Source organism: Melanerpes formicivorus, unplaced genomic scaffold (assembly GCF_026170545.1).
Source record: "Melanerpes formicivorus ecotype bairdi unplaced genomic scaffold, bMelFor1.0.p_v2 SCAF_23, whole genome shotgun sequence".
Classification (NCBI taxonomy): Eukaryota; Metazoa; Chordata; class Aves; order Piciformes; family Picidae; genus Melanerpes; species Melanerpes formicivorus.
The window spans coordinates 55,516-126,703 of NW_027142375.1; the positions used below are offsets into that span (position 1 = coordinate 55,516).

Genomic DNA, 71,188 nt, shown 5'->3' on the forward strand with positions numbered 1-71,188 from the left:
TTGCCTGCGATGTACTATGCGAGAGGCAATAGGTAACTTCAAATCCTGCACCTTATGGCTGCCCACTATGGAGGGGTCATCTGAAAGCTCGGGCATGGTGGACAGCTGTTCTTTGCCTGCAGTCTCCACAGCTGCCACCCCAAACGCCCACTTGTGCCCCCTAGGGTCCTTGAAGCATCCCTCCCGCAGAAAGTCAATGCCAAGAATGCAAGGTGCATCTGGACCAGTCACTATGTCGTGCTTTCCCCATTCATTCCCGGTCAGGCTTATCTCAGCTTGCAGTACAGTCAAGTCTTGTGAGCCTCCTGTGACTCCTTGAATGCTTATGGACTCAGCCCCTTTGTACCCCGATGGTATCAGGGTGCATTGGGCCCCTGTGTCCACCAGAGCTCGGTACTTCAGGGCTTCTGAAGTGCCAGGCCATTTCACGTACACATCCCAGTATACTCTGTTATCCCTGGCCTCCACCTGGCTGGAGGTAGGGCACCTCTAATGCTGGCGGCAATGTCCACACTTGTCACATGGTCCTGTGTTACTAGGGGAAGGGTCTCTTGAGCGAGAGCGACCACTCCAGGAAACTGGGGCAGCTCTTCTCCTAGATGAGTTATCCCCGTGGTGCCCACCTTGCAGTTCCCGCACCCTGTTCCAGAGGGCAGAGGTGGGTTGGCCATGCCAGGTGTCCATGTCCTCTCCATGGTCACAGAGGAACCTCCACAGAGACCCCCTTGACATTCCCCGATTGGCTTGGGGTGATCTCCTAGGGGAAGGTCGCCTGTTCCTGATTGCTGAAACCTGGACCCATTCTGAAGGAGAAGGGGAAAAGGAGGCATCGCTCCCCTTTTTCAGTTCAGACATGGAGGTCTTGATCTCTTTGACAATGTCTTTAGCCATAGTTTCTATGGCTGAGATCAGGAGTTTCTGATTTACGCTGTCCTCATGTTCCCTTAAATCATTGGCAAACTCACAGACAGTTTTAGGACTTCCATCCTGTCCAGTCAAGAGTATCCCTCCTAATGTGTGAGCATATTTCTGAGGAGCACTCTGGGTGAGTTTCTTTACGAAGGGCCGTCTCATGGGCACCTCATCTGGGTCCGAAGGGAGCTGGCCATCTCCATAAATTATTTCCATCACGGCCATCTGCCTCAGATACCGAATGCCCTGTTCCATAGTTGTCCATCTAACTGGGGCCCAGGGCAGGTCATCTCTTGAGCGGTACCGGCTCTTGATGGCGTTCAGAATCCGGGCCCAGAGAGTGTGTATTCCATCAAGTTTGGCTAACTCTTTGTCCAGACCAGCATCACGAGTCAGGGAGCCTAAAAGCTTTGTCTCCCTCTTATCCAGGTCCACTGTGTCCACCCCCTTGTCCCAGCATCTCAGGGCCCAGCTTAGTATTGGCTCACCCTCTTTCCTGGCGTAGTCCAGACGAGTTTGCCTTAGTTCCTTTCTGGGCAGCGATGTAACAGTTATTTCCTGGTCTGAATCATCTTCATCCACCGCTGGATTCTGTGAGGTGCTGGGGCCTGCTGAGATTCCTTCCTCACCATCCGTGCTTGGCGATGATTTTTGATTTCTTTTCCTGTGTGTGGTGACCGGTGCTAGAGAGACTGCATTGGCAGGAGCATCAGGGGTCAACTGTGGGACTGCTGGTGGTGGGGCAAACCCTTGTGCCTGGGGCTCAGGCTGAGAGCTGGCACAGTCATTACAACCCGACCCCTCCCTCTTTGTGTCTACAGAGTGCTTACAATGCCCACAGCAGACACGCCCCCAGTCATTAAAGAGCACAAAGGAGTGTGTTATCACCCTCCAAACAGCTCTTAATGGGTTAGCTAGTCCTCCACCCAACACGGTCCCAGCAAATGCCACTATAAGGATTACATTTAGGCATATGGAGCATATTGCAACGTAGAGCAATTTTCCATCACAGGCACTTTTATCTACACCATTGGTTTCATAACTTGCTTCAGGAAAGTTTCCTATGTTAGAAAAGTTACCACTGACAGTGAAATTCAATGGATTCAAGAGATACATGCCTAACTTAATTGGTAAAGTTTTTATCCACTTGATCAGCATCTCTATCATTAACCACACCACGTGGTAAGTTATTAATTTGTAGATGTGGGTCCAAAAGATCCAGCCAAAAGCCCATGAAAAGGCTTGGACCATCAGGTTCTTTAAAATTGCCATTTCTACTTCAAGCTCCTTTTTCAGAAAAAAAGTATTGCTTTCCCAATACAAGATCAATTTCCAAGCCCCACGTTGGAGGCGCCAAAAATTGTAGTGGTTTGAGCCTTAACTGAGAGTTAAAAGCTCAAATGGGGAAAAGGCTGAGAATCTCTTCCCCACTTCCCCCCCACCTCCTCCCTCCAAACAGGGAGAGGAGGGAAAAAAAAAAGGTAAGGAGCAAACCCACTAAGCAACAATCTGGAGTCAGCTTGGAAGTAGAGAGGCAAGTAATTTTTTTTTCCTTATATATATATATATAGCAATAACAGGGGAAAAAGGGTTCACAAGGGCAAGGAACAAAAATGGATGGGAGGGGGATAGAAAAAGAATAATACAAAACCAGTCTGTCTCTGAGGAGGCGCAGAGGCAGCAGGGAGAAGGATCAGGTCCGGCCACGTGGCTGAGGATCAGGAGAGCAGCTGCAGTAGCTCTCATCCAGCAGAGGCAGGAGCCAAAAAGGAGATCCAACAGCTATGAGGTCCTGCTTTTTTATACCCTTGCTGGGCAGGGAGGGGGAAGTGGAACAGACTCAGCTTTCCTAGGGGGGAGACGCCCTTCAGGGAGTGTAAAGTACCCGCAAGCCCTCCACCCTGCTTTCTTCTTTTGTTTTCAGAAAAAGGTGTTAACCCACCACAACCACAAACAGAGACAGACAAAGCTTCCTTTTCTCCAATAGTTCCAGGAAGATTTCTGGCACTCCTAGGCAAACACCGACAGAGTGACGGCTGTGAGGTGACATCAGCCTGGCACTGGAGCTGGGCATTCTGAGCAGATGAGGAACCCTGGGCAACACCTGCAGAGAAATCTTGGTTCCTCTGCAGAGAAGCACTGGCCTTAGAGACAAAGCTGTCTTTGATCTGGGCACCAGCTGCAGCCCAGAGTTCCAGGTATCTCTGGGTACAGTTGAGGCAGCAGCCGCCACCCCCACAGAGCCCCGCCAGCCGAACCCGGACACCCCCCGCCGGCCGCCACCTCCCCAAAGCCCCGCGCTGCCCCGCTGGCAGCCACCCCCAAAGCCCCGCGCAGCTCCAGCGGCTGCTATAGAGAAACCCCACAAAGCAGCAGAGACTAGCACTGACCTGGGACACAGAGGAGGAGCTCCGACCTCTACCCTGCACTGAGCCGTTTTAAAGCATCCGGCGCCATGTTGTTGAGGGCGGCGCTGCCACGCTGGGGGGGGCGGTGCCTGCGTTGTCACCTCACGCTCAGCTTTCCATGAGTTTTATTCCCCGCCAAGGCAACATGTTGAGTTCTGAGCACCTGAGGAGCCCTGGGGAACACCTCTACAGAAATGTTCCTCCAAGAGCTGTCAGAAAAACGTTCGTTCCCCCAGCAGGCAGCTCTGGCTTCAGAGAAAAAGCCTTCTGTGATCATTCTGTTTAGCTCAGCACCAGCTGCAGCCGTCAGTATTACCAAACTACACAGTAATGGCCTCCTCCCGGTGCCCTCCCGGTCCCAACAGTTTCCTCCCACCAAAGGACTGGGAGAGAACTGGAAGCAACTGGGAAGAAACTGGGAGGGACTGGGAGGGCACGAGGTGGAATCTGGGAGGGAAGGAGGAGGAAACTGTCAGAGACTGAAAGAAAACTAGGAGGAAACTGGTAGAGACTAAGAGGTAGTGGAGGCTCAAGTGGGAGGCACTGGGGAGAACTGTGAGAGAGCTCCGAGGGAACTGGAAGGGACTGGGAACAACTGGGGAAAAAGTCCCAAAGAGGATCCTAAATGGGCCCAAATGGCCCCAAAGTAAACAGAGCCCAAACTGGGGCGATCTGGACCAATGGAGCCAGTGGAAGCACTTCCCACCTAAACTGTACTGACCAAAGGGAGCGCGGCTCTGCTTTCCCACTCCGGGAAATCTGCCACGCTGCAAGATGAGAAGGAGACTGGGAGGGATTGAGAGGAACTGGGAAAGGACTAGGAGAGACTGGGAGGGGACTGGGAGTGACGGGGATGGGACTGGGAGGAGACTGGGAGAGGATTGGGAGGAATGGGAATGGGGATGGGGACAGGACTGAGAAGGGACTGGGAGAGACTTGGAAGGGACTGGAAGGAGATTGGGAAGGACCGGGAGGGACTGTGAGGAATTCCAAAGGGAATGGGAGGGAATGGGAAGGAAACGGGAGGAACTGGGATGGAAATTGGAAGGACTAAGGGTGACTGAGAAGGACTGGGAAAGAACTGGGAGGGACTGAGATACCACTGGGACCCTCAGAAGTCTATGGCACCAGATGGGATCCATCCCAGGGCAGAGAGCTCTGGCAGATGAGCACCTAGCCACTGTCCAACATTTGCCACCAGTCCTGCCCTAAAGGCTCGGGCCTTTGATCTAATCCTCAACAGCCACCAGTGACACCAGAATGGTGAGAAATGCCATTTCCCCAATAGATGGAGTCACCTGCTCAGACAGCAAAAAGCAGTCTCGGGGACAGGAGGCTCTTGGCAACAGCCAGCCTGCTCTTCTGACCCGAGTGCCACAGAAGGGTATAAGAGTAGATCACCTTGAAGGCCACCGCACGGACCGCAGAGGACATTCAGGTGCTCGTGCCTAACAGAAAAGATGTGTGAAAAGCAGGTGTTGCATCACTAACCTAATGTCCCTCTGTGACCAGGGGACCTTCATCCCAATCCCATCATGGGGTGGAAAAGATTTCCTGCTGGTCGCTGTAAGGCAGGACTTTAACGCTTTCCCTAGCAAGTTTCTCTGAAAAGAAAATGGGGAATGAGACTTGAAGGAGTAAGGAGGAGATGAAGAAGATGGACTGTAGCACAGGCCATCTCACCAGCTACAGACATTTTCCCCTGCCCATGTGCTCTGTGGACTAAGAAGAGTTCCCTTCTTTTGGCGTGAAAGCACTGGCTTCAATGAAAGAGCTGGCTCCTCCTGAAGGGCAAGTATGAATGGAGCTCTCAAAGTACCACACTTCAGAGCCTCCTACTTGCTAGCACTAAGACAACTGTTCATGTAGAACGACTGGCCACTCACTTCAACAAACCCCACAGAACTGGCTCCTATCAACTCTCCAGAAGACACTGCTTGGCAACATACTATTGGATGCTCTCTAAAAGGTTACATCATTGTTTTCACAACTCGGTGGAATTCTTCTATCCGGTCTAATTGCTCTCTTCCCCAGATCTCGCCTCCTCCTTATCTTGCTTGCCTCCCATCTCAGAGGCAGCTGGACTTCAGCATACCAAGCAATCAGCACTTTCTCACATCTCTTACTCCGCCACTATATTATCACAGAGAATTCTTCAAGGCCTGAATTGCACAGGCGTTCCTGGGACCCAAGGCCCCTCTTGCTCAAAACAATCCTCAACAACTGAGGGGACTGCAATCTTTGCAGCTTCAACTTTCCTTCTCTGCTACTTCTTTTTTCAGATGGATTTTTTTTCAAAGGGACTGCTGGACAGCAGAACAGGATGGATGGCTGGGCCCCAAGAGCAGTGGGGAACAGAGTTAAACCCAGCTGGTGGCTGGCCCGGCAGAAGTGGTGTTCCCCAGCACACAGAGGTGAGAGAGTGTCCCCAGAGAAGGGCCACAAAGCTGGTGAAGGGTCTGGATAACAAGTCTTATGAGGAGTGGCTGAAGGAACTGGGACTGTTTAATCTGCAGAAGAGGAAGCTGCGGGAATTAAGGTGTGGTCTGGCTTCAGCTCTCAACTAGTTCCACGTTGAACAAGAACAGCTTGTACTCACAGAAGGCACTGACTGCTTGGGTTCAAGGTTCCTGTAGAGCTCAGGCTATCTCTCTTCTTTAGTGAGGTCATTCTCTCACCTAGGCAGAGAGAAGAAAATGCAGCTATAAAATTAGACCGCTGGAATCGTGAGACTCGTTCTGTGTGCGACTCCAGGAGAATCCAAACCTAACCTTGGAGCTGCCCTTAAGAGCTCCTCTTTGGAAAACTCTCGCTGCCGGGCCCCACAAACCCCACACCCTCTGTCAGCAAACCGGATGTACGAGCTGAAGAGTGTCAACAGAAACTGTACGTGGACAGCTCAGGAAAATCCTGCCAGTCCCAGCACACCAGACCTGGAATGATCAAAGAAAGTCTGTTAACAACTGTCTGTGTGTCTGCTCATAGCTTGAGGAGTAACAGAGCAGGAACAATTCTCAAAAGGTTTTCACTGCATTCCTAGGGCACTTGAAGGATTGCCCTGGCTGTAGTTAATACCTAGAAATTCCTATCAAAATCTTTGCAGCACAGCAAGGAAACTAAAACAACCAACAAAGCACAGACTGCTTTATATTATCAAGCAGGAACTTGAAATCCTACTGGAATTGTGGGGTTTTTATGACAAATTGTGATGAATATACTGGTGATCTATGTTTAAAATTATAAGACTTAGAGTGCCCTGGGATTAAGGGTCAGGATCTTGTGAGGCCTGTTTTGAGAGCAAAGGGAAAGAAACATATCTTGCAGACTTGCAAGGATACTGTCTGGTTAGTTGGAGACATCACGGCTGAGGCGGAGCTTATCTTAAAGATAAACATTCAGACCTAGGAATTTGTTTTCTTCAGATAAGAAGCCTGCAAAATTGTGCACGTGAGAAAATGGATACATTGACCCTTACCACCCGAATGTGGGGAGAAGGGATTTGATCGCCTACTCTAAGACTCATTATCACATGCCTGCCTTCTGTTTAGCATAAGTTTGCTTATGTAGATGATGTAACTATAGAAGATGAAGAAAACTATTGTAAGGCTGCTGTGGAGGTGGAGTTTTGTCCCCTCTCAAGCCCAGCGCGCTGCTTTGCTTGCCTTTTATTGCACTTTATTCCCTTTTTATGATCTTTTAGTGCCAATAAAACTGTTACCAAAAACTTTTACCTGGAGTCATCTATAACGCAAATTATTCCTGTTCTTTTTTCCTTCTTTTGGTGTCGTACCACCTAGTACACATTCACCACCTAACCGAGCGTCACAGTTGTGATTCAAAGCCAAGCAAGACAAAGTGTATCGAGGGAAAGAAAAGAGAGAGAAAGCTAAAGAGTTCTCCTCCTCTTCACTTTTCCCCTTGAGAGATCCAACACTACAGGAAGGCAGGCCTGAATTTCATGAGCTCTGGGATTCAGATGAGCTCGGGAAATCATTTGGTTTGCACTTCACGGCTGTACACACACAGCTGTGTTCAGCTGTAGAACAACCTCCTTGCAACATGAAATACAGGCTTCCGAAACTGGAGCGTCTGTCCCACTGAGACTTCCACGACCCTGTGTCCAAACCCTACTGACATGTCAATTCAATTGTTCACAGCTTTTACCACAGGTCACTCTTAGCACCTGAGTTTCTGAGCCTAGATGAGACATCCTGCTGTCTGGCTCTGAGCTCAGGAGAACATGCCAAGCTGCTGGCTACCTGCAGACATCACATTGCTAGGACTGAATTGGCTCACCTTTATCTTTCCAACAGGCAGCGCCTCTCTGAATGCTGGATTCACATGAGTGTGCCTAAGGCAGATGACACAAGCAGGCTCTGTGGCCGGCACAGCCCTGAGGGCACTCGCCAGCTAGCAAACAAGCATCACACAGCAGGATGTGGGGGGAAGACAACTGGAAGGGGGAAAGTGAGAAAACTCAGGGGTAGGAATAATAGTAATACCAATAATAAGAGCAATAATAACAATAGCAGAAGTCCTAAGGAGGATAAGGAATGGAAATTAAGGCTATTGCTCACCATCAGCTGAGTGAGGTCAATCCAGTCCTGGAGAGTAGTCCACCGGCCAACCTGCCCTCCAGTCTTCTGGCTGAGCATGTGACATAGCCTTGCTAAATTAGAAAATCCTTGCTGAATATGCAATGCGCTCAGTGGGAATTAAAACGTCCCTGCATTATCAACGCTGTTTGCAGCACAAACCCAAACCCAAACCCACCCCGAGACACCCCCAGCTCCCACGGGAGCCTGCAGAGACCTCCCAAAGGGTCCGTCGGAGGTGCCCAGCTGCCTCTCCACGACCCTTGATCCTTTCAGATGGCCCCACCAGAACTTTACATATCCCCAGACCCTTTTAGGTGCCCCCAGACCTCCTCCGTCACCCCCAAAAGCCCTGCCGATGGCCCCAGACCACCTTCAGACGCCAGAAGGAACACACCTGGGAGTCCCGGGCCGGCAGCGACACCGGAAACCGCACTGCAAGCTCCCTGAATGCGCCAGGACCCCTTGCCCCGCCAAAGGACGGCGGTTCGCAGGCACCCTGGGGCACAGAACGGCATCATGCGCCGAATCAGGGCTCTCCGCGACCGGTCCGGCTCCAAAGCTGCTCTGCACGGCGCCCGCCCCCCCGGCCAGAAAAGCGGGGCGCAGCCCGCGAGGAGGGCGCGTGCGCGGGACCGGACCCGCTGCGGCGCAGGCGTCGTATCCATAGCGACGACCAGGACGCTGCACCTCTGGCGCGAGCAGAGCCGGGCTAGGGCGCAGGCGCCGTATCCATAGCGACCACCGGGACGCTGCCCCCCTGGCATGAGCAGAGCCGGGCTAGGGCGTAGGCGCTGGATCCATAGCGACGCTCGAGTCAAGCTCTCCGCTCTCCGCTCTTCCCCTAAGAATTTTCGAGCATTCAGCGCAGTTAGGCTGCAGAAATTAGCTCCCCCGGGGCAGCACACGCCGCGGCACGGCAGCACTGGCCTTAGAGACAAAGCTGTCTTTGATCTGGGTACCAGCTGCAGCTCTCAGCAGTGCCTAGCTGCAGAGCAATGGCCTGCACCTTCATCCTGATCCAGGTGGAGAGAGAACTGCCAGGAACACAGCTTCTCTGCTACGGTTGCAGCATCCCCAGGGGCCGAGCGCAGCCTTGCTGTTAGTGAGGAACACAGCCCCTGTGAGAAGCTTCTGGGGTCAGGGGACAAACAAGGGGTTTTCCACACTGGAAACAAGGGAAGTCTCTTTGCCACCCCCTTTGCCACCACCCCTAACCCTAACCCCCTAACCCCAACCCCCTAACCCTACGTCTGCCGGCCCCTGCACCCTCACCCTGGTGCTGTCCACGACGCAAACCCTAAACCCCCTGACCACCACACTATCGTTAACCCCGACCCCAAACGCAATCCTCACCCGGACCCTAAGTTGCCCATCCGCCCCTTTGCCCATCCGCCCCTTCCCCTAATCTCCGCCTGAATAATCTCTCCTCCCTACCTCCGTACTCACAAATGCTATTACTGGGCATTTAGAAAGCTTTAGCTAGCACCCCTGTCCTTCTCCTCACTTACCTGCAAAGGCTTCTAGCATGTAAAAACAAATTGCACATACTACAACACACAGTTTAGAAATATGCCATGTTCTTCCCTTAGGCAGGGGACCTTCCTTCATTTGTTTTCAGAAGGATGTTGCTACTTCCTTGCCCTGCTTTTGTTTCTTAGTTTATTAGTACTAGAAACCATATACGCATCCTACACCAAACCACAATGAAGTGCAACAAGGACTAATGCTGCAGATTCCGTGACTGGCCGTGCTCCCATTAACACCTTTCGCTTTGTCCGTCTCTGGCCACGCTCCTTGCGAAGACGTGGAACCGCAGATCGGGACTCCCGCTCGCTTCGTAGCTATTTTCTACGTCTCAGTCGTGCCCGCTCTCACTCGCACGCTCAAAGCATCAACAGAGTGTCAAACATAGGAGGAACCTCCCCTGCCTCCACACAAGCCATCCTACAATTCATTACGTCCCTAAGGGACACAGGGTTTAGGACCAACACAGTCAGTTTACAAGGTTCAGTGGCAACACTGTCAGTTCACAGGGTTCAACAGCAACACCATGAGTTTACAGGTTTCAGCAGCAACACAGACCGTTTACAGAGTTCAGCGGCGACACTTTCACTTTACAGAGTTCAGCGGCGACACTTTCAGTTTACAGAGTTCAGCGGCGACACTGTCAGTTTACAGAGTTCAGCGGCGACACTGTCAGTTTACAGAGGTCAGCGGCGACACTGTCAGTTTACAGAGGTCAGCGGCGACACTGTCAGTTTACAGAGGTCAGCGGCGACACTGTCAGTTTACAGAGGTCAGCGGCGACACTGTCAGTTTACAGAGTTCAGCGGCGACACTGTCAGTTTACAGAGTTCAGCGGCGACACTGTCAGTTTACAGAGTTCAGCGGCGACACTGTCAGTTTACAGAGTTCAGCGGCGACACTGTCAGTTTACAGAGTTCAGCGGCGACACTGTCAGTTTACAGAGTTCAGCGGCGACACTGTCAGTTTACAGAGTTCAACCGCCACACAGTCAGTTTACAGAGTTCAACCGCCACACAGTCCACTTACAGAGTTTGGCGGCAACACAGTCCGCTTACAGAGTTCAACAGCAACACTGTCCGCTCACAGAGTTCGGCAGCAACACTTTCAGCTTACAGAGTTCAGCGGCAACACAGTAGACTTACAGAGTTCGACGGCAGCACAGTCCGCTTACAGAGTTCGGCGGCAACGCTTTCAGTTTACAGAGTTCGGCGGCAACACAGTTTGTTACCGCTGAGCGTGGGAAGGAGCTTAGCCAGCTTCTGTTCAGATGGCTTTCCATTCTAATAAAAGACAGAAAACCAGACACGCCCAAGTCAGTGAATACTTAATAACCCTACAACGCATGCAAAGGAAAAAGCGTTCCTTGCATATTAGACAGACATGCTGCAAGCTTACGTATTCCGCAACCCCGTGGAGCTCGTTTCAAAGCCCCTTTTCGGGCAGATGAATACCACACTTCCACACCTCTTAAACAAGAGGGCCTTGGAGTTGGAGGAGAGGGGTCAGGGTTAGCTGGCCTACTAGGGGTCATAATCCCCTCCAAGAACATACAGGCATTTCAAACCTTCTAGGTTGATACAGAAGAACCCCAGAGAGCAGAAGAGGCTTGGACTTACCTGGAGGGGAACCCAAGGACATCCAAAAAGCCGAGCAGAGAGCCGACCTCAACGGAGCCGCCGAGGGGAACTGAGCCCGGCCGAGCCCAGTCTAAAGTAGCCGGGCTTGACGGAGCCGACATCCTTCTAGGGAAAGAAAATGCTCTCTCTTTACTGACCAGTCCTACGCATACAATTACTAGCCACACACCCATTCACAACTTTCGCTTCGTCCGTCTCTGGCCACGCTCCTCGCGAAGACGTGGAACTGCAGATCGGGACTCCCGCTCGCTTCGTAGCTACTTTCTACGTCTCTGCCGTGCCTGCTCTCACCCACACGCTCAAACATCAACAGGGTGTCAAACATAGGAGGAACCTTCCCTGCCTCCACACAAGCCATCCTACAATTCATTACATCCCTAAGGGACACAGAGTTCGGCAGCCCCACAGTTTGTTAGCTTACAGCGTTCGGCAGCCCCACAGTGAGTTTACAGCGTTCGGCAGCAACACAGTTTGTTACCGCTGTGCATGGGAAGGAGCTCAGACAGCTTCTGTTCGGAAGGCTTTCCAGTCTAATAAAAGAAAGAAAAACAGACACGCCCAAATCAGTAAATATTTAATAACCCTACAACACACGCAAAGGAAAAAGCACTCCTTGTGTATGACACGGACGCGCTGTAAGCTTACGTATTCCAGAACCCCGTGTAGCTCATTTCAAAGCCTCTTTTCAGACACATGAATACCACACTTCTACACCTCGTTAAACAAGAGAGCTAGAGAGTTGGAGGAGAGGGGTCAGGGTGACCTGGCCTCCTAGGGGTCTTAATCCCCTCCAAGACCATGCAGGCATTTCAAACATTCCAGGTTGATACAGAAGAACCCCAGAGAGCAGCAGAGGCATGGACTTACCTGGAGGGGAACCCAAGGACATCAAAAAAGCTGAGCAAAGAGCCGACCTTGGCAGAGCTTGGCACCACCAAGCCCCACCGAGCCCCGTCTAAAGTAGCCAGGCTTGACAGAGCCACCATCCTTCTAGGGAAAGAAAATTGTCTCTCTTTACTGACCGGTCCTACACATACAATTACTAGCCACACGCCCGTTGACAACTTTCGCTTCGTCCATCTCTGGCCACGCTCCTCGCGAAGACGTGGAACCACAGATCAGGACTCCCGCTCGCTTCGTAGCTATTTTCTACGTCTCAGTCGTGCCCGCTCTCACTCGCACGCTCAAAGCATCAACAGGGTGTCAACCATAGCAGGAACCTCCCCTGCCTCCACACAAGCCATCCTACAATTCATTACGTCCCTAAGGGACACAGGGTTTAGGACCAACACTGTCAGTTTACAAGGTTCAGCGGCAACACTGTCAGTTCACAGGGTTCAACAGCAACACCATGAGTTTACAGGTTTCAGCAGCAACACAGACCGTTTACAGAGTTCAGCGGCAACACTTTCACTTTACAGAATTCAGCGGCAACACTTTCACTTTACAGAGTTCAGCGGCGACACAGTCTGTTTACAGAGTTCAGCGGCGACACAGTCTGTTTACAGAGTTCAGCGGCGACACTGTCAGTTTACAGAGTTCAACTGCCACACAGTCCACTTACAGAGTTCGGCGGCAACACAGTCCGCTTACAAAGTTCAACAGCAACGCTGTCCGCTTACAGAGTTCGGCAGCAACACTTTCAGCTTACAGAGTTCGGCAGCAACACTTTCAGCTTACAGAGTTCGGCAGCAACACTTTCAGCTTACAGAGTTCGGCAGCAACACTTTCAGCTTACAGAGTTCGGCAGCAACACTTTCAGCTTACAGAGTTCGGCGGCAGCACAGTCCGCTTACAGAGTTCAGCGGCAACGCTTTCAGTTTACAGAGTTCGGCGGCAACACGGTTTGTTACCGCTGAGCGTGGGAAGGAGCTTAGCCAGCTTCTGTTCAGAAGGCTTTCCATTCTAATAAAAGACAGAAAACCAAACACGCCCAAGTCAGAGAATACTTAAAAACCCTACAACGCACGCAAAGGAAAAAGCGTTCCTTGCATATTAGACAGACACGCTGCAAGCTTACGTATTCCGCAACCCCGTGGAGCTCGTTTCGAAGCCCCTTTTCGGGCAGATGAATACCACACTTCCACACCTCTTAAACAAGAGGGCCGTGGAGCTGGAGGAGAGGGGTCAGGGTTAGCTGGCCTACTAGGGGTCATAATCCCCTCCAAGAACATACAGGCATTTCAAACCTTCTAGGTTGATACAGAAGAACCCCAGAGAGCAGAAGAGGCTTGGACTTACCTGGAGGGGAACCCAAGGACATCCAAAAAGCCGAGCAGAGAGCCAACCTCAACGGAGCCGCCGAGGGGAACTGAGCCCGGCCGAGCCCAGTCTAAAGTAGCCGGGCTTGACGGAGCCGACATCTGTCTAGGGAAAGAAAATGCTCTCTCTTTACTGACCAGTCCTACACATACAATTACTAGCCACACACCCATTCACAACTTTCGCTTCGTCCGTCTCTGGCCACGCTCCTCGCGAAGACGTGGAACTGCAGATCGGGACTCCCGCTCGCTTCGTAGCTACTTTCTACGTCTCTGCCGTGCCTGCTCTCACCCACACGCTCAAATATCAACAGGGTGTCAAACATAGGAGGAACCTCCCCTGCCTCCACACAAGCCATCCTACAATTCATTACATCCCTAAGGGACACAGAGTTCGGCAGCCCCACAGTTTGTTAGCTTACAGCGTTCGGCAGCCCCACAGTGAGTTTACAGCGTTCGGCAGCAACACAGTTTGTTACCGCTGTGCATGGGAAGGAGCTCAGACAGCTTCTGTTCGGAAGGCTTTCCAGTCTAATAAAAGAAAGAAAAACAGACACGCCCAAATCAGTAAATATTTAATAACCCTACAACACATGCAAAGGAAAAAGCACTCCTTGTGTATGACACGGACGCGCTGTAAGCTTACGTATTCCAGAACCCCGTGTAGCTCATTTCAAAGCCTCTTTTCAGACACATGAATACCACACTTCTACACCTCGTTAAACAAGAGAGCTAGAGAGTTGGAGGAGAGGGGTCAGGGTGACCTGGCCTCCTAGGGGTCTTAATCCCCTCCAAGACCATGCAGGCATTTCAAACATTCCAGGTTGATACAGAAGAACCCCAGAGAGCAGCAGAGGCATGGACTTACCTGGAGGGGAACCCAAGGACATCAAAAAAGCTGAGCAAAGAGCCAACCTTGGCAGAGCTTGGCACCACCAAGCCCCACCGAGCCCGGTCTAAAGTAGCCAGGCTTGACGGAGCCACCATCCTTCTAGGGAAAGAAAATTGTCTCTCTTTACTGACCGGTCCTACACATACAATTACTAGCCACACGCCCGTTGACAACTTTCGCTTCGTCCATCTCTGGCCACGCTCCTCGCGAAGACGTGGAACCACAGATCAGGACTCCCGCTCGCTTCGTAGCTATTTTCTACGTCTCAGTCGTGCCCGCTCTCACTCGCACACTCAAAGCATCAACAGGGTGTCAACCATAGCAGGAACCTCCCCTGCCTCCACACAAGCCATCCTACAATTCATTACGTCCCTAAGGGACACAGGGTTTAGGACCAACACAGTCAGTTTACAAGGTTCAGTGGCAACACTGTCAGTTCACAGGGTTCAACAGCAACACCATGAGTTTACAGGTTTCAGCAGCAACACAGACCGTTTACAGAGTTCAGCGGCAACACTTTCACTTTACAGAGTACAACGGCAACACAGTCTGTTTACACAGTTCAGCGGCGACACAGTCTGTTTACAGAGTTCAGCGGCGACACTGTCAGTTTACAGAGTTCAGCGGCGACACTGTCAGTTTACAGAGTTCAACTGCCACACAGTCCACTTACAGAGTTTGGCGGCAACACAGTCCGCTTACAGAGTTCAACAGCAACGCTGTCCGCTTACAGAGTTCGGCAGCAACACTTTCAGCTTACAGAGTTCGGCAGCAACACTTTCAGCTTACAGAGTTCAGCGGCAGCACAGTCCGCTTACAGAGTTCAGCGGCAACGCTTTCAGTTTACAGAGTTCGGCGGCAACACGGTTTGTTACCGCTGAGCGTGGGAAGGAGCTTAGCCAGCTTCTGTTCAGAAGGCTTTCCATTCTAATAAAAGACAGAAAACCAAACACGCCCAAGTCAGAGAATACTTAAAAACCCTACAACGCACGCAAAGGAAAAAGCGTTCCTTGCATATTAGACAGACACGCTGCAAGCTTACGTATTCCGCAACCCCGTGGAGCTCGTTTCGAAGCCCCTTTTCGGGCAGATGAATACCACACTTCCACACCTCTTAAACAAGAGGGCCGTGGAGCTGGAGGAGAGGGGTCAGGGTTAGCTGGCCTACTAGGGGTCATAATCCCCTCCAAGAACATACAGGCATTTCAAACCTTCTAGGTTGATACAGAAGAACCCCAGAGAGCAGAAGAGGCTTGGACTTACCTGGAGGGGAACCCAAGGACATCCAAAAAGCCGAGCAGAGAGCCAACCTCAACGGAGCCGCCGAGGGGAACTGAGCCCGGCCGAGCCCAGTCTAAAGTAGCCGGGCTTGACGGAGCCGACATCTGTCTAGGGAAAGAAAATGCTCTCTCTTTACTGACCAGTCCTACACATACAATTACTAGCCACACACCCATTCACAACTTTCGCTTCGTCCGTCTCTGGCCACGCTCCTCGCGAAGACGTGGAACTGCAGATCGGGACTCCCGCTCGCTTCGTAGCTACTTTCTACGTCTCTGCCGTGCCTGCTCTCACCCACACGCTCAAATATCAACAGGGTGTCAAACATAGGAGGAACCTCCCCTGCCTCCACACAAGCCATCCTACAATTCATTACATCCCTAAGGGACACAGAGTTCGGCAGCCCCACAGTTTGTTAGCTTACAGCGTTCGGCAGCCCCACAGTGAGTTTACAGCGTTCGGCAGCAACACAGTTTGTTACCGCTGTGCATGGGAAGGAGCTCAGACAGCTTCTGTTCGGAAGGCTTTCCAGTCTAATAAAAGAAAGAAAAACAGACACGCCCAAATCAGTAAATATTTGATAACCCTACAACACACGCAAAGGAAAAAGCACTCCTTGTGTATGACACGGACGCGCTGTAAGCTTACGTATTCCAGAACCCCATGTAGCTCATTTCAAAGCCTCTTTTCAGACACATGAATACCACACTTCTACACCTCGTTAAACAAGAGAGCTAGGGAGTTGGAGGAGAGGGGTCAGGGTGAGCTGGCCTCCTAGGGGTCTTAATCCCCTCCAAGACCATGCAGGCATTTCAAACATTCCAGGTTGATACAGAAGAACCCCAGAGAGCAGCAGAGGCATGGACTTACCTGGAGGGGAACCCAAGGACATCAAAAAAGCTGAGCAAAGAGCCAACCTTGGCAGAGCCTGGCACCACCAAGCCCCACCGAGCCCGGTCTAAAGTAGCCAGGCTTGACGGAGCCACCATCCTTCTAGGGAAAGAAAATTGTCTCTCTTTACTGACCGGTCCTACACATACAATTACTAGCCACATGCCCGTTGACAACTTTCGCTTCTTCCGTCTCTGGCCACGCTCCTCGCGAAGACGTGGAACCACAGATCGGGACTCCCGCTCGCTTCATAGCTATTTTCTATGTCTCAGTCGTGCCCGCTCTCACCCGCACGCTCAAAGCATCAACAGGGTGTCAAACATAGGAGGAACCTCCCCTGCCTCCACACAAGCCATCCCACAATTCATTACGTCCCTAAGGGACACAGGGTTTAGGACCAACACTGTCAGTTTACAAGGTTCAGTGGCAACACTGTCAGATCACAGGGTTCAACAGCAACACCATGAGTTTACAGGTTTCAGCAGCAACACAGACCGTTTACAGAGTTCAGCGGCGACACTGTCAGTTTACAGAGTTCAACTGCCACACAGTCCACTTACAGAGTTTGGTGGCAACACAGTCCGCTTACAGAGTTCAACAGCAACACTTTCAGCTTACAGAGTTCAGCGGCAACACAGTAGACTTACAGAGTTCGGCGGCAGCACAGTCCGCTTACAGAGTTCAGCGGCAACGCTTTCAGTTTACAGAGTTCGGCGGCAACACGGTTTGTTACCGCTGAGCGTGGGAAGGAGCTTAGCCAGCTTCTGTTCAGAAGGCTTTCCATTCTAATAAAAGACAGAAAACCAAACACGCCCAAGTCAGAGAATACTTAAAAACCCTACAACGCACGCAAAGGAAAAAGCGTTCCTTGCATATTAGACAGACACGCTGCAAGCTTACGTATTCCGCAACCCCGTGGAGCTCGTTTCGAAGCCCCTTTTCGGGCAGATGAATACCACACTTCCACACCTCTTAAACAAGAGGGCCGTGGAGCTGGAGGAGAGGGGTCAGGGTTAGCTGGCCTACTAGGGGTCATAATCCCCTCCAAGAACATACAGGCATTTCAAACCTTCTAGGTTGATACAGAAGAACCCCAGAGAGCAGAAGAGGCTTGGACTTACCTGGAGGGGAACCCAAGGACATCCAAAAAGCCGAGCAGAGAGCCAACCTCAACGGAGCCGCCGAGGGGAACTGAGCCCGGCCGAGCCCAGTCTAAAGTAGCCGGGCTTGACGGAGCCGACATCTGTCTAGGGAAAGAAAATGCTCTCTCTTTACTGACCAGTCCTACACATACAATTACTAGCCACACACCCATTCACAACTTTCGCTTCGTCCGTCTCTGGCCACGCTCCTCGCGAAGACGTGGAACTGCAGATCGGGACTCCCGCTCGCTTCGTAGCTACTTTCTACGTCTCTGCCGTGCCTGCTCTCACCCACACGCTCAAATATCAACAGGGTGTCAAACATAGGAGGAACCTCCCCTGCCTCCACACAAGCCATCCTACAATTCATTACATCCCTAAGGGACACAGAGTTCGGCAGCCCCACAGTTTGTTAGCTTACAGCGTTCGGCAGCCCCACAGTGAGTTTACAGCGTTCGGCAGCAACACAGTTTGTTACCGCTGTGCATGGGAAGGAGCTCAGACAGCTTCTGTTCGGAAGGCTTTCCAGTCTAATAAAAGAAAGAAAAACAGACACGCCCAAATCAGTAAATATTTAATAACCCTACAACACATGCAAAGGAAAAAGCACTCCTTGTGTATGACACGGACGCGCTGTAAGCTTACGTATTCCAGAACCCCGTGTAGCTCATTTCAAAGCCTCTTTTCAGACACATGAATACCACACTTCTACACCTCGTTAAACAAGAGAGCTAGAGAGTTGGAGGAGAGGGGTCAGGGTGACCTGGCCTCCTAGGGGTCTTAATCCCCTCCAAGACCATGCAGGCATTTCAAACATTCCAGGTTGATACAGAAGAACCCCAGAGAGCAGCAGAGGCATGGACTTACCTGGAGGGGAACCCAAGGACATCAAAAAAGCTGAGCAAAGAGCCAACCTTGGCAGAGCTTGGCACCACCAAGCCCCACCGAGCCCGGTCTAAAGTAGCCAGGCTTGACGGAGCCACCATCCTTCTAGGGAAAGAAAATTGTCTCTCTTTACTGACCGGTCCTACACATACAATTACTAGCCACACGCCCGTTGACAACTTTCGCTTCGTCCATCTCTGGCCACGCTCCTCGCGAAGACGTGGAACCACAGATCAGGACTCCCGCTCGCTTCGTAGCTATTTTCTACGTCTCAGTCGTGCCCGCTCTCACTCGCACACTCAAAGCATCAACAGGGTGTCAACCATAGCAGGAACCTCCCCTGCCTCCACACAAGCCATCCTACAATTCATTACGTCCCTAAGGGACACAGGGTTTAGGACCAACACAGTCAGTTTACAAGGTTCAGTGGCAACACTGTCAGTTCACAGGGTTCAACAGCAACACCATGAGTTTACAGGTTTCAGCAGCAACACAGACCGTTTACAGAGTTCAGCGGCAACACTTTCACTTTACAGAGTACAACGGCAACACAGTCTGTTTACACAGTTCAGCGGCGACACAGTCTGTTTACAGAGTTCAGCGGCGACACTGTCAGTTTACAGAGTTCAGCGGCGACACTGTCAGTTTACAGAGTTCAACTGCCACACAGTCCACTTACAGAGTTTGGCGGCAACACAGTCCGCTTACAGAGTTCAACAGCAACGCTGTCCGCTTACAGAGTTCGGCAGCAACACTTTCAGCTTACAGAGTTCGGCAGCAACACTTTCAGCTTACAGAGTTCAGCGGCAGCACAGTCCGCTTACAGAGTTCAGCGGCAACGCTTTCAGTTTACAGAGTTCGGCGGCAACACGGTTTGTTACCGCTGAGCGTGGGAAGGAGCTTAGCCAGCTTCTGTTCAGAAGGCTTTCCATTCTAATAAAAGACAGAAAACCAAACACGCCCAAGTCAGAGAATACTTAAAAACCCTACAACGCACGCAAAGGAAAAAGCGTTCCTTGCATATTAGACAGACACGCTGCAAGCTTACGTATTCCGCAACCCCGTGGAGCTCGTTTCGAAGCCCCTTTTCGGGCAGATGAATACCACACTTCCACAACTCTTAAACAAGAGGGCCGTGGAGCTGGAGGAGAGGGGTCAGGGTTAGCTGGCCTACTAGGGGTCATAATCCCCTCCAAGAACATACAGGCATTTCAAACCTTCTAGGTTGATACAGAAGAACCCCAGAGAGCAGAAGAGGCTTGGACTTACCTGGAGGGGAACCCAAGGACATCCAAAAAGCCGAGCAGAGAGCCAACCTCAACGGAGCCGCCGAGGGGAACTGAGCCCGGCCGAGCCCAGTCTAAAGTAGCCGGGCTTGACGGAGCCGACATCTGTCTAGGGAAAGAAAATGCTCTCTCTTTACTGACCAGTCCTACACATACAATTACTAGCCACACACCCATTCACAACTTTCGCTTCGTCCGTCTCTGGCCACGCTCCTCGCGAAGACGTGGAACTGCAGATCGGGACTCCCGCTCGCTTCGTAGCTACTTTCTACGTCTCTGCCGTGCCTGCTCTCACCCACACGCTCAAATATCAACAGGGTGTCAAACATAGGAGGAACCTCCCCTGCCTCCACACAAGCCATCCTACAATTCATTACATCCCTAAGGGACACAGAGTTCGGCAGCCCCACAGTTTGTTAGCTTACAGCGTTCGGCAGCCCCACAGTGAGTTTACAGCGTTCGGCAGCAACACAGTTTGTTACCGCTGTGCATGGGAAGGAGCTCAGACAGCTTCTGTTCGGAAGGCTTTCCAGTCTAATAAAAGAAAGAAAAACAGACACGCCCAAATCAGTAAATATTTGATAACCCTACAACACACGCAAAGGAAAAAGCACTCCTTGTGTATGACACGGACGCGCTGTAAGCTTACGTATTCCAGAACCCCATGTAGCTCATTTCAAAGCCTCTTTTCAGACACATGAATACCACACTTCTACACCTCGTTAAACAAGAGAGCTAGGGAGTTGGAGGAGAGGGGTCAGGGTGAGCTGGCCTCCTAGGGGTCTTAATCCCCTCCAAGACCATGCAGGCATTTCAAACATTCCAGGTTGATACAGAAGAACCCCAGAGAGCAGCAGAGGCATGGACTTACCTGGAGGGGAACCCAAGGACATCAAAAAAGCTGAGCAAAGAGCCAACCTTGGCAGAGCCTGGCACCACCAAGCCCCACCGAGCCCGGTCTAAAGTAGCCAGGCTTGACGGAGCCACCATCCTTCTAGGGAAAGAAAATTGTCTCTCTTTACTGACCGGTCCTACACATACAATTACTAGCCACATGCCCGTTGACAACTTTCGCTTCGTCCGTCTCTGGCCACGCTCCTCGCGAAGACGTGGAACCACAGATCGGGACTCCCGCTCGCTTCATAGCTATTTTCTATGTCTCAGTCGTGCCCGCTCTCACCCGCACGCTCAAAGCATCAACAGGGTGTCAAACATAGGAGGAACCTCCCCTGCCTCCACACAAGCCATCCCACAATTCATTACGTCCCTAAGGGACACAGGGTTTAGGACCAACACTGTCAGTTTACAAGGTTCAGTGGCAACACTGTCAGATCACAGGGTTCAACAGCAACACCATGAGTTTACAGGTTTCAGCAGCAACACAGACCGTTTACAGAGTTCAGCGGCGACACTGTCAGTTTACAGAGTTCAACTGCCACACAGTCCACTTACAGAGTTTGGTGGCAACACAGTCCGCTTACAGAGTTCAACAGCAACACTTTCAGCTTACAGAGTTCAGCGGCAACACAGTAGACTTACAGAGTTCGGCGGCAGCACAGTCCGCTTACAGAGTTCAGCGGCAACGCTTTCAGTTTACAGAGTTCGGCGGCAACACGGTTTGTTACCGCTGAGCGTGGGAAGGAGCTTAGCCAGCTTCTGTTCAGAAGGCTTTCCATTCTAATAAAAGACAGAAAACCAAACACGCCCAAGTCAGAGAATACTTAAAAACCCTACAACGCACGCAAAGGAAAAAGCGTTCCTTGCATATTAGACAGACACGCTGCAAGCTTACGTATTCCGCAACCCCGTGGAGCTCGTTTCGAAGCCCCTTTTCGGGCAGATGAATACCACACTTCCACACCTCTTAAACAAGAGGGCCGTGGAGCTGGAGGAGAGGGGTCAGGGTTAGCTGGCCTACTAGGGGTCATAATCCCCTCCAAGAACATACAGGCATTTCAAACCTTCTAGGTTGATACAGAAGAACCCCAGAGAGCAGAAGAGGCTTGGACTTACCTGGAGGGGAACCCAAGGACATCCAAAAAGCCGAGCAGAGAGCCAACCTCAACGGAGCCGCCGAGGGGAACTGAGCCCGGCCGAGCCCAGTCTAAAGTAGCCGGGCTTGACGGAGCCGACATCTGTCTAGGGAAAGAAAATGCTCTCTCTTTACTGACCAGTCCTACACATACAATTACTAGCCACACACCCATTCACAACTTTCGCTTCGTCCGTCTCTGGCCACGCTCCTCGCGAAGACGTGGAACTGCAGATCGGGACTCCCGCTCGCTTCGTAGCTACTTTCTACGTCTCTGCCGTGCCTGCTCTCACCCACACGCTCAAATATCAACAGGGTGTCAAACATAGGAGGAACCTCCCCTGCCTCCACACAAGCCATCCTACAATTCATTACATCCCTAAGGGACACAGAGTTCGGCAGCCCCACAGTTTGTTAGCTTACAGCGTTCGGCAGCCCCACAGTGAGTTTACAGCGTTCGGCAGCAACACAGTTTGTTACCGCTGTGCATGGGAAGGAGCTCAGACAGCTTCTGTTCGGAAGGCTTTCCAGTCTAATAAAAGAAAGAAAAACAGACACGCCCAAATCAGTAAATATTTAATAACCCTACAACACATGCAAAGGAAAAAGCACTCCTTGTGTATGACACGGACGCGCTGTAAGCTTACGTATTCCAGAACCCCGTGTAGCTCATTTCAAAGCCTCTTTTCAGACACATGAATACCACACTTCTACACCTCGTTAAACAAGAGAGCTAGAGAGTTGGAGGAGAGGGGTCAGGGTGACCTGGCCTCCTAGGGGTCTTAATCCCCTCCAAGACCATGCAGGCATTTCAAACATTCCAGGTTGATACAGAAGAACCCCAGAGAGCAGCAGAGGCATGGACTTACCTGGAGGGGAACCCAAGGACATCAAAAAAGCTGAGCAAAGAGCCAACCTTGGCAGAGCTTGGCACCACCAAGCCCCACCGAGCCCGGTCTAAAGTAGCCAGGCTTGACGGAGCCACCATCCTTCTAGGGAAAGAAAATTGTCTCTCTTTACTGACCGGTCCTACACATACAATTACTAGCCACACGCCCGTTGACAACTTTCGCTTCGTCCATCTCTGGCCACGCTCCTCGCGAAGACGTGGAACCACAGATCAGGACTCCCGCTCGCTTCGTAGCTATTTTCTACGTCTCAGTCGTGCCCGCTCTCACTCGCACACTCAAAGCATCAACAGGGTGTCAACCATAGCAGGAACCTCCCCTGCCTCCACACAAGCCATCCTACAATTCATTACGTCCCTAAGGGACACAGGGTTTAGGACCAACACAGTCAGTTTACAAGGTTCAGTGGCAACACTGTCAGTTCACAGGGTTCAACAGCAACACCATGAGTTTACAGGTTTCAGCAGCAACACAGACCGTTTACAGAGTTCAGCGGCAACACTTTCACTTTACAGAGTACAACGGCAACACAGTCTGTTTACACAGTTCAGCGGCGACACAGTCTGTTTACAGAGTTCAGCGGCGACACTGTCAGTTTACAGAGTTCAGCGGCGACACTGTCAGTTTACAGAGTTCAACTGCCACACAGTCCACTTACAGAGTTTGGCGGCAACACAGTCCGCTTACAGAGTTCAACAGCAACGCTGTCCGCTTACAGAGTTCGGCAGCAACACTTTCAGCTTACAGAGTTCGGCAGCAACACTTTCAGCTTACAGAGTTCAGCGGCAGCACAGTCCGCTTACAGAGTTCAGCGGCAACGCTTTCAGTTTACAGAGTTCGGCGGCAACACGGTTTGTTACCGCTGAGCGTGGGAAGGAGCTTAGCCAGCTTCTGTTCAGAAGGCTTTCCATTCTAATAAAAGACAGAAAACCAAACACGCCCAAGTCAGAGAATACTTAAAAACCCTACAACGCACGCAAAGGAAAAAGCGTTCCTTGCATATTAGACAGACACGCTGCAAGCTTACGTATTCCGCAACCCCGTGGAGCTCGTTTCGAAGCCCCTTTTCGGGCAGATGAATACCACACTTCCACACCTCTTAAACAAGAGGGCCGTGGAGCTGGAGGAGAGGGGTCAGGGTTAGCTGGCCTACTAGGGGTCATAATCCCCTCCAAGAACATACAGGCATTTCAAACCTTCTAGGTTGATACAGAAGAACCCCAGAGAGCAGAAGAGGCTTGGACTTACCTGGAGGGGAACCCAAGGACATCCAAAAAGCCGAGCAGAGAGCCAACCTCAACGGAGCCGCCGAGGGGAACTGAGCCCGGCCGAGCCCAGTCTAAAGTAGCCGGGCTTGACGGAGCCGACATCTGTCTAGGGAAAGAAAATGCTCTCTCTTTACTGACCAGTCCTACACATACAATTACTAGCCACACACCCATTCACAACTTTCGCTTCGTCCGTCTCTGGCCACGCTCCTCGCGAAGACGTGGAACTGCAGATCGGGACTCCCGCTCGCTTCGTAGCTACTTTCTACGTCTCTGCCGTGCCTGCTCTCACCCACACACTCAAATATCAACAGGGTGTCAAACATAGGAGGAACCTCCCCTGCCTCCACACAAGCCATCCTACAATTCATTACATCCCTAAGGGACACAGAGTTCGGCAGCCCCACAGTTTGTTAGCTTACAGCGTTCGGCAGCCCCACAGTGAGTTTACAGCGTTCGGCAGCAACACAGTTTGTTACCGCTGTGCATGGGAAGGAGCTCAGACAGCTTCTGTTCGGAAGGCTTTCCAGTCTAATAAAAGAAAGAAAAACAGACACGCCCAAATCAGTAAATATTTGATAACCCTACAACACATGCAAAGGAAAAAGCACTCCTTGTGTATGACACGGACGCGCTGTAAGCTTACGTATTCCAGAACCCCATGTAGCTCATTTCAAAGCCTCTTTTCAGACACATGAATACCACACTTCTACACCTCGTTAAACAAGAGAGCTAGGGAGTTGGAGGAGAGGGGTCAGGGTGACCTGGCCTCCTAGGGGTCTTAATCCCCTCCAAGACCATGCAGGCATTTCAAACATTCCAGGTTGATACAGAAGAACCCCAGAGAGCAGCAGAGGCATGGACTTACCTGGAGGGGAACCCAAGGACATCAAAAAAGCTGAGCAAAGAGCCAACCTTGGCAGAGCCTGGCACCACCAAGCCCCACCGAGCCCGGTCTAAAGTAGCCAGGCTTGACGGAGCCACCATCCTTCTAGGGAAAGAAAATTGTCTCTCTTTACTGACCGGTCCTACACATACAATTACTAGCCACATGCCCGTTGACAACTTTCGCTTCGTCCGTCTCTGGCCACGCTCCTCGCGAAGACGTGGAACCACAGATCGGGACTCCCGCTCGCTTCATAGCTATTTTCTATGTCTCAGTCGTGCCCGCTCTCACCCGCACGCTCAAAGCATCAACAGGGTGTCAAACATAGGAGGAACCTCCCCTGCCTCCACACAAGCCATCCCACAATTCATTACGTCCCTAAGGGACACAGGGTTTAGGACCAACACTGTCAGTTTACAAGGTTCAGTGGCAACACTGTCAGATCACAGGGTTCAACAGCAACACCATGAGTTTACAGGTTTCAGCAGCAACACAGACCGTTTACAGAGTTCAGCGGCGACACTGTCAGTTTACAGAGTTCAACTGCCACACAGTCCACTTACAGAGTTTGGTGGCAACACAGTCCGCTTACAGAGTTCAACAGCAACACTTTCAGCTTACAGAGTTCAGCGGCAACACAGTAGACTTACAGAGTTCGGCGGCAGCACAGTCCGCTTACAGAGTTCAGCGGCAACGCTTTCAGTTTACAGAGTTCGGCGGCAACACGGTTTGTTACCGCTGAGCGTGGGAAGGAGCTTAGCCAGCTTCTGTTCAGAAGGCTTTCCATTCTAATAAAAGACAGAAAACCAGACACGCCCAAGTCAGTGAATACTTAAAAACCCTACAACGCATGCAAAGGAAAAAGCGTTCCTTGCATATTAGACAGACACGCTGCAAGCTTACGTATTCCGCAACCCCGTGGAGCTCGTTTCAAAGCCCCTTTTCGGGCAGATGAATACCACACTTCCACACCTCTTAAACAAGAGGGCCGTGGAGTTGGAGGAGAGGGGTCAGGGTTAGCTGGCCTACTAGGGGTCATAATCCCCTCCAAGAACATACAGGCATTTCAAACCTTCTAGGTTGATACAGAAGAACCCCAGAGAGCAGAAGAGGCTTGGACTTACCTGGAGGGGAACCCAAGGACATCCAAAAAGCCGAGCAGAGAGCCGACCTCAACGGAGCCGCCGAGGGGAACTGAGCCCGGCCGAGCCCAGTCTAAAGTAGCCGGGCTTGACGGAGCCGACATCCTTCTAGGGAAAGAATATGCTCTCTCTTTACTGACCGGACTTACACATGCAATTACTAGCCACACGCCCGTTGACAACTTTCGTCGTCCGTCTCTGGCCACGCTCCTCGCAAAGACGTGGAACCGCAGATCGGGACTCCCGCTCGCTTCGTAGGTATTTCCTACGTCTCAGTCTTGCACACGCTCCCATTCACAACTTTCACTTCGTCCGTCTCTGGCCACGCTCCTCACGAAGACGTGGAACCGCAGATCGGGACTCCCACTCGCTTCGTAGGTATTTCCTACGTCTCTGCCGTGCCCGCTCTCACCCACACACTCAAACATCAACAGGGTGTCAAACATAGGAGGAACCTCCCCTGCCTCCACACAAGCCATCCTACAATTCATTACGTCCTTAAGGGACACAGAGTTCAGCAGCCGCACAGCTTGATAGCTTACAGAGTTCAGCAGCCGCACAGTTTGATAGCTTACAGAGTTCAGCAGCCGCACAGTTAGTTTACAGAGTTCAGCAGCCGCACAGTTTGTTAGTTTACAGAGTTTGGCAGCCGCACAGTTTGATAGTTTACAGAGTTCGGCAGCCGCACAGTTTGATAGTTTACAGAGTTCGGCAGCCGCACAGTTTGTTTGTTTACAGCGTTCGGCAGCAGCACAGTGAGTTTACAGCGTTCGGCAGCAGCACAGTTTGTTACCGCTGTGCATGGGAAGGAGCTCAGACAGCTTCTGTTCGGAAGGCTTTCCATTCTAATAAAAGAAAGAAAAACAGACACGCCCAAATCAGTAAATATTTAATAACCCTACAACACACGCAAAGGAAAAAGCACTCCTTGTGTATGACACGGACGCGCTGTAAGCTTACGTATTCCAGAACCCCGTGTAGCTCATTTCAAAGCCTCTTTTCAGACACATGAATACCACACTTCTACACCTCGTTAAACAAGAGAGCTAGGGAGTTGGAGGAGAGGGGTCAGGGTGAGCTGGCCTCCTAGGGGTCTTAATCCCCTCCAAGACCATGCAGGCATTTCAAACATTCCAGGTTGATACAGAAGAACCCCAGAGAGCAGCAGAGGCATGGACTTACCTGGAGGGGAACCCAAGGACATCAAAAAAGCTGAGCAAAGAGCCAACCTTGGCAGAGCCTGGCACCACCAAGAGGAGCTGAGCCCCACCAAGCCCGGTCTAAAGCAGCCAGGCTTGATGGAGCCACCATCCTTCTAGGGAAAGAAAAATGTCTCTCTTTACTGACCGGTCCTACACATACAATTATTAGCCACACACCCGTTGACAACTTTCGCTTCGTCCGTCTCTGTCCACGCTCCTCACGAAGACGTGGAACCGCAGATCGGTACTCCTGCTCGCTTCGTAGCTATTTTCTACGTCTCGGTCTTGCACACGCTCCCCGCACGCTCATAACATCAGTGTCAAACATTTAAAGTACTCTGAGGAACTTCCCCTGATTCCACACAAACCATCCTACAATTCATTAAGATCTCAAGGGATCCATTTCACAGAGCGCACCGTTGTTTCACAGAGCGCACCGTTGTTTCACAGAGCGCACCGTTGTTTCACAGAGCGCACCGTTGTTTCACAGAGCGCACCGTTGTTTCACAGAGCGCACCGTTGTTTCACAGAGCGCACCGTTGTTTCACAGAGCGCACCGTTGTTTCACAGAGCGCACCGTTGTTTCACAGAGCGCACCGTTGTTTCACAGAGCGCACCGTTGTTTCACAGAGCGCACCGTTGTTTCACAGAGCGCACCGTTGTTTCACAGAGCGCACCGTTGTTTCACAGAGCGCACCGTTGTTTCACAGAGCGCACCGTTGTTTCACAGAGCGCACCGTTGTTTCACAGAGCGCACCGTTGTTTCACAGAGCGCACCGTTGTTTCACAGAGCGCACCGTATGAGCCGCCACAGGGAACCGAGACACGCTGCCCTCTAAGACAAAAAAATCAAAGTGAAAAAAAAAAGCCCTCTCTTTATAGATAGTCAAGAATGGTATTAATTGCTATGACAAAAGGCTTTGAAATCACCCCCACTGGATCTCTTCCATTAGATGCAAAAACTTCTAGAGTTGTAGAAGCACATTCTAAGTAGAACAAAACGGATATTGCAGACATACCTATAAAAGGTGTATGAATTAAAAACCAGGGACCTTCCCTTGTGTGTAATCAGGAAGGCATTTGTCATTTTTTTTTTTAATTTGTCGTGGACTTACTTGCTCTTTTGTTTTTACTTTGAACGCAAAGCCCTCTGAACAGAGCCCAGCAAAGCTGCTTCCCCATGCACGAAGGCAGGAGAAGCCCCTAACTGGGCTGCCACAATACCTTTCAAGGGGTTCTGATGGCATCTGAGATAGCGCCGAGGAGCCGAGCCGCCGAGCCGAGCCGAGGAGCCAAGCAGCCGAGCCGAGGAGCCGAGCCGAGCCGAGGAGCCGAGCCGAGCCGAGGAGCCGAGCCGAGCCGAGGAGCCGAGCCGAGGAGCCGAGCCGAGCCCCGCACCATTTCACTTCAGAGGGCCCCGCACCATTTCACTTCACATCAGCATTGCAGCGCTTCATCATTGCAGAGAGCCCCACACCATTTCATTTCACTTCAGCACTGCACCATTTCATTTCAGAGAGCCCACCATTCCATTTCAGGTCATCGTTTCATCATTTCATTTCACAGGGCCCCACACCCTTTCATTTCAGGTCAGCATTGCAGTATTTCAGCATTTCATTTCACAGAGCCCCACACCATTTCATTTCACTTCAGCATTGCAGCATTTCATTTCACAGAGCCCCACACCATTTCATTTCACGTCAGCATTGCAGCATTTCATTTCAGAGAGCCCACCGTTTCATTTCAGGACATCGTTACATCATTTCATTTCACAGAGCCCCACACCATTTCATTTCACATCAGCATTGCAGTGCTTCATCATTGCAGAGAGCCCCACACCCTTTCATTTCAGGTCAGCATTGCAGTATTTCAGCATTTCATTTCACAGAGCCCCACACCATTTCATTTCACTTCAGCATTGCAGCATTTCATTTCACAGAGCCCCACACCATTTCATTTCACGTCAGCATTGCAGCATTTCATTTCAGAGAGCCCACCGTTTCATTTCAGGACATCGTTACATCATTTCATTTCACAGAGCCCCACACCATTTCATTTCACATCAGCATTGCAGCGCTTCATCATTGCAGAGAGCCCCACACCATTTCATTTCACTTCAGCACTGCACCATTTCATTTCAGAGAGCCCACCGTTTCATTTCAGGTCATCGTTTCATCATTTCATTTCACAGGGCCCCACACCATTTCACTTCAGGTCACCATTGCAGCATTTCACCTCTTTTCAGTTCAGAGAGCCCCACACCATTTCATTTCACGTCAGCATTGCAGCATTTCATTTCAGAGAGCCCACCGTTTCATTTCAGGACATCGTTTCATCATTTCATTTCACAGAGCCCCACATCATTTCATTTCACATCAGCACTGCAGCGCTCCATCATTTCAGAGAGCCCCACACCATTTCATTTCACGTCACCATTGCAGCATTTCACCTCTTTTCATTTCAGAGAGCCCCACACCATTTCCTTTCAGGTCAGCATTGCACCATTTCATTTCAGAGAGCCCACCGTTTCATTTCAGGTCATCGTTTCATCATTTCATTTCACAGGGCCCCACACCCTTTCATTTCAGGTCAGCATTGCAGTATTTCAGCATTTCATTTCACAGAGCCCCACACCATTTCATTTCACGTCAGCATTGCACCATTTCATTTCGGAAAGCCCACCGTTTCATTTCAGGACATCGTTTCATCATTTCATTTCACAGAGCCCCACACCATTTCATTTCACATCAGCATTGCAGCACTTCATCATTTCAGAGAGCCCCACACCATTTCATTTCAGGTCACCATTGCAGCATTTCACCTCTTTTCAGTTCAGAGAGCCCCACACCCTTTCATTTCAGGTCATCGTTTCATCTCATGACGTCCCACACCTGAGCCGCTGCATGTCATCTGTTTCTTAGTTTTTAAATAGAAACCCTTTTCCCCTCCAAACGCACACCAAAACCAAATAAAACAACAATGACCGGTCCTAAACACACAAATAGTGGCCACGCTCCCATTCACAAGTTTCACTTTTAGGTTCTTTTAGCAACTTCCTCTGCTTCCCCACAGACAATCCTACAATACATTACGTTGTTACGGGATCCCCCGATCCCACGCGCTTTACCCTTATTCCTCTTTTCTGCCGAGGGGAGCCGAGCCGCCTCTCGCGTCTCTCAGAGCGCTGAGGCAACTCACCCCAAGACTAAAAATCGAACTGAAAATCTCTCCCCTTTATATTGATAGACAATAATGGTATTAATTGCAATTTGAAAAGGTTTTGAAGTCATCCCCACTGGACCTCCTCTATTAGATGCAAATGCTTCTGGAATGCAGAAGCAAATTCTAAAGTAGAGCAAAACAAATGTTGAGAACATACCTACAAAAGGTGTATCAATTAAAAACAGGGGACCTTCCTTTGTGTGTATCAAGGGACATCTGTCTTTATTATTTCTTGTTTTATTTGTTGTGGAATTATTTGTTCTTTGTTTTTAATTTGAATGGAAAGCCCTCTGAACAGAGCTTAGCAAAACTCCTTCCCCCATACACGAGGGCAACAGAGGCCCCTATGTGGGCTGTTAACACGCCTTTTAAGGGGTTCTGATGGCAACTGAGGTGGGTCTGAGGGTATCACTGGAGAATTTGGGGCCATATGGAGGGATGTGGGGAGCCTCCAGAAGGCTCCAAGAGAATCTTTTAGTCGGACCTTTAGGGTTACTTGCCGACAGCCAACCACAACAGCCAGAACAGCTACTACTACTACGGTGCCTGCCACCAGACAACCACAATCACGACAACCACCACCACCACAACAAATACTATGGCACCTGCCGCCAGCCAACCACAACCACCGCAACGGTGCCTGCTGCCAGCCAACCACAACCACGACAACCGCCAGAAAAACAGCAACTGCTACGGCGCCTGCCACCAGCCAACCACAGCAACCACCAGAAAAACAGCAACTACTACGGCGCCTGCCACCAGCCAACCACAACCACGACAAATACCAGAACAATGACGACTACTACGGCGCTTGCCGCCAGCCAACCACAACTAGCCCTAACCATCCCACTAGAATAGAATTAGAATAAACCAAACCAGGCTGGAAGAGACCTTCAAGATCATCGTGTCCAACCCATCAACCAATCCAACCCACCCAAACAGCTAACCCATGGCACCAAGCACCCCGTCAAGTCTCCTTCTGAACACCTTCAATGACGGCGACTCCACCACCTCCCCGGGCAACCCGTTCCATAGTGCAATCACTCTTTCTGTATAGAACTTCTTCCTAACATCCAACCTGAACCTCCCCTGGCGCAGCTTGAGACTGTGTCCTCTTGTTCTGGTACTGGGTGCCTGGGAGAAGAGACCATCATCAGCCTGTCTACAACCTCCCTTCAGGTAGTTGTAGAGAGTGATAAGGTCACCCCTAAGTCTCCTCTTCTCCAGGCTAAGCAGCCCCAGCTCCCTCAGCCTCTCCTCATAGGGCTTGTGTTCCAAACCCCTCACCAACTTTGTTGCTCTTCTCTGGACTCGTTCCAGCAAGTCAACATCCTTCCTAAACTGAGGGGCCCAGAACTGGACACAGTACTCGAGGTGTGGCCTAACCAGTGCAGTGTACAGGGGCAGAATGACCTCCCTGCTCCTGCTGGCCACACTGTTCTTGATGCAGGCCAGGATGCCATTGGCCCTCTTGGCTGCCTGGGCACACTGCAGGCTCATGTTAAGCCTACCATCAACCAGCACCCCCAGATCCCTCTCTGCCTGGCTGCTCTCTAGCCACTCTGACCCCAGCCTGTAGCTCTGCATGGGGTTGTTGTGGCCAATGTGCAGAACCCGGCATTTGGATGTGTAATACCCACTGGAGACCCTCCATTGGCATCCACACGCCCCTAAATTCCCTTTGGGTAGCCCCACACCCACCACAGATGCACAGAGACCCCCTTAGGAGAGGTGGCAACACTGACCAGTTAGGGGGCTATCTCATGCTGCTGTGCATGGGAAGCGCCTCAGCCGGCCTCTGTTCAGAAGGTTTTTCATTCAAATTAAAAAAAAAACAAAACAAAAACACACACAAACAAAAAAACCCACAAACAACCAAGCCAATGAATATTTAAAAATCCTAGAACACACACAAAGGAAAATCCATTCTTTGTGTATTATAGATATACACTGCAAGTTTACGTAACACAGAACCCCATGTAGCTCATTTCAAAGCCTCTTTTGAGACTAATTCTGTATTTCTACACCTCGTTAAACAGGACAGCTATGGAGTTGGAGGAGGGTCAGGGTTAGCTGGCCGCTTAGGGGTTTTAATCCCCTCCAAGAACATGCAGGCATTTCAAATGTTCCAGGCTGATACAGAAGAGCCCCAGAGAGCAGAGGAGGTTGACACTTACCTGGAGGAGAGCCCAAGGAAGCCAGAAAAAAGCTGAGCAAAGAGCCATCCTCAGCAGAGCCGGGCACCACCGAGGGGAGCTGAGTCCCACTGGGCTCAGTCTGAAGTAGCCAGGCTTGCAGAGCCACCATCCTTTCAGGGAAAGAAAATGCTCTCGCTTTGCTGAAAGGTCCTAAACATACAATTACTGGCCACGCTCACATTTAAAATTTTCACTTCGTGTGTCTCTGGCCATGCTTATCACAGAACTGCAGGTCAGGACTCCAACTCGCTTTGGAGATTTTTTCCTACATCTCAACCGTGCCCACGCTCAGCTGCACGCTCCACACAAACTACGTTTCTAACATTTTAAGGTCTTTTAGGAACTTCCCCTGGTTCCACACAGATAACACTACGATACCTTAAATTCTCAGGGGATCCCCCTGTTCCCATATGCTTGGCCCCAGCTTCCATTTTGTATAATGCAACACGGTACCACCTTTTCAGCATAGAAAATAAGCAAAAAGCCCTATTATACACACAAAAGAAAATCCACTCTGTATTACGGAAGCACACTGTATACTTATATATTTCAGAACCCCATGTAGCTCATTTCAAAGCCTCCTTTCATACAAATCAATACTATTCTTCTACATCTACTTGAACAGGAGAGCTACGGAGTTGGATGGATTGAGACTCCCTCTCGCTTCATAGTTTTTTGGGTTTTTTTTCCTTCTGTGTCTCGATCATGCACACTCAGCCACACGCTCTAAACAAGGTTTCTAACATTAAGTTCCTTAGGGAACTATCCCTGCTTCCCCACGGACAATGTTTACAATACTTTAAGTTCTTAGAGGATCTGCCGACCCCATACACTTAACATCTGTAATACTTCAAGTTAAGCAGTACCTGTAATAAAAGAATAACAGAAACAATGCTTATACTACTTTTGGAACTCCCTGGTTCTGACCCAAGAGCTCTTTTACCTCGGACAGCAGTTTGCCTCTCCCGTGTAAGGGGTCCCGTTACAGCTTATGCATTGCCCCTTTCCCTTCAAAGCATACGTTTTTCTGCCTGGTGGCCCTTGTCCGTTCCTGCGCTGACCTGAGAGAGTTTAAGGAGCTCTGCCCGAGAAGCCTCGGAGGGGGCACCCGGAGAGATCCCGTTCCTCGGCAGGTCCCGCTGCGGTGGCAAGAAAATGATCTGTGGAAAAAGACAAACTCCACAACTCAAATAAGTTGGAGTTTTACATGCTTTATTACAGTGCTGGACAGACGTGGGATCTCTACTGAAGCCATGTGCCAAACAACTTCACATGCTCAGGTTATTTCTATAATACAGGAAGTGGTAGTGTTTCAGTGCCAGAAATCTACTGCCTTTTTTTGTGTTTTCTGTGGGTTACTGCGTATGTTTTTCATCTTTTTTTTAAAATCAGTCACTTAACTATCCCTTGTTGTTATTTTGCTCCTTCGATGCTCACAGTTTACCATTCTTATTTCATATAAAAGGTTAATCTTTTCCCATGTTAATTCTTATTTTATACAAAAAGGTTAATTTTTCTTATCAGGCTCAGCCAGCCTCCGTTCAGAGGGTTTTCCTTTCACATAAAAAACAATCGACAACAAAATCGATACGTTTTAAAAAGCCACTCTTTGCATATTATAGATACACACTGCACATTTATATATTTGAGAACCCCACGTACCCCATTTCAAAGCCTCCTTTCTTACAAATTAACACTGTAGTATAGATGTTTTACTTACTTTGAGCAGTGCTTTCTGGGCCAGATGTAAGCAGCTGAAGACATTTATTACATTATACAGCAAAGTTATATAGTCTAATCAGAAGGCACACGTGGCACATCTCAGTTGGGCATTTTCTACTGGCATACGTGTAATTAAGGCATACAGTAGGTCGTAACAACAAAACTATTTTAACACGTCCAACCAAACTCTGCCCAGTTTCTCTCCTTCGGTTCCAAAGTGTTTACATTACTCTCAGAGTCAAAGGCAAAACATAGCTTTCTCTGACTCGAGCAAAGGCAAATCTTCCCCGTAGTCTTCCAAAGCTATCCCAAAACACCTTCCCACATCATACTATTCTTCTACATCCACTTAAACAGGAGAGCTTCTGGAATGTAAAAGCAAATTCTAGGGAGAGCAAAACAGGGTTTCAAAGCATAAATATAACATGTGTATCACATAAAAACAGTAGACCTTCCTTTTTGTCTGTCATGGGAGGGGGGGGTTGCCCTTCTTTGTTCCTTTGGGGTTTTTTTCTTTTTGTTTCTTAGTTTTCAATACAAATGGAAAAACCTTCAAAGAGGGCCGCACTCAGCTGCTCCCCACACACAGGGGCAAGAGAAGCCCCTAACTGGTCAGTGTTGCCACCCCTCTTAAGGGGATCGGTTGGCACCTAAGGTGCACCTGGGGGTATCAAAGGGGAATTTGGGGGCACATAGAGGGATGAGGAGGGCCTCTGGAGAGTCTCCCAAAGGATTAGTTGGATATTTAGGGTTATTTGGACCCCCGCCACAAAGGCCACTACTGCAAAGCTTTCCCCCCACCACCACAACTAACCCTAACCATCCGACTAAAATACCCACAGGAGACCTTCCATTAGTCCCCACATGCCTCTATATTCCCCTTGACTTCCCATTCAAATTAAGAAACTAAAAATAAAACCAGTGATGTTTCTTTTGTGTGTCTTGTGGGGTTTTTTAGTTTGCAAATAAGAGTCATTTCAAAGCCTTTTTGCATCCACATTACTACTGTTCTGCAATCTCTCGATTAAGAGCACAGCTTTTTCTCTGCTGGAATACCTCACACTAACATTTTTTTCATGGGTTTTCATCCCCTCTGAGAGCATTCAGGCAGCTTTTTTGGGCAGCATCCCCCGCCCCTCACTCACCTGCTCCTCTCCTGCATCAGCACCCACCCCCATGTGGTATCATGGAAGGAAAGAGAGACAGCTGAGGGGCTGCCCCGCTTTTTATCACCCCGACCCACGGATGCCCTTCTCAGTAGGATTTGCACCTTCAGCACGCAGCTGAGTTTTTGCTGCGCTTCCCTCCTCTGTGACAGCTGCTGCGCAGGTCTGCATCTCCAAGCGTGTCACACCTTCAGGGATTTACTACCCCATAATCACCTCGCAGTTGGTGCATTTCTTGCTGGCAATCAACCCATCTCTTCCATCTGTTGCTCTCATTGTTTTGTTTCAGCTTTCTGAGCCTGTGTCGGTACAAGTCCTTCTCAGGGCACTGCAAACAGAGACAGACAAAGCTTCCTTTTCTCCAATAGTTCCAGGAAGATTTCCGGCACTTCTAGGCAAGCACCGACAGAGTGACGGCTGTGAGGGGACATCAGCCTGGCACTGGAGCTGGGCATTCTGAGCAGATGAGGAACCCTGGGCAACACCTGCAGAGAAATCTTGGTTTCTCTGCAGAGAAGCACTGGCCTTAGAGACAAAGCTGTCTTTGATCTGGGCACCAGCTGCAGCTCCCAGCGGTGCCTAGCTGCAGAGCAATGGCCTGCACCTTCATCCTGATCCAGGTGGAGAGAGAACTGCCAGGAGCACAACTTCTCTGCTACGGTTGCAGCATCCCCAGGGGCCGAGCGCAGCCTTGCTGTTAGTGAGGAACACAGCCCCTGTGAGAAGCTCCTGGGGTCAGGGGACAAACAAGAGGTTGTCCACACTGGAAACAAGGGAAGTCTCTTTGCCACTCCCATTATACCCATCAGAGGACTTCTGCTTGCTTACCTACCTGCTCGGTTGGAGTCTACACTGGAAGAAGTTTCAGCTCCTCGGTAAAAGCGTGGACTGAGCAGTTTCTTTTTCAGCCTTTCCTTCCTGACTGACAGATCAAACCCTACCTGGAGCCCACACAAGCCAAGCAGGAGATCCCCTGCTAGGCTGGCAGGGCGAGGCTGTACCGTCGCAGCAGCCGTAGCCCTTGTGCCGACCGTGTCGCTGCAGCACGTCTTGCTTGCCCGGTTAATGAAGTGGAAAGCAAAGAGTCAATCTGTAAAGAATAAAGCAAAAAGCAAAGAACAGATCTCAGTTACTCACATTGTAAAGCTCTGAGGAGGTTAGCATGCATTCAATAAAAATACCACAAAATCATTTGTTCTCCCTTCAGCGTTCATTTAACTCACAGAGCTGTGAACTGATGCTGTCCCAAAACACACACTCAGCATCTGGTGGTACTTGGAGCACCAAGAAGAGAGTTTGGCATGCTGGGAGAACACTTCCCCACTGAGGGAAGATCTGGGGCCCCACTGGGAGACTTGGGAAGGCACTGGGAGCACTAGAAAAGGATTTTGGAGTTACTGGGAAGAAGAGGGAGAACACAGGGGCCATGCTGGGAGCAATCAGGAAAGCAGAATAGAATACAGACTTAACCAGGTTGCAAAAGACCTTCCAGAACACTGAGTCCAACCTATCACCCACCACCATCTAGTCAACCAAACCATGGTACTCAGTGCCTCATCCAGTCTTACTTTAAACACTTGCAGTGATGGTGACTCCATCACCTCCCAGGGCAGCTCATTCCTCATGAGTGCAACACAAAGGAGACTTACTTGTGGTCTTCTTCTCCAAAGCACAACGTATAGACTGCTCCTGATGTAGACATACACACACACCACACATGTGGAGAACAGCAAGAGTCCTGCAGACAAGACTCCTAACAGGAGTGGGGAAACACTGGGTGTACCAGAAAAGAAAAGAGATAAAGGGCCAATTCTGTTATCACTTACAGCTCCACACTTCCGTCATTATTGCGTGCACTAGAAGCACAGAGTTACAGGTATCTCTAGGTACAGTTGAGGCAGCAGCCGCCACCCCCCCAAAGCCCCGCGCTGCCCCGCGGGCCGCCGCCGCCGCGGCCAGCCCCCAAAGCCTCGCGCAGCCCCGCCTGGGGCCACCCCCCCAAGCCCCGCGCAGCACCGCGGGCGGTCACCCCCCCAAAGCCCCGCGCAGCACCGCCGGCGGCCACCCCCCCAAAGCCCCGCGCAGCACCGCCTGCGGCCACCCCCCCAAAGCCCCGCGCAGCACCGCCGGCGGCCACCCCCCCAAGCCACGCGCAGCTCCAGCGGCTGCTATAGAGAAACCCCACAAAGCAGCAGAGACTAGCACTGACCTGGGACACAGCAGAAGAGCTCCAACCTCTACCAGCCACGACCCTGCACTGAGCCATTTTAAAGCATCCGGCGCCATGTTGTTGAGGGCGGTGCCACGCTGGGGGGTGGGGTTCAGGCTGGGGGGGCGATGCTACGCTGAGGGGGCGGTGCCACGCTGGGGGGCGGTGCCACATGGGGGGAGGCGGTGCCGCGCTGGGGGAGGCGGTGCCGCGCTGGGGGAGGCGGTGCCGCGCTGGGGGAGGCGGTGCCGCGCTGGGAAGGGCGGTGCCGCGCTGGGAAGGGCGGTGCCGCGCTGGGAAGGGCGGTGCCGCGCTGGGAAGGGCGGTGCCGCGCTGGGAAGGGCGGTGCCGCGCTGGGAAGGGCGGTGCCGCGCTGGGGGGGGCGGTGCCTGCTTTGTCACTTCACGCTCAGCTTTCCATGGGTTTTATTCCCCTCCAAGATTGTTGAGTTATGAGCAGCTGAGGAGCCCTGGGGAACACCTGTACAGAAATGTTCTTCCAAGAGCTGTCAGAAAAATCTGACTGAGAAGGACTGGGAAAGAACTGGGAGGGACTGGGATACCACTGGGACCCTCACAAGTCTATGGCACCAGATGGGATCCATCCCAGGGCAGAGAGCTCTGGCAGATGAGCTCCAAGCCACTGCCCAACATTTGCCACCAGTCCTGCATGACCACAGAGGTCCCAGGTGGCTGGAAGCTGCCAGTGTGATGCCATTCACGAGAAGGGCTGGAGGGAAGAACCTGGGAACTCCAGGCCTGTAAGCCTGACCTCAGTGCCTGGCAAGACTATGGAGCAGATCGTCCTGGGGGCAATCACAGCAAACCTGCAGGACGGGCAAGGGCTCAGGCCCAGCCAGCAAAGATTTGGTGGGAGGGGCAGGTCCTGCCTCACCAACCTGATCTCCTTCTATGCCCAGGTGACTGCCTGGTAGGTGTGGGGAAGGCTGTGGATGTAGTCTGCCTGGACTTCAGCAAGGCCTTTGACACTGTCTGCCACAACAACCACCTGGCCAAGCAGAACAGCCCACATCCTGGACAGGAGCACTCTGTGCTGGGTTAGGAACTGGCTGGAGTCCTGGGCCCAGAGAGTGGTGGTGAATGGTGCCACATGCAGCTGGCAGCCGGGCACTAGTGGTGTCCCCCAGGGATCAGTGCTGGGTCCCATCCTGTTCAATATCTGTATTGATGATCTGGATGAGGGGAGCGAGTCCATCATCAATAACTTTGCAGATGACACCAAGCTGGGGGCAGGAGTTGATCTGCTGGAAGGTAGGAGAGCTCAGCAGAGGGACCCTGACAGGCTGGACAGATGGGCAGAGTTTGGAAAGCATGCACGGACTCCCTGGTTGGTGAAGCAGGAATTGTTTAGTGGTACAGAACAAGCAGTGTATGTAGGAAAAATCAAGCAGGCTAAGCAATTCCCTGGCGTTCTTGCACCACTGCTGCTAATTGAGTTTTCTCCTTTGATATGCAGCTCTCCATTATTATCTTCATCCCATATCAGGTTGAGCTTCTCCGGCACGGAGGCGAGCGTCCTTCTGTCTCGCGCTTCAGGCTGTTTACTGCAGTCAGCTCTTCTTTATCATCAGACCGTTCTTCCGTCGTCCGCAGCCTGTTGTTCTTTCCTGTCCTGAAACCTTCCATACAGACTTTCTGCTTTCCTCCAGGCAGAGTCCAAGGGCATGCTATTGAACACATGCAAGTGCCAGGTTCTACACATTACCACAACAACCCCAGGCATTGCTACAGGCTGGGGTCAGACTAGCTGGAGAGGAACCAGGCTGGAAAGGGAGCGGTAAGGGGGTGGCAAAGGGCTGGGAGGGGCTCAGGACAGTACTGGGAGGTACTGGGAGGCTGTGGAAGGACTCTGGGGGGGAGGGTTACTGGGGGGGAGTGAGGAGGCACTGGGAAAATTCTAAGGGTTAACTGGGAGGTACTGGGAAGGGCTCTGAATGGCACTGGGAAGAACTCAGAGACTGTGGAAAGACTCTGGGGCAGTGTGGAGGGGCTGAGGGGGGCACTTGGGGTTATGAGGAGATACTCACAGTGCTCCCAGTGCTCTCCCAGTTGTCTCCCAGTTGCTCCCAGTTGGGTTCCTGCTGCTTCCAGTTGTCTCCCATGGCTCCAGAACTGACTTCAGCTGCTGCAGGTATGGCTCCCAGTCCCTCCCAGTGCCTCTCAGCCCCTACCAGCTTCCTCCCAGACTGGGAAAGGACTGGGAGGCACTGGGAGGGGTTCAGGACAGTACTGGAAGGTACTGGGAGGCTGTGGAAGACCTGTGGTGGGGGTAAGGTTACGGGGGGGAGAGTAAGGGGACACTGGGAAAATTCTAAGGGTTAACTGGGAGGTACTGGGAAGGGCTCTACATGGCACTGGGAAGAACTCGGAGACTGTGGAAAGACTTTGGGGCGGTCTGGAGGGGCTCAGGGGGGCACTGGGGGTCATGGGGAGATACTCCCAGTGCTCTCCCAGTTGTCTCCCAGTTCCTCCCAGGGACCCCTAGTGCTCCCAGTTGGGTTCCTGCTGCTTCCAGTTGTGTCCCAGGGCTCCAGCAATGCCTCCAGCTGGTCCAGGCATGTCTCCCAGTGCCTCCTGGTCTCTACTGGTCTCCTCCCATACTGGGATAGGACTAGAAGGGATTGGGAGGTACTGGGAGGGACAGGAATAAACAGGGGGGGACTGGGAGGGGACTGGGAAGGGAGTGGGACAGTGTGGGAGGGGACTTGGAGGGACAGGGAGGGGACATAGTGGGAATGGACTGGGAGGCTGTAAAGGGCTGTGGGAGGGAAATGGGGGACTGAGGGGGGGTACTGGGAATTCCTGGGTCATGCTCCCAGTGCTCCCAGTTGTCTCCCAGTGGGGATGCTACTGCTTCCAATTGTCCACCAGGGCTCTTGCCAGGTAGTGCAGGTATGACTGGGAGGGGACTGGAAAGGGATGGGGAAGGCACTGGTTGGGGACTGTGAAGGGACTGGGATGGAATGGGAGGAACTGGGATGGACTGGGAGGGGCTGGGATGGACTGGGGGGGCACTGGGAAGAGACTGGGATGGGAGTGGGAAAGGACAGGGAGCAACTGGGTGCACTGGAATGGGAGGGAACTGGGAGAGACTGGGAAGGACTGGGAGTGCACTGCGACGGGACTGGGAGGGGAGTGGGGAGCCAGTGGGAGGGGATTGGGAGGGAACTAAGAAGGGAATGGGAAAGGAAAAGAGTTGGAAGGGACTGGGAAGGGACAGGGAGGGGATTGGAAAACGACTGGGAGGGTACTGGAAAGGGCTCAGGACAATAGTGGGAAGGACTGGGAGGCTGTTAACAGCTCTGGAGGGGAATTGGGGGGGGCAGTGGGAGGCTGTGGAAGGATCTGGGGTAGGGAGGGTTGCTGGGGGGGAGTGAGGGGGCACTGGGGAAGTCTAAGGGTTAACTGGGAGGTACTGGGAAGGGCTCTACATGGCACTGGAAAGAACTCAGAGACTGTGGAAAGACTTTAGGGCGGTCTGGAGGGGCTCAGGGGGGCACTGGGGGTCATGGGGAGATTCTCCCAGTTGTCTCCCAGTTCCTCCCAGGGACCCCTAGTGCTCCCAGTTGGGTTTCTGCTGCTTCCAGTTGTGTCCCAGGGCTCCAGCAATGCCTCCAGCTGGTCCAGGTATGCCTCCCAGTGCCTCCTGGTCCCTACTGGTCTCCTCCCATACTGGGATAGGACTAGAAGGGATTGGGAGGTACTGGGAGAGACAGGAATAAACAGGGAGGGACTGGGAGGGGACTGGGAAGGGAGTGGGACAGTGTGGGAGGGGACGTGGAGGGACAGGGAGGGGACATAGTGGGAATGGACTGGGAGGCTGTAAAGGGCTGTGGAGGGAAATGGGGGACTGAGGGGGGGTACTGGAAATTCCTGGGTCATGCTCCCAGTGCTCCCAGTTGTTTCCCAGTTGTCTCCCAGTGTTCCCAGTGGGGATGCTACTGTTTCCAATTGTCCACCAGGGCTCTTGCCAGGTAGTGCATGTATGACTGGGAGGGAACTGGAAAGGGATGGGGAAGGGACTGGTTGGGGACTGTGAAGGGACTTGAAGAGGACTGGGAGGGGCACTGGGAGGGGAGTGGGAGGGCCACTGGGCAGGACTGGGAGGGACTGGGGAGGAACTGGCAGGGACTGGCAAGGACTGGGAAGGGACTGAGAAAGGATTGGGAGGAAATGGGTTGAATGGGAGGGGATTGGGAAGGACTGGGGAAAACTAGGAAGGGACTAGTAGGGGACATGGAAGGGACTGGGATGGAATGGGAGGAACTGGGATGGACTGGGAGGGGCTGGGATGGACTGGGGGGGCACTGAGAAGAGACTGGGATGGGAGTGGGAAAGGACAGGGAGGAACTGGGTGTACTGGGATGGGAGTGGGAGGGAACCGGGAGAGACTGGGAAGGACTGGGAATGCAGTGCGACGGGACTGGGAGGGGAGTGGCAAGTGACTGGGAGGGGAGTGGGGAGCCAGTGGGAGGGAAATGGGAGGGAATTAAGAAGGGAATGGGAAGGGAAAAAAGTTGGAAGGGACTGGGAATGGAATGGGTAGGGAGTGTGAAGGGAGTGGGAAGGAACAGGGAGGGCACCGGGACAAACTGGGAGGGGACTGGCAATGGCACTGGGAGGACCTGAGTGAAATGGGAGGGGACTGAGAGGGAATGGGAGGAACTGGGAAGGATGGGGAGGGAACTATGAGGGGAATGGGAATGGACTGGGACAAACTGGGAGGGGACTGGTTGGGAAGTGGATGAACTGTGAAGGGACTGGGAAGTGACAGTGAAGGGACAGGAAGGGACTGGGAAGGGACAGGGAGGGCACTGGGACAAACTGGGAAGGGACTGGGGGGGGGGACTGGGAGGGGACTGCTTAGGCACTGGGATGGGAATGTAAAAGGGACAGGGAAAAGAGTTGGAAGGGACTGAGAAGGGACAGTGCGGGGAGTTTGAGGGACAGGGTGGACCAGGAGGGAATGGAAGGGACTGGGAGGGTACTGGGAAGGGTCTGGAAAAAGCCTGGGAGAAACTGGGAGGGGACTTGGAGGGAACTGGGAGTGGACTGGGAGGGAATGGGAGGGCACTGGGAAGGACTGGGCGGACTGGGAGGGGACCGGGAGGGAATGGGTGGAACTGGGATGGAGTGGGAGGGAACTGGGAGGGCCTGGGAAGGGACAAGGAAGGGGAGTGGGAAGAGATTGGCACAAACTGGGAGGGGACTGGGAGGGAACTGGGAAGGGAAAAGGAGGGCAGTGCAAAGGGACTGGGAAGGGACAGGAAGGGACTGGGACGGGACTGGGAAGGGCCTGGGACAAATTGGGAGGGGACTTGGAGGGAACTGGGAGGACCCAGGAAGGGACAGGGAGGGGAGTGGGAAGGGACAGGGAGGGGAGTGGGAAGGGACAGGGAGGGGCCTGGAACTAAGTGGGAGGGGACTGGGATGGGAACGGGAAGGGAACTGGGAAGGGAACGGGAAGGGAGTGGGAGGGAACTGGGAAGAGACTGGGACAAACTGGAAGGGGACTGGGAGGGAAGTGGGAGGGAACTGGAAGTGTAATGCAAAGGGACTGGGAGGGGAATGAGAAGGGACAGGGAGGGGAGTGGGAAGGGACAGGGAAGGGCCTGGAACTAAGTGGGAGGGGACTGGGATGGAACTGGGAAGGGAAAAGGAAGGGACATGGAAAGGACAAGGAGAGAAGAAGGAGGGAACAAGGAGAGGACAAGGAGAGGACAAGGAGGGGAGTGAGAAGGGACAGGGACAAACTGGGAAGGAAGGGCCAAGAACTAAGTGGGAGGGGACTTGGAGGACCTGGGAGGGCACTTGGAAGGACTGGGAGGGGACCGGGAGGGAGTGGGAGGAAACTTGGAGGGCCTGGGAAGGGACTGGAAAGGGACTGGGAGGAAATGGGTGGACTGGGAGGGGACTGGGAAGGGAACTGGGAAGGGAACGGGAAGGGACCTGGGAAGGGAGTGGGAGGGAACTGGGAAGAGACTGGGACAAACTGGAAGGGGACTGGGAGGGAACTGGAAGGGTAATGCAAAGGGACTGAGAGGGGAGTGGGAGAGACTGGGTGGAGTGGGATGGACTGGGATGGAACTGAGTAGGCACTGGGATAAACTTTGAAGGGACTGGGATAGGCCTGTGACAATCTGGGAGGGGACTTGGAGGGCACTGGCAGGGGACTGGGGGGGGACTGGAATGAGACAGAGAGAAACTGGGAGGTGACTGGGAGGGAACTCTGAAGGGACTGGGAACGGACAGTGAGGGCACTGGGACAAACTGGTAGGGGACCGGGAAGGCACTGGGAGGGGACTGGGATGGAACTAAGAAGGGACTGGGAAAGGCCTGGGACAGAGTGGGAGGAGACTGGGAGGGGATTGCGATGGGACTGGGAAGGAACTGGGAGGGGATGACGTACTCTGCAAAGGGTATGGGAAGAGAGTGGGAGGGCCTGAGTAAAATGGGAGGGGATTGGGAAGGGACTGGGATGGATAGCGAGGGGCTTGTAGGGACTGGGAAGGACTGGGAAAGCACCGGGTGGGGAATGCGAAGGGACTGGGAGGGGACAGGGAAGGGCCTTAGAGGGCACTGGGAAGGGAATGGGAACAGACCGGGAGGGGACTGGGATGGACAGGGATGGGCTGGGATGGACAGGGAGGGGCTTGGAGGGACTGGGAGAGAATGGGAGGGGTCTGGAAGAGAATGGGAGGGGACTGGGAGTGCACTGGGAAGGGACTGGGAGTGCACTGGGAAGGGACTGGGAGTGCACTGGGAAGGGACTGGGAGGGGACAGGGAGGAAAGTGAGAATGGACTGGTAAGGGCCTGGGACAAACTGGGAGGGAACTAGGAGGGGAGTGGGAGGGACTGGGTGGACTGGGAGGGAATTGGGAGGGACAGGGCAGGACTGGGAGCTTGCTGGGAGGGACTGGAAAGGGCCTGGGCGAAACTGGGAGGGAACTGTGAAGAGACTGGGAAGGTATGGGGAGGGCACTGGGACGGACTGGGAGGGAACTGGGAAGGGACAGTGAGGGAGTGGGAGGGACTGGGTGGAACAGGAGGGAATGGGAGGGACTGGGATGGAGTGGGAGGGACTGGGAAGGGGCTGGGAAGGGACAGGGAGGGAACTGGGACAAAGTGGGAGGGGACTGGGAGTGCACTGGGAGGACCAGAGTGAAATGGGAGGGGACGGGGAGGGAATGGGAGGGCACTGGGAATGGACCAGGAGGGGACTGAGAGGGAATGGGAGGAACTGGGAATGACTGGGAGGGCACTGGGCAGACTGGGAGGGGACGGGGAGGGAATGGGAGGGGCTGGGATGGACAGGAATGGGGGGGGAGAGACTGGGAAGGACTGGGACGGAATGGGAGGGAACTGGGAAGGGAATGGGAAGGGACTGGGAGGGCCCGGGATGGAGTGGGATGGACTGGGATAGGACGGGGAAGGGACTGGGTGGGAATGGGATGGACTGGAAAGGACCTGGAGGGAACTGGCAAGGGACTAAGAAGAACTGGGAGGTAGTGGGAGAAATTGGGAGGGACTGGAAGGAAACTGGGAAGGGACTTGGCTGGGAATGGGAGAGTACTGCGAAGGGACTGGGATGCAGTGGGAAAGGACTGGGAATGAAACTGGGAAGGGACTGGGAAGGGACTGGGACAGTGTGGGAAGGGACTTGGTAGGGATAGCAAAGCGATTGTTACAGACTGGGACAAGCTGGGAGGGACAGGGACAAACAGGGAAGGGACTGGGAGAACACATTGCAGTACTGGGAGCCCTTGAGGGAGATCTTGGAGTTCCTGGGAGCACTGTTGTTGCTGCGAGGTCACCGAGAATAGGATCGGAGAGGTTTTACTGGCAGCACCGCGTGGGACAGGAGGTCACTCACTGCGTTCCTGGGAGCACTGGAGAGGGATTTTGCAGTTCCCGGGAGCACTGGCAGAGACTGGGAGGCGCTGGGTTCACCCTGGGATCGCTGGGCGAGTCTGGGGGCATTGGGGTCAGCCTGCAAGAGCTGGGAGAGACAGGAGAACAGCTCGTGAACTGGGAGCAGACTGCTCCTGACCGCGGCAAATCGACACCCACCCCCGCCCCCTCGCTGCTGCCCACCCCCAGACCCGTGGCAGAGTCCTGCAGCAGGGACAAAACAACTCCAGAGAGCAGCAGAGTCGACACTGAGCTGATGCGGAGCAGAGAAAGCAGAGGGGACGAGGGTTACGCTGGCTAGGTCAGAGCCGAGGGGGGCGAGGGCGGCGCCATCGTGGGAAGGGCAGGCGCTGTCACGGGGAGGACGGCGCCATCTTGGGAAGGGCAGGCGCTGTCACGGGGAGGACGGCGCCATCTTGGGAAGGGCAGGCGCTGTCACGGGGAGGACGGCGCCATCTTGGCAAGGGCAGGCGCTGTCACGGGGAGGACGGCGCCGAAGGGAGCCGAGCCGAGCCGAGGAGCCGAAGGGAGCCGAGCCGAGCCGAGGAGCCGAAGGGAGCCGAGCCGAGCCGAGGAGCCGAAGGGAGCCGAGCCGAGCCGAGGAGCCGAAGGGAGCCGAGCCGAGCCGAGGAGCCGAAGGGAGCCGAGCCGAGCCGAGGAGCCGAAGGGAGCCGAGCCGAGCCGAGGAGCCGAAGGGAGCCGAGCCGAGCCGAGGAGCCGAAGGGAGCCGAGCCGAGCCGAGGCGCCGAAGGGAGCCGAGCCGAGCCGAGGCGCCGAAGGGAGCCGAGCCGAGCCGAGGCGCCGAAGGGAGCCGAGCCGAGCCGAGGCGCCGAAGGGAGCCGAGCCGAGCCGAGGCGCCGAAGGGAGCCGAGCCCAGCCGAGGCGCCGAAGGGAGCCGAGCCCAGCCGAGGCGCCGAAGGGAGCCGAGCCCAGCCGAGGAGCCGAAGGGAGCCGAGCCCAGCCGAGGAGCCGAAGGGAGCCGAGCCCAGCCGAGCCGCCGAAGGGAGCCGAGCCCAGCCGAGCCGACGAAGGGAGCCGAGCCCAGCCGAGGGTTATATAAAAGGTTAATCTTTTCCCATGTTAATTCTTATTTTATACAGAACGGTTAATTTTTCCTATCAGGCTCAGCCAGCCTCTGTTCAGAGGGTTTTCCATTCACATAAAAAATAACCAATCGACAACAAAATCGATACTTTTAAAAAGCCACTCTTTGCATATGATAGATACACACTGCACATTTATATATTTGAGAACCCCACGTACCCCATTTCAAAGCCTCCCTTCTTACGAATTAACACTGTAGTATAGAGGTTTTACTTCGAGCAGTGCTTTCTGGGCCAGATGTAAGCAGCTGAAGACATTTATTACATTATACAGCAAAGTCATATAGTCTAATCAGAAGGCACACGTGGCACATCTCAGTTGGGCATTTTCTGCTGGCATACAATAGGTTGCAATGAAACTATTTTAACACATCCAACCTGTTATAAAATATGCATCCTTTTTTTTTTTTAATATATATAATCCTTCTCTTAAAACGATTTTGAATACAAAGAAACAAAAATCTCATTCTATAATATCCCTATATCAAACTCTTATCCTAACACCTTAGTACCTTAGTACAATCACTAATTACTTAATACTTATAAACACTAAATACTTACTATTCATTATGCTTACAGGTAAAACAACTATTAAAAACAAAAAAAAAATCTCTAAAACACATCACAATCAGAAATAATGAAATAATCATTGTTGCTTTAAATCAGAACACAACTTTCATAGGCTAGAGAGGTTATCAGAAAGGGGGGGAGAAATGGGGGGGGGGGGAGGCGGCCGGCTAGCAAAGGCACCATAGGGACAAAGAGAGGGGGGGGAAAGGGGGGTGGGGAGAAAGCCACCGAATTCACACCAGCTGCCCTTCCAGGCAGCCTCGAGGTCAAATGTAGGATTCCCTGAAGGCATGGAGACTTCCATAGGAGGCGATAGCAGCAATTTTGAGCTACATTGATGTTTTTGAGCCTAAAACTCAAGGTGCTTGTAGCAGATGCCACTGTCTCTTCTCCACTCCATATTGCTGGATGTCAGTGCATACAACTTACAGCAGCAGTTCCTAAAGTACACAAAAGTATCTGGCAATCAGTGTTTCTTACAGGCTTCTAGGACAGTCATCTTCTCCCAAGTCATGCTTTTTGCCTAAAGTGTCCCTTCTGTCCACAATTAAAACACATGGAAAAACTTTTAAGGGTTAGTGGGAGGGTGTCCAGCAGCAGTGGGGGAGTGGGCTGCTGTTGCTATTGGCCAGGTGCCAGTGACTGCAGCTCCAGGGGTGCAGGTGAGCTTAGTGGCCATGGTGGGGGAGAAGGGCTGGGGGGCGTAGATGTCAAAGAAGAGCTTTGTTCTGGTGAAATGGCATTACTATTCTAACAGCTTTATAATGCTCTGCTAATTGATCTAAAGAATCTTTAATTAGTCCCTGTGTTGTAAGGGAAGATGTAACAATTTTGTTTACTTTTGTTGCCGCCATCCCTCCCCGCTCCCATGTCTTTTCATTCTACATTGTTGCCCTTTTTTTTCCGTCCAAGATGTAAGTAAATGACTCTGAGTATCAAGTTATCTTCTTTTGTTCTTTCATTACCCATACGTGCTCCTCAACAGGAGGCACCGACGCTCAGTTTCCCCAGTCACTTACCTCTGTCCGGGGTGACCATTTGTTGTAGTATTGATGTTTTAATTACTTCGAGCAGTGCTTTCTGGGCCAGATGTAAGCAGCTGAAGACATTTATTACATTATACAGCAAAGTTATATAGTCTAATCAGAAGGCACACGTGGCACATCTCAGTTGGGCATTTTCTACTGGCATACGTGCAATTAAGGCATACAGTAGGTCGTAACAACAAAACTATTTTAACACGTCCAACCAAACTCTGCCCAGTTTCTCTCCTTCGGTTCCAAAGTGTTTACATTACTCTCAGAGTCAAAGGCAAAACATAGCTTTCTCTGACTCGAGCAAAGGCAAATCTTCCCCGTAGTCTTCCAAAGCTATCCCAAAACACCTTCCCACATCATACTATTCTTCTACATCCACTTAAACAGGAGAGCTTCTGGAATGTAAAAGCAAATTCTAGGGAGAGCAAAACAGGGTTTCAAAGCATAAATATAACATGTGTATCACATAAAAACAGTAGACCTTCCTTTTTGTCTGTCATGGGGGGGGGGGGGTTGCCCTTCTTTGTTCCTTTGGGGTTTTTTTCTTTTTGTTTCTTAGTTTTCAATACAAATGGAAAAACCTTCAAAGAGGGCCGCACTCAGCTGCTCCCCACACACAGGGGCAAGAGAAGCCCCTAACTGGTCAGTGTTGCCACCCCTCTTAAGGGGATCGGTTGGCACCTAAGGTGCACCTGGGGGTATCAAAGGGGAATTTGGGGGCACATAGAGGGATGAGGAGGGCCTCTGGAGAGTCTCCCAAAGGATTAGTTGGATATTTAGGGTTATTTGGACCCCCGCCACAAAGGCCACTACTGCAAAGCTTTCCCCCCACCACCACAACTAACCCTAACCATCCGACTAAAATACCCACAGGAGACCTTCCATTAGTCCCCACATGCCTCTATATTCCCCTTGACTTCCCATTCAAATTAAGAAACTAAAAATAAAACCAGTGATGTTTCTTCTGTGTGTCTTGTGGGGTTTTTTAGTTTGCAAATAAGAGTCATTTCAAAGCCTTTTTGCATCCACATTACTACTGTTCTGCAATCTCTCGATTAAGAGCACAGCTTTTTCTCTGCTGGAATACCTCACACTAACACTTAAATTTTTTTCATGGGTTTTCATCCCCTCTGAGAGCATTCAGGCAGCTTTTTTGGGCAGCATCCCCCGCCCCTCACTCACCTGCTCCTCTCCTGCATCAGCACCCACCCCCATGTGGTATCATGGAAGGAAAGAGAGACAGCTGAGGGGCTGCCCCGCTTTTTATCACCCCGACCCACGGATGCCCTTCTCAGTAGGATTTGCACCTTCAGCACGCAGCTGAGTTTTTGCTGCGCTTCCCTCCTCTGTGACAGCTGCTGCGCAGGTCTGCATCTCCAAGCGTGTCACACCTTCAGGGATTTACTACCCCATAATCACCTTGCAGTTGGTGCATTTCTTGCTGGCAATCAACCCATCTCTTCCATCTGTTGCTCTCATTGTTTTGTTTCAGCTTTCTGAGCCTGTGTCGGTACAAGTCCTTCTCAGGGCACTGCAAACAGAGACAGACAAAGCTTCCTTTTCTCCAATAGTTCCAGGAAGATTTCCGGCACTTCTAGGCAAGCACCGACAGAGTGACGGCTGTGAGGGGACATCAGCCTGGCACTGGAGCTGGGCATTCTGAGCAGATGAGGAACCCTGGGCAACACCTACAGAGAAATCTTGGTTTCTCTGCAGAGAAGCACTGGCCTTAGAGACAAAGCTGTCTTTGATCTGGGCACCAGCTGCAGCTCCCAGCGGTGCCTAGCTGCAGAGCAATGGCCTGCACCTTCATCCTGATCCAGGTGGAGAGAGAACTGCCAGGAGCACAACTTCTCTGCTACGGTTGCAGCATCCCCAGGGGCCGAGCGCAGCCTTGCTGTTAGTGAGGAACACAGCCCCTGTGAGAAGCTCCTGGGGTCAGGGGACAAACAAGAGGTTGTCCACACTGGAAACAAGGGAAGTCTCTTTGCCACTCCCATTATACCCATCAGAGGACTTCTGCTTGCTTACCTACCTGCTCGGTTGGAGTCTACACTGGAAGAAGTTTCAGCTCCTCGGTAAAAGCGTGGACTGAGCAGTTTCTTTTTCAGCCTTTCCTTCCTGACTGACAGATCAAACCCTACCTGGAGCCCACACAAGCCAAGCAGGAGATCCCCTGCTAGGCTGGCAGGGCGAGGCTGTACCGTCGCAGCAGCCGTAGCCCTTGTGCCGACCGTGTCGCTGCTGCACGTCTTGCTTGCCCGGTTAATGAAGTGGAAAGCAAAGAGTCAATCTGTAAAGAATAAAGCAAAAAGCAAAGAACAGATCTCAGTTACTCACATTGTAAAGCTCTGAGGAGGTTAGCATGCATTCAATAAAAATACCACAAAATCATTTGTTCTCCCTTCAGCGTTCATTTAACTCACAGAGCTGTGAACTGATGCTGTCCCAAAACACACACTCAGCATCTGGTGGTACTTGGAGCACCAAGAAGAGAGTTTGGCATGCTGGGAGAACACTTCCCCACTGAGGGAAGATCTGGGGCCCCACTGGGAGACTTGGGAAGGCACTGGGAGCACTAGAAAAGGATTTTGGAGTTACTGGGAAGAAGAGGGAGAACACAGGGGCCATGCTGGGAGCAATCAGGAAAGCAGAATAGAATACAGACTTAACCAGGTTGCAAAAGACCTTCCAGAACACTGAGTCCAACCTATCACCCACCACCATCTAGTCAACCAAACCATGGTACTCAGTGCCTCATCCAGTCTTACTTTAAACACTTGCAGTGATGGTGACTCCATCACCTCCCAGGGCAGCTCATTCCTCATGAGTGCAACACAAAGCAGACTTACTTGTGGTCTTGTTCTCCAAAGCACAACGTATAGACTGCTCCTGATGTAGACATACACACACACCCCACATGTGGAGAACAGCAAGAGTCCTGCAGACAAGACTCCTAACAGGAGTGGGGAAACACTGGGTGTACTAGAAAAGAAAAAGAGATAAAGGGCCAATTCTGTTATCACTTACAGCTCCACACTTCCGTCATTATTGCATGCACTAGAAGCACAGAGTTACAGGTATCTCTAGGTACAGTTGAGGCAGCAGCCGCCACCCCCCCAAAGCCCCGCGCTGCCCCGCCGGCCGCCGCCGCCGCGGCCAGCCCCCAAAGCCTCGCGCAGCCCCGCCTGGGGCCACCCCCACAAGCCCCGCGCAGCACCGCCTGCGGCCACCCCCCCAAAGCCCCGCGCAGCACCGCCGGCGGCCACCCCCCCAAGCCACGCGCAGCTCCAGCGGCTGCTATAGAGAAACCCCACAAAGCAGCAGAGACTAGCACTGACCTGGGACACAGCAGAAGAGCTCCAACCTCTACCAGCCACGACCCTGCACTGAGCCATTTTAAAGCATCCGGCGCCATGTTGTTGAGGGCGGTGCCACGCTGGGGGGTGGGGTTCAGGCTGGGGAGGGGCGATGTACGCTGAGGGGGCGGTGCCACGCTGGGGGGCGGTGCCACATGGGTGGAGGCGGTGCCGCGCTGGGGGAGGCGGTGCCGCGCTGGGGGAGGCGGTGCCGCGCTGGGGGAGGCGGTGCCGCGCTGGGGGAGGCGGTGCCGCGCTGGGGGAGGCGGTGCCACGCTGGGGGAGGCGGTGCCGCGCTGGGGGAGGCGGTGCCGCGCTGGGGGAGGCGGTGCCGCGCTGGGGGAGGCGGTGCCGCGCTGGGGGAGGCGGTGCCGCGCTGGGAAGGGCGGTGCCACGCTGGGGGGGGGGGCGGTGCCACGCTGGGGGGGGGCGGTGCCTGCTTTGTCACTTCACGCTCAGCTTTCCATGGGTTTTATTCCCCTCCAAGATTGTTGAGTTATGAGCAGCTGAGGAGCCCTGGGGAACACCTGTACAGAAATGTTCTTCCAAGAGCTGTCAGAAAAATCTGACTGAGAAGGACTGGGAAAGAACTGGGAGGGACTGGGATACCACTGGGACCCTCACAAGTCTATGGCACCAGATGGGATCCATCCCAGGGCAGAGAGCTCTGGCAGATGAGCTCCAAGCCACTGCCCAACATTTGCCACCAGTCCTGCATGACCACAGAGGTCCCAGGTGGCTGGAAGCTGCCAGTGTGATGCCATTCACGAGAAGGGCTGGAGGGAAGAACCTGGGAACTCCAGGCCTGTAAGCCTGACCTCAGTGCCTGGCAAGACTATGGAGCAGATCGTCCTGGGGGCAATCACAGCAAAGCTGCAGGACGGGCAAGGGCTCAGGCCCAGCCAGCAAAGATTTGGTGGGAGGGGCAGGTCCTGCCTCACCAACCTGATCTCCTTCTATGCCCAGGTGACTGCCTGGTAGGTGTGGGGAAGGCTGTGGATGTAGTCTGCCTGGACTTCAGCAAGGCCTTTGACACTGTCTGCCACAACAACCACCTGGCCAAGCAGAACAGCCCACATCCTGGACAGGAGCACTCTGTGCTGGGTTAGGAACTGGCTGGAGTCCTGGGCCCAGAGAGTGGTGGTGAATGGTGCCACATGCAGCTGGCAGCCGGGCACTAGTGGTGTCCCCCAGGGATCAGTGCTGGGTCCCATCCTGTTCAATATCTGTATTGATGATCTGGATGAGGGGAGCGAGTCCATCATCAATAACTTTGCAGATGACACCAAGCTGGGGGCAGGAGTTGATCTGCTGGAAGGTAGGAGAGCTCAGCAGAGGGACCCTGACAGGCTGGACAGATGGGCAGAGTTTGGAAAGCATGCACGGACTCCCTGGTTGGTGAAGCAGGAATTGTTTAGTGGTACAGAACAAGCAGTGTATGTAGGAAAAATCAAGCAGGCTAAGTAATTCCCTGGCATTCTTGCACCACTGCTGCTAATTGAGTTTTCTCCTTTGATATGCAGCTCTCCATTATTATCTTCATCCCATATCAGGTTGAGCTTCTCCGGCACGGAGGCGAGCGTCCTTCTGTCTCGCGCTTCAGGCTGTTTACTGCAGTCAGCTCTTCTTTATCATCAGACCGTTCTTCCGTCGTCCGCAGCCTGTTGTTCTTTCCTGTCCTGAAACCTTCCATAGATACTTTCTGCTTTCCTCCAGGCAGAGTCCAAGGGCATGATATTGAACACATCCAAGTGCCAGGTTCTACACATTACCACAACAACCCCAGGCATTGCTACAGGCTGGGGTCAGACTAGCTGGAGAGGAACCAGGCTGGAAAGGGAGCGGTAAGGGAGTGGCAAAGGGCTGGGAGGGGCTCAGGACAGTACTGGGAGGTACTGGGAGGCTGTGGAAGGACTCTGGGGGGGAGGGTTACTGGGGGGGAGTGAGGAGGCACTGGGAAAATTCTAAGGGTTAACTGGGAGGTACTGGGAAGGGCTCTGAATGGCACTGGGAAGAACTCAGAGACTGTGGAAAGACTCTGGGGCAGTGTGGAGGGGCTGAGGGGGGCACTTGGGGTTATGAGGAGATACTCACAGTGCTCCCAGTGCTCTCCCAGTTGTCTCCCAGTTGCTCCCAGTTGGGTTCCTGCTGCTTCCAGTTGTCTCCCATGGATCCAGAACTGACTTCAGCTGCTGCAGGTATGGCTCCCAGTCCCTCCCAGTGCCTCTCAGCCCCTACCAGCTTCCTCCCAGACTGGGAAAGGACTGGGAGGCACTGGGAGGGGTTCAGGACAGTACTGGAAGGTACTGGGAGGCTGTGGAAGACCTGTGGTGGGGGTAAGGTTACGGGGGGGAGAGTAAGGGGACACTGGGAAAATTCTAAGGGTTAACTGGGAGGTACTGGGAAGGGCTCTACATGGCACTGGGAAGAACTCGGAGACTGTGGAAAGACTTTGGGGCGGTCTGGAGGGGCTCAGGGGGGCACTGGGGGTCATGGGGAGATACTCCCAGTGCTCTCCCAGTTGTCTCCCAGTTCCTCCCAGGGACCCCTAGTGCTCCCAGTTGGGTTCCTGCTGCTTCCAGTTGTGTCCCAGGGCTCCAGCAATGCCTCCAGCTGGTCCAGGCATGTCTCCCAGTGCCTCCTGGTCCCTACTGGTCTCCTCCCATACTGGGATAGGACTAGAAGGGATTGGGAGGTACTGGGAGGGACAGGAATAAACAGGGGGGGACTGGGAGGGGACTGGGAAGGGAGTGGGACAGTGTGGGAGGGGACTTGGAGGGACAGGGAGGGGACATAGTGGGAATGGACTGGGAGGCTGTAAAGGGCTGTGGGAGGGAAATGGGGGACTGAGGGGGGTACTGGGAATTCCTGGGTCATGCTCCCAGTGCTCCCAGTTGTCTCCCAGTGGGGATGCTACTGCTTCCAATTGTCCACCAGGGCTCTTGCCAGGTAGTGCAGGTATGACTGGGAGGGGACTGGAAAGGGATGGGGAAGGCACTGGTTGGGGACTGTGAAGGGACTGGGATGGAATGGGAGGAACTGGGATGGACTGGGAGGGGCTGGGATGGACTGGGGGGGCACTGGGAAGAGACTGGGATGGGAGTGGGAAAGGACAGGGAGCAACTGGGTGCACTGGAATGGGAGGGAACTGGGAGAGACTGGGAAGGACTGGGAGTGCACTGCGACGGGACTGGGAGGGGAGTGGGGAGCCAGTGGGAGGGGATTGGGAGGGAACTAAGAAGGGAATGGGAAAGGAAAAGAGTTGGAAGGGACTGGGAAGGGACAGGGAGGGGATTGGAAAACGACTGGGAGGGTACTGGAAAGGGCTCAGGACAATAGTGGGAAGGACTGGGAGGCTGTTAACAGCTCTGGAGGGGAATTGGGGGGGGCAGTGGGAGGCTGTGGAAGGATCTGGGGTAGGGAGGGTTACTGGGGGGGAGTGTGGGGGCACTGGGGAAGTCTAAGGGTTAACTGGGAGGTACTAGGAAGGGCTCTACATGGCACTGGGAAGAACTCAGAGACTGTGGAAAGACTTTGGGGCGGTCTGGAGGGGCTCAGGGGGGCACTGGGGGTCATGGGGAGATTCTCCCAGTTGTCTCCCAGTTCCTCCCAGGGACCCCTAGTGCTCCCAGTTGGGTTTCTGCTGCTTCCAGTTGTGTCCCAGGGCTCCAGCAATGCCTCCAGCTGGTCCAGGTATGCCTCCCAGTGCCTCCTGGTCCCTACTGGTCTCCTCCCATACTGGGATAGGACTAGAAGGGATTGGGAGGTACTGGGAGAGACAGGAATAAACAGGGAGGGACTGGGAGGGGACTGGGAAGGGAGTGGGACAGTGTGGGAGGGGACGTGGAGGGACAGGGAGGGGACATAGTGGGAATGGACTGGGAGGCTGTAATGGGCTGTGGAGGGAAATGGGGGACTGAGGGGGGGTACTGGAAATTCCTGGGTCATGCTCCCAGTGCTCCCAGTTGTTTCCCAGTTGTCTCCCAGTGTTCCCAGTGGGGATGCTACTGTTTCCAATTGTCCACCAGGGCTCTTGCCAGGTAGTGCATGTATGACTGGGAGGGAACTGGAAAGGGATGGGGAAGGGACTGGTTGGGGACTGTGAAGGGACTTGAAGAGGACTGGGAGGGGCACTGGGAGGGGAGTAGGAGGGCCACTGGGCAGGACTGGGAGGGACTGGGGAGGAACTGGCAGGGACTGGCAAGGACTGGGAAGGGACTGAGAAAGGATTGGGAGGAAATGGGTTGAATGGGAGGGGATTGGGAAGGACTGGGGAAAACTAGGAAGGGACTAGTAGGGGACATGGAAGGGACTGGGATGGAATGGGAGGAACTGGGATGGACTGGGAGGGGCTGGGATGGACTGGGGGGGCACTGAGAAGAGACTGGGATGGGAGTGGGAAAGGACAGGGAGGAACTGGGTGTACTGGGATGGGAGTGGGAGGGAACCGGGAGAGACTGGGAAGGACTGGGAATGCAGTGCGACGGGACTGGGAGGGGAGTGGCAAGTGACTGGGAGGGGAGTGGGGAGCCAGTGGGAGGGAAATGGGAGGGAATTAAGAAGGGAATGGGAAGGGAAAAAAGTTGGAAGGGACTGGGAATGGAATGGGTAGGGAGTGTGAAGGGAGTGGGAAGGAACAGGGAGGGCACCGGGACAAACTGGGAGGGGACTGGCAATGGCACTGGGAGGACCTGAGTGAAATGGGAGGGGACTGAGAGGGAATGGGAGGAACTGGGAAGGATGGGGAGGGAACTATGAGGGGAATGGGAATGGACTGGGACAAACTGGGAGGGGACTGGTTGGGAAGTGGATGAACTGTGAAGGGACTGGGAAGTGACAGTGAACGGACAGGAAGGGACTGGGAAGGGACAGGGAGGGCACTGGGACAAACTGGGAAGGGACTGGGGGGGGGACTGGGAGGAGACTGCTTAGGCACTGGGAAGGGAATGTAAAAGGGACAGGGAAAAGAGTTGGAAGGGACTGAGAAGGGAGAGTGCGGGGAGTTTGAGGGACAGGGTGGACCAGGAGGGAATGGAAGGGACTGGGAGGGTACTGGGAAGGGTCTGGAAAAAGCCTGGGAGAAACTGGGAGGGGACTTGGAGGGAACTGGGAGTGGACTGGGAGGGAATGGGAGGGCACTGGGAAGGACTGGGCAGACTGGGAGGGGACCGGGAGGGAATGGGTGGAACTGGGATGGAGTGGGAGGGAACTGGGAGGGCCTGGGAAGGGACAAGGAAGGGGAGTGGGAAGAGATTGGCACAAACTGGGAGGGGATTGGGAGGGAACTGGGAAGGGAAAAGGAGGGCAGTGCAAAGGGACTGGGAAGGGACAGGAAGGGACTGGGACGGGACTGGGAAGGGCCTGGGACAAATTGGGAGGGGACTTGGAGGGAACTGGGAGGACCCAGGAAGGGACAGGGAGGGGAGTGGGAAGGGACAGGGACGGGACAAGGAAGGGACAGGGAGGGGAGTGAGAGGGAGTGGGAGGGAACTGAGAAGGGAATGGGACGGGCCTGGAACTAACTGGGAGGGGACTTGGAGGACCTGGGAGGGCACTTGGAAGGACTGGGAGGGCACCAGGAGGGAGTGGGAGGAAACTGGGAGTGCCTGGGAAGGGACTGGAAAGGGCCTGGGACAAATTGGAGGGGACTGGGATGGAACTGGGAAGGGAAAAGGAAGGGACAAGAAGGGTAGAAGGAGGGGACAAGGAGGGGACTGGGAGGGGAGTGGGAGGACAAGGAGGGTACTGAGAAGGGACAGGGACAAACTAGGAAGGGCCTGGAACGAAGTGGGAGGGGACTTGGAGGACCTGGGAGGGCACTTGGAAGGAATGGGAGGGGACCGGGAGGGAGTGGGAGGAAACTTGGAGGGCCTGGGAAGGGACTGGAAAGGGCCTGGGACAAACTGGGAGGGGACTGGGATGGAACTGGGAAGGGAAAAGGAAGGGACAGGGAGGGGACAAGGAGGGGACAAGGAGGGGAGTGAGAAGGGACTGGGAGGGGAGTGAGAAGGGACTGGGAGGGGAGTGAGAAGGGACTGGGACAAACTGGGAAGGGCCTGGAACTAAGTGGGAGGGGACTTGGAGGGAACTGGGAGGGAATGGGAGGGCCTGGGAAGGAACTGGAAAGGGCCTGGGAGGGACTGAGAAGGGACTGGGTAGGTCCTGGGACAAACTGGGAGGGAACTGGGAATGCACAAGGAAGGGCAGTGGGAAGGGACTGGGAGGGGATTGGGATGGGACTGGGAGGGACCTGAGAAGGGACTGGGACAAACTGGGAAGGGCCTGGAACTAACTGGGAGGGGACTTGGAGGGAACTGGGAGGACCTGGGAGGGCACTGGGAAGGACCGGGAAGGAATGGGAGGGGGTGGGATGGAGTGGGAGGAAACTTGGAGGGCCTGGGAAGGGACTGGAAGAAACTGGGTGGACTGGGAGGGGACTGGAAGGGGACTGGGATGGAACAAGGAAGGGACAAGGAAGCAACACGGAGGCAACAAGAAAGGGACAAGGAAGCGACAGGGAGGGGAGTGGGAAGCGACAGGGAGGGGAGTGGGAAGCGACAGGGAGGGGAGTGGGAAGCGACAGGGAGGGGAGTGGGAAGCGACAGGGAGGGGAGTGGGAAGGGAACTGAGAAGGGACAGGGAAGGGCCTAGAACTAAGTGGGAGGGGACTTGGAGGACCTGGGAGGGCACTTGGAAGAACTGGGAGGGGACCGGGAGGGAGTGGGAGGAAACTGGGAGGGCCTGGGAAGGGACTGGAAAGGGCCTAGGACAAACTGAGAGGGGACTGGGATTTAACTGGGAAGGGAAAAGGAAGAGACATGGAAAGGACAAGGAGAGGAGAAGGAGGAGACAAGGAGAACAAAGAGAGTACAAGGAGGGGAGTGGGAAGGGACTGGGAGGGGAGTGGGAAGGGACTGGGAGGACCTGGGAGGGCACTTGGAAGGACTGGGAGGGGACCGGGAGGGCCTGGGAAGGGACTGGGAGGAAATGGGTGGACTGGGAGGGGACTGGGAAGGGACAAGGAGGAGACAAGGAGGGAATTGGGGAGGGACGGAGGGGAGTGGGAAGGGACTGGGAAGGGACAGGGAGGGGATTAGGATGAGACTGGGACAAACTGGGAAGAGACTGGGACAAACTGGAAGGGGACAGGGAGGGAAGTGGGAGGGAACTGGAAGGGTAATGCAAAGGGACTGGGAGGGGAGTGGGAGAGACTGGGTGGAGTGGGATGGACTGGGATGGAACTGAGTAGGCACTGGGATAAACTTTGAAGGGACTGGGAAGGGCCTGGAACTAACTGGGAGGGGACTTGGAGGGAACTGGGAAGACCTGGGAGGGAATGGGAGGGAACGGGAGGGACTGGGAAGAGACGGGAAAGGGCCTGGGAGGAACTGGGTGGACTGGGAGGGGACTAGGACAAACTGGGAGGGGACTGGAAGGGAACTGGAAAGTAACAAGGAATGGACAGGGAGGGGAGTGGGAAGGGACTGGGAGGGGATTGGGAAGGGACTGGGACAAAGTGGGAAGGGACTGGGACAAAGTGGGAAGGGACTGGGACACACTGGGAGCAGACTTGGAGGGAAGTGGGAGGACCCGAGTGAAATGGGAGGGCACTGGGAGGGACTGGGAGGGCAGTGGGAAAGACTGGGTGACCACTGGAAAGGGAATGGGAAGAGACTGGGAGGGGCCTGGGAGGAACTGGGTGGACTGGGAGGGGACCGGGAGGGAATGGGAGGGACTGGTAGGAAACTGGGAGGACCAGGAAAGGGACTGGGACAAACTGGGAGGCGACTGGGAGGGCACTGGAAGGCTAATGGAAAGGGAGCGGGAGGGGAGTGAGAGGGTATTGGAAAGGGACTGGGAAGGGAGTGGGGGGGAGTGGGAGGGAATGGGTGGACTGGGTCAAACTGGGAAGGGACTGGGAAGGGCCTGGAACTAAGTGGGAAGGGACTTGGAGGGAACTGGGAGGGAATGGGAGGAATCTGGGAGGGCCTGGGAAGGGACTGGAGGAAGTGGGTGGACTGGAGGGGAATGGGATGGAGTGGGAGGACACTGGGAACGGCCTAGGAAGGCCCTGGAACTAAGTGGGAGGGGACTTGGAGGGAACTGGGAGGCAATGGGAGGGCCTGGGAAGGAACTGGAAAGGGCCTGGGAGGGACTGAGAAGGGACTGGGTAGGTCCTGGGACAAACTGGGAGGGAACTGGGAATGCACAAGGAAGGGCAGTGGGAAGGGACTGGGAGGGGATTGGGATGGGACTGGGAGGGACCTGAGAAGGGACTGGGAAGGGCCTGGAACTAAGTGGGAGGGGACTTGGAGGGAACTGGGAGGACCTAGGAGGGCACTGGGAAGGACTGGGAAGGGCCTGGAACTAAGTGGGAGGGGACTTGGAGGGAACTGGGAGGACCTAGGAGGGCACTGGGAAGGACCGGGAAGGAATGGGAGGAAACTTGGAAGGCCTGGGAAGGGACTGGAAAGGGACTGGGAGAAACTGGGTGGACTGGGAGGGGACTGGAAGGGGACTGGGAAGGTCCTGGGACAAAATGGGAGGGGACTGGGATGGAACAAGGAAGGGACAAGGAAGCAACACGGAGGAGACAAGGAGGCGACAAGAAAGGGACAAGGAAGCAACACAGAGGCGACAGGGAAGGGACAGGGAGGGGAGTGGGAAGGGACAGGGAGGGGAGTGGGAAGGGACAGGGAGGGGAGTGGGAAGGGACAGGGAGGGGAGTGGGAAGGGACAGGGAGGGGAGTGGGAAGGGACAGGGAGGGGCCTGGAACTAAGTGGGAGGGGACTGGGATGGGAACGGGAAGGGAACTGGGAAGGGAACTGGGAAGGGAACGGGAAGGGAGTGGGAGGGAACTGGGAAGAGACTGGGACAAACTGGAAGGGGACTGGGAGGGAAGTGGGAGGGAACTGGAAGTGTAATGCAAAGGGACTGGGAGGGGAATGAGAAGGGACAGGGAGGGGAGTGGGAAGGGACAGGGAAGGGCCTGGAACTAAGTGGGAGGGGACTGGGATGGAACTGGGAAGGGAAAAGGAAGGGACATGGAAAGGACAAGGAGAGAAGAAGGAGGGAACAAGGAGAGGACAAGGAGAGGACAAGGAGGGGAGTGAGAAGGGACAGGGACAAACTGGGAAGGAAGGGCCAAGAACTAAGTGGGAGGGGACTTGGAGGACCTGGGAGGGCACTTGGAAGGACTGGGAGGGGACCGGGAGGGAGTGGGAGGAAACTTGGAGGGCCTGGGAAGGGACTGGAAAGGGACTGGGAGGAAATGGGTGGACTGGGAGGGGACTGGGAAGGGAACTGGGAAGGGAACGGGAAGGGAACGGGAAGGGACCTGGGAAGGGAGTGGGAGGGAACTGGGAAGAGACTGGGACAAACTGGAAGGGGACTGGGAGGGAACTGGAAGGGTAATGCAAAGGGACTGAGAGGGGAGTGGGAGAGACTGGGTGGAGTGGGATGGACTGGGATGGAACTGAGTAGGCACTGGGATAAACTTTGAAGGGACTGGGATAGGCCTGTGACAATCTGGGAGGGGACTTGGAGGGCACTGGCAGGGGACTGGGGGGGGACTGGAATGAGACAGAGAGAAACTGGGAGGTGACTGGGAGGGAACTCTGAAGGGACTGGGAACGGACAGTGAGGGCACTGGGACAAACTGGTAGGGGACCGGGAAGGCACTGGGAGGGGACTGGGATGGAACTAAGAAGGGACTGGGAAAGGCCTGGGACAGAGTGGGAGGAGACTGGGAGGGGATTGCGATGGGACTGGGAAGGAACTGGGAGGGGATGACGTACTCTGCAAAGGGTATGGGAAGAGAGTGGGAGGGCCTGAGTAAAATGGGAGGGGATTGGGAAGGGACTGGGATGGATAGCGAGGGGCTTGTAGGGACTGGGAAGGACTGGGAAAGCACCGGGTGGGGAATGCGAAGGGACTGGGAGGGGACAGGGAAGGGCCTTAGAGGGCACTGGGAAGGGAATGGGAACAGACCGGGAGGGGACTGGGATGGACAGGGATGGGCTGGGATGGACAGGGAGGGGCTTGGAGGGACTGGGAGAGAACGGGAGGGGTCTGGAAGAGAATGGGAGGGGACTGGGAGTGCACTGGGAAGGGACTGGGAGTGCACTGGGAAGGGACTGGGAGTGCACTGGGAAGGGACTGGGAGTGCACTGGGAAGGGACTGGGAGTGCACTGGGAAGGGACTGGGAGGGGACAGGGAGGAAAGTGAGAATGGACTGGTAAGGGCCTGGGACAAACTGGGAGGGAACTGGGAGGGGAGTGGGAGGGACTGGGTGGACTGGGAGGGAATTGGGAGGGACAGGGCAGGACTGGGAGCTTGCTGGGAGGGACTGGAAAGGGCCTGGGCGAAACTGGGAGGGAACTGTGAAGAGACTGGGAAGGTATGGGGAGGGCACTGGGACGGACTGGGAGGGAACTGGGAAGGGACAGTGAGGGAGTGGGAGGGACTGGGTGGAACAGGAGGGAATGGGAGGGACTGGGATGGAGTGGGAGGGACTGGGAAGGGGCTGGGAAGGGACAGGGAGGGAACTGGGACAAAGTGGGAGGGGACTGGGAGTGCACTGGGAGGACCAGAGTGAAATGGGAGGGGACGGGGAGGGAATGGGAGGGCACTGGGAATGGACCAGGAGGGGACTGAGAGGGAATGGGAGGAACTGGGAATGACTGGGAGGGCACTGGGCAGACTGGGAGGGGACGGGGAGGGAATGGGAGGGGCTGGGATGGACAGGAATGGGGGGGGAGAGACTGGGAAGGACTGGGACGGAATGGGAGGGAACTGGGAAGGGAATGGGAAGGGACTGGGAGGGCCCGGGATGGAGTGGGATGGACTGGGATAGGACGGGGAAGGGACTGGGTGGGAATGGGATGGACTGGAAAGGACCTGGAGGGAACTGGCAAGGGACTAAGAAGAACTGGGAGGTAGTGGGAGAAATTGGGAGGGACTGGAAGGAAACTGGGAAGGGACTTGGCTGGGAATGGGAGAGTACTGCGAAGGGACTGGGATGCAGTGGGAAAGGACTGGGAATGAAACTGGGAAGGGACTGGGAAGGGACTGGGACAGTGTGGGAAGGGACTTGGTAGGGATAGCAAAGCGATTGTTACAGACTGGGACAAGCTGGGAGGGACAGGGACAAACAGGGAAGGGACTGGGAGAACACATTGCAGTACTGGGAGCCCTTGAGGGAGATCTTGGAGTTCCTGGGAGCACTGTTGTTGCTGCGAGGTCACCGAGAATAGGATCGGAGAGGTTTTACTGGCAGCACCGCGTGGGACAGGAGGTCACTCACTGCGTTCCTGGGAGCACTGGAGAGGGATTTTGCAGTTCCCGGGAGCACTGGCAGAGACTGGGAGGCGCTGGGTTCACCCTGGGATCGCTGGGCGAGTCTGGGGGCATTGGGGTCAGCCTGCAAGAGCTGGGAGAGACAGGAGAACAGCTCGTGAACTGGGAGCAGACTGCTCCTGACCGCGGCAAATCGACACCCACCCCCAGACCCGTGGCAGAGTCCTGCAGCAGGGACAAAACAACTCCAGAGAGCAGCAGAGTCTACACAGAGCTGATGCGGAGCGGAGAAAGCAGAGGGGACGAGGGTTACGCTGGCTAGGTCAGAGCCGAGGGGGCGAGGGCGGCGCCATCTTGGGAAGGGCAGGCGCTGTCACGGGGAGGACGGCGCCATCTTGGGAAGGGCAGGCGCTGTCACGGGGAGGGCGGCGCCATCTTGGGAAGGGCAGGCGCTGTCACGGGGAGGGCGGCGCCGAAGGGAGCCGAGCCGAGCCGAGGAGCCGAGCCGAGGAGCCGAAGGGAGCCGAGCCGAGGAGCCGAAGGGAGCCGAGCCGAGCCGAGGAGCCGAAGGGAGCCGAGCCGAGCCGAGGAGCCGAAGGGAGCCGAGCCGAGCCGAGGAGCCGAAGGGAGCCGAGCCGAGCCGAGGAGCCGAAGGTAGCCGAGCCGAGCCGAGGAGCCGAAGGGAGCCGAGCCGAGCCGAGGAGCCGAAGGGAGCCGAGCCGAGCCGAGGAGCCGAAGGGAGCCGAGCCGAGGAGCCGAAGGGAGCCGAGCCCAGCCGAGGAGCCGAAGGGAGCCGAGCCCAGCCGAGGCGCCGAAGGGAGCCGAGCCCAGCCGAGGCGCCGAAGGGAGCCGAGCCGAGCCGAGCCGCCGAAGGGAGCCGAGCCGAGCCGAGCCGCCGAAGGGAGCCGAGCCCAGCCGAGCCGCCGAAGGGAGCCGAGCCCAGCCGAGCCGCCGAAGGGAGCCGAGCCCAGCCGAGCCGCCGAAGGGAGCCGAGCCCAGCCGAGGCGCCGAAGGGAGCCGAGCCCAGCCGAGCCGCCGAAGGGAGCCGAGCCCAGCCGAGGCGCCGAAGGGAGCCGAGCCCAGCCGGGGGTTATATAAAAGGTTAATCTTTTCCCATGTTAATTCTTATTTTATACAGAACGGTTAATTTTTCCTATCAGGCTCAGCCAGCCTCTGTTCAGAGGGTTTTCCATTCACATAAAAAATAACCAATCGACAACAAAATCGATACTTTTAAAAAGCCACTCTTTGCATATGATAGATACACACTGCACATTTATATATTTGAGAACCCCACGTACCCCATTTCAAAGCCTCCCTTCTTACGAATTAACACTGTAGTATAGAGGTTTTACTTCGAGCAGTGCTTTCTGGGCCAGATGTAAGCAGCTGAAGACATTTATTACATTATACAGCAAAGTCATATAGTCTAATCAGAAGGCACACGTGGCACATCTCAGTTGGGCATTTTCTGCTGGCATACAATAGGTTGCAATGAAACTATTTTAACACATCCAACCTGTTATAAAATATGCATCCTTTTTTTTTTTAATATATATAATCCTTCTCTTAAAACGATTTTGAATACAAAGAAACAAAAATCTCATTCTATAATATCCCTATATCAAACTCTTATCCTAACACCTTAGTACCTTAGTACAATCACTAATTACTTAATACTTATAAACACTAAATACTTACTATTCATTATGCTTACAGGTAAAACAACTATTAAAAACAAAAAAAAAAAAAATCTCTAAAACACATCACAATCAGAAATAATGAAATAATCATTGTTGCTTTAAATCAGAACACAACTTTCATAGACTAGAGAGGTTATCAGAAAGGGGGGGAGAAATGGGGGGGGGGGGAGGCGGCCGGCTAGCAAAGGCACCATAGGGACAAAGAGAGGGGGGGGAAAGGGGGGTGGGGAGAAAGCCACCGAATTCACACCAGCTGCCCTTCCAGGCAGCCTCGAGGTCAAATGTAGGATTCCCTGAAGGCATGGAGACTTCCATAGGAGGCGATAGCAGCAATTTTGAGCTACATTGATGTTTTTGAGCCTAAAACTCAAGGTGCTTGTAGCAGATGCCACTGTCTCTTCTCCACTCCATATTGCTGGATGTCAGTGCATACAACTTACAGCAGCAGTTCCTAAAGTACACAAAAGTATCTGGCAATCAGTGTTTCTTACAGGCTTCTAGGACAGTCATCTTCTCCCAAGTCATGCTTTTTGCCTAAAGTGTCCCTTCTGTCCACAATTAAAACACATGGAAAAACTTTTAAGAGTTAGTGGGAGGGTGTCCAGCAGCAGGGGGGGAGTGGGCTGCTGTTGCTATTGGCCAGGTGCCAGTGACTGCAGCTCCAGGGGTGCAGGTGAGCTTAGTGGCCATGGTGGGGGAGAAGGGCTGGGGGGCGTAGATGTCAAAGAAGAGCTTTGTTCTGGTGAAATGGCATTACTATTCTAACAGCTTTATAATGCTCTGCTAATTGATCTAAAGAATCTTTAATTAGTCCCTGTGTTGTAAGGGAAGATGTAACAATTTTGTTTACTTTTGTTGCCGCCATCCCTCCCCGCTCCCATGTCTTTTCATTCTACATTGTTGCCCTTTTTTTTCCCTCCAAGATGTAAGTAAATGACTCTGAGTATCAAGTTATCTTCTTTTGTTCTTTCATTACCCATACGTGCTCCTCAACAGGAGGCACCGACGCTCAGTTTCCCCAGTCACTTACCTCTGTCCGGGGTGACCATTTGTTGTAGTATTGATGTTTTAATTACTTCGAGCAGTGCTTTCTGGGCCAGATGTAAGCAGCTGAAGACATTTATTACATTATACAGCAAAGTTATATAGTCTAATCAGAAGGCACACCTCAATTGGGCATTTTCTACTGGCATACGTGCAATTAAGGCATACAGTAGGTCGTAACAACAAAACTATTTTAACACGTCCAACCAAACTCTGCCCAGTTTCTCTCCTTCGGTTCCAAAGTGTTTACATTACTCTCAGAGTCAAAGGCAAAACATAGCTTTCTCTGACTCGAGCAAAGGCAAATCTTCCCCGTAGTCTTCCAAAGCTATCCCAAAACACCTTCCCACATCATACTATTCTTCTACATCCACTTAAACAGGAGAGCTTCTGGAATGTAAAAGCAAATTCTAGGGAGAGCAAAACAGGGTTTCAAAGCATAAATATAACATGTGTATCACATAAAAACAGTAGACCTTCCTTTTTGTCTGTCATGGGAGGGGGGGGTTGCCCTTCTTTGTTCCTTTGGGGTTTTTTTCTTTTTGTTTCTTAGTTTTCAATACAAATGGAAAAACCTTCAAAGAGGGCCGCACTCAGCTGCTCCCCACACACAGGGGCAAGAGAAGCCCCTAACTGGTCAGTGTTGCCACCCCTCTTAAGGGGATCGGTTGGCACCTAAGGTGCACCTGGGGGTATCAAAGGGGAATTTGGGGGCACATAGAGGGATGAGGAGGGCCTCTGGAGAGTCTCCCAAAGGATTAGTTGGATATTTAGGGTTATTTGGACCCCCGCCACAAAGGCCACTACTGCAAAGCTTTCCCCCCACCACCACAACTAACCCTAACCATCCGACTAAAATACCCACAGGAGACCTTCCATTAGTCCCCACATGCCTCTATATTCCCCTTGACTTCCCATTCAAATTAAGAAACTAAAAATAAAACCAGTGATGTTTCTTCTGTGTGTCTTGTGGGGTTTTTTAGTTTGCAAATAAGAGTCATTTCAAAGCCTTTTTGCATCCACATTACTACTGTTCTGCAATCTCTCGATTAAGAGCACAGCTTTTTCTCTGCTGGAATACCTCACACTAACACTTAAATTTTTTTCATGGGTTTTCATCCCCTCTGAGAGCATTCAGGCAGCTTTTTTGGGCAGCATCCCCCGCCCCTCACTCACCTGCTCCTCTCCTGCATCAGCACCCACCCCCATGTGGTATCATGGAAGGAAAGAGAGACAGCTGAGGGGCTGCCCCGCTTTTTATCACCCCGACCCACGGATGCCCTTCTCAGTAGGATTTGCACCTTCAGCACGCAGCTGAGTTTTTGCTGCGCTTCCCTCCTCTGTGACAGCTGCTGCGCAGGTCTGCATCTCCAAGCGTGTCACACCTTCAGGGATTTACTACCCCATGATCACCTTGCAGTTGGTGCATTTCTTGCTGGCAATCAACCCATCTCTTCCATCTGTTGCTCTCATTGTTTTGTTTCAGCTTTCTGAGCCTGTGTCGGTACAAGTCCTTCTCAGGGCACTGCAAACAGAGACAGACAAAGCTTCCTTTTCTCCAATAGTTCCAGGAAGATTTCCGGCACTTCTAGGCAAGCACCGACAGAGTGACGGCTGTGAGGGGACATCAGCCTGGCACTGGAGCTGGGCATTCTGAGCAGATGAGGAACCCTGGGCAACACCTACAGAGAAATCTTGGTTTCTCTGCAGAGAAGCACTGGCCTTAGAGACAAAGCTGTCTTTGATCTGGGCACCAGCTGCAGCTCCCAGCGGTGCCTAGCTGCAGAGCAATGGCCTGCACCTTCATCCTGATCCAGGTGGAGAGAGAACTGCCAGGAGCACAACTTCTCTGCTACGGTTGCAGCATCCCCAGGGGCCGAGCGCAGCCTTGCTGTTAGTGAGGAACACAGCCCCTGTGAGAAGCTCCTGGGGTCAGGGGACAAACAAGAGGTTGTCCACACTGGAAACAAGGGAAGTCTCTTTGCCACTCCCATTATACCCATCAGAGGACTTCTGCTTGCTTACCTACCTGCTCGGTTGGAGTCTACACTGGAAGAAGTTTCAGCTCCTCGGTAAAAGCGTGGACTGAGCAGTTTCTTTTTCAGCCTTTCCTTCCTGACTGACAGATCAAACCCTACCTGGAGCCCACACAAGCCAAGCAGGAGATCCCCTGCTAGGCTGGCAGGGCGAGGCTGTACCGTCGCAGCAGCCGTAGCCCTTGTGCCGACCGTGTCGCTGCTGCACGTCTTGCTTGCTCGGTTAATGAAGTGGAAAGCAAAGAGTCAATCTGTAAAGAATAAAGCAAAAAGCAAAGAACAGATCTCAGTTACTCACATTGTAAAGCTCTGAGGAGGTTAGCATGCATTCAATAAAAATACCACAAAATCATTTGTTCTCCCTTCAGCGTTCATTTAACTCACAGAGCTGTGAACTGATGCTGTCCCAAAACACACACTCAGCATCTGGTGGTACTTGGAGCACCAAGAAGAGAGTTTGGCATGCTGGGAGAACACTTCCCCACTGAGGGAAGATCTGGGGCCCCACTGGGAGACTTGGGAAGGCACTGGGAGCACTAGAAAAGGATTTTGGAGTTACTGGGAAGAAGAGGGAGAACACAGGGGCCATGCTGGGAGCAATCAGGAAAGCAGAATAGAATACAGACTTAACCAGGTTGCAAAAGACCTTCCAGAACACTGAGTCCAACCTATCACCCACCACCATCTAGTCAACCAAACCATGGTACTCAGTGCCTCATCCAGTCTTACTTTAAACACTTGCAGTGATGGTGACTCCATCACCTCCCAGGGCAGCTCATTCCTCATGAGTGCAACACAAAGCAGACTTACTTGTGGTCTTGTTCTCCAAAGCACAACGTATAGACTGCTCCTGATGTAGACATACACACACACCCCACATGTGGAGAACAGCAAGAGTCCTGCAGACAAGACTCCTAACAGGAGTGGGGAAACACTGGGTGTACTAGAAAAGAAAAAGAGATAAAGGGCCAATTCTGTTATCACTTACAGCTCCACACTTCCGTCATTATTGCATGCACTAGAAGCACAGAGTTACAGGTATCTCTAGGTACAGTTGAGGCAGCAGCCGCCACCCCCCCAAAGCCCCGCGCTGCCCCGCCGGCCGCCGCCGCCGCGGCCAGCCCCCAAAGCCTCGCGCAGCCCCGCCTGGGGCCACCCCCACAAGCCCCGCGCAGCACCGCCTGCGGCCACCCCCCCAAAGCCCCGCGCAGCACCGCCGGCGGCCACCCCCCCAAGCCACGCGCAGCTCCAGCGGCTGCTATAGAGAAACCCCACAAAGCAGCAGAGACTAGCACTGACCTGGGACACAGCAGAAGAGCTCCAACCTCTACCAGCCACGACCCTGCACTGAGCCATTTTAAAGCATCCGGCGCCATGTTGTTGAGGGCGGTGCCACGCTGGGGGGTGGGGTTCAGGCTGGGGAGGGGCGATGTACGCTGAGGGGGCGGTGCCACGCTGGGGGGCGGTGCCACATGGGTGGAGGCGGTGCCGCGCTGGGGGAGGCGGTGCCGCGCTGGGGGAGGCGGTGCCGCGCTGGGGGAGGCGGTGCCACGCAGGGAAGGGCGGTGCCACCCTGGGGGGGGGCGGTGCAACCCTGGGGGGGGGGGCGGTGCAACCCTGGGGGGGGGCGGTGCCTGCTTTGTCACTTCACGCTCAGCTTTCCATGGGTTTTATTCCCCTCCAAGATTGTTGAGTTATGAGCAGCTGAGGAGCCCTGGGGAACACCTGTACAGAAATGTTCTTCCAAGAGCTGTCAGAAAAATCTGACTGAGAAGGACTGGGAAAGAACTGGGAGGGACTGGGATACCACTGGGACCCTCACAAGTCTATGGCACCAGATGGGATCCATCCCAGGGCAGAGAGCTCTGGCAGATGAGCTCCAAGCCACTGCCCAACATTTGCCACCAGTCCTGCATGACCACAGAGGTCCCAGGTGGCTGGAAGCTGCCAGTGTGATGCCATTCACGAGAAGGGCTGGAGGGAAGAACCTGGGAACTCCAGGCCTGTAAGCCTGACCTCAGTGCCTGGCAAGACTATGGAGCAGATCGTCCTGGGGGCAATCACAGCAAAGCTGCAGGACGGGCAAGGGCTCAGGCCCAGCCAGCAAAGATTTGGTGGGAGGGGCAGGTCCTGCCTCACCAACCTGATCTCCTTCTATGCCCAGGTGACTGCCTGGTAGGTGTGGGGAAGGCTGTGGATGTAGTCTGCCTGGACTTCAGCAAGGCCTTTGACACTGTCTGCCACAACAACCACCTGGCCAAGCAGAACAGCCCACATCCTGGACAGGAGCACTCTGTGCTGGGTTAGGAACTGGCTGGAGTCCTGGGCCCAGAGAGTGGTGGTGAATGGTGCCACATGCAGCTGGCAGCCGGGCACTAGTGGTGTCCCCCAGGGATCAGTGCTGGGTCCATCCTGTTCAATATCTGTATTGATGATCTGGATGAGGGGAGCGAGTCCATCATCAATAACTTTGCAGATGACACCAAGCTGGGGGCAGGAGTTGATCTGCTGGAAGGTAGGAGAGCTCAGCAGAGGGACCCTGACAGGCTGGACAGATGGGCAGAGTTTGGAAAGCATGCACGGACTCCCTGGTTGGTGAAGCAGGAATTGTTTAGTGGTACAGAACAAGCAGTGTATGTAGGAAAAATCAAGCAGGCTAAGCAATTCCCTGGCATTCTTGCACCACTGCTGCTAATTGAGTTTTCTCCTTTGATATGCAGCTCTCCATTATTATCTTCATCCCATATCAGGTTGAGCTTCTCCGGCACGGAGGCGAGCGTCCTTCTGTCTCGCGCTTCAGGCTGTTTACTGCAGTCAGCTCTTCTTTATCATCAGACCGTTCTTCCGTCGTCCGCAGCCTGTTGTTCTTTCCTGTCCTGAAACCTTCCATAGATACTTTCTGCTTTCCTCCAGGCAGAGTCCAAGGGCATGATATTGAACACATCCAAGTGCCAGGTTCTACACATTACCACAACAACCCCAGGCATTGCTACAGGCTGGGGTCAGACTAGCTGGAGAGGAACCAGGCTGGAAAGGGAGCGGTAAGGGAGTGGCAAAGGGCTGGGAGGGGCTCAGGACAGTACTGGGAGGTACTGGGAGGCTGTGGAAGGACTCTGGGGGGGAGGGTTACTGGGGGGGAGTGAGGAGGCACTGGGAAAATTCTAAGGGTTAACTGGGAGGTACTGGGAAGGGCTCTGAATGGCACTGGGAAGAACTCAGAGACTGTGGAAAGACTCTGGGGCAGTGTGGAGGGGCTGAGGGGGGCACTTGGGGTTATGAGGAGATACTCACAGTGCTCCCAGTGCTCTCCCAGTTGTCTCCCAGTTGCTCCCAGTTGGGTTCCTGCTGCTTCCAGTTGTCTCCCATGGCTCCAGAACTGACTTCAGCTGCTGCAGGTATGGCTCCCAGTCCCTCCCAGTGCCTCTCAGC

The 71,188-nt window shown here is 53.6% G+C and overlaps 3 long non-coding RNA genes across 3 annotated transcripts in view; all 3 read right to left on the bottom strand.

Annotated features, from left to right (window-relative positions):
- Positions 1-5,932: 5,932 nt before the first annotated feature.
- LOC137448229 (uncharacterized) lies at positions 5,933-8,076 on the bottom strand. The gene is made up of 4 exons (XR_010989010.1): positions 7,898-8,076; positions 7,617-7,773; positions 6,092-6,253; positions 5,933-5,998 (listed from the first exon to the last, which is right to left on the bottom strand). It is a non-coding gene; the product is annotated as an uncharacterized lncRNA (long non-coding RNA).
- Positions 8,077-39,023: 30,947 nt separating this feature from the next.
- LOC137448230 (uncharacterized) lies at positions 39,024-40,078 on the bottom strand. The gene is made up of 2 exons (XR_010989011.1): positions 39,723-40,078; positions 39,024-39,362 (listed from the first exon to the last, which is right to left on the bottom strand). It is a non-coding gene; the product is annotated as an uncharacterized lncRNA (long non-coding RNA).
- Positions 40,079-70,351: 30,273 nt separating this feature from the next.
- LOC137448231 (uncharacterized) overlaps positions 70,352-71,188 on the bottom strand; it is an 840-nt gene continuing 3 nt past the window's right edge. Inside the window, exons 1-2 of the long non-coding RNA XR_010989012.1 lie at positions 71,051-71,188; positions 70,352-70,642 (exon numbers count right to left, since the gene is read on the bottom strand). The exon at positions 71,051-71,188 is cut by the window's right edge and continues 3 nt beyond it. This is a non-coding gene — a long non-coding RNA (uncharacterized lncRNA). The remainder of the gene's footprint in view (positions 70,643-71,050) is intronic.